The 56,000-nt window shown below is 47.1% G+C and overlaps 1 protein-coding gene and 1 pseudogene across 1 annotated transcript; one reads left to right on the plus strand and one right to left on the minus strand.

The window, feature by feature from the left end:
• The first annotated feature begins 78 nt into the window (after positions 1–78).
• LOC144591270 (uncharacterized) lies at positions 79–29,909 on the plus strand. Its single transcript, XM_078395538.1, has 12 exons — positions 79–820; positions 8,535–8,834; positions 14,973–15,281; positions 18,800–19,102; positions 19,664–19,981; positions 21,597–21,917; positions 23,342–23,721; positions 24,125–24,302; positions 25,399–25,701; positions 25,787–26,104; positions 28,741–28,880; positions 29,767–29,909. The coding sequence occupies exons 1-12, from the start codon at positions 760–762 to the stop codon at positions 29,776–29,778; spliced, it is 2,943 nt and encodes a 980-aa protein (XP_078251664.1). The 5' UTR covers positions 79–759; the 3' UTR covers positions 29,779–29,909.
• Positions 29,910–34,796: 4,887 nt separating this feature from the next.
• Positions 34,797–46,099, minus strand: LOC144591272 (epimerase family protein SDR39U1-like; annotated as a pseudogene).
• Positions 46,100–56,000: the final 9,901 nt, after the last annotated feature.

Below are 56,000 nucleotides of genomic sequence, written 5' to 3' on the forward strand. Positions count from 1 at the left end.
CTCCATACAAAAACCTGCCGCAACCAAACGCTTTAAATCAGCCTCTCTGGGCGCTGCCGCCGCCGCCTTTCCCCAGGACCCGTGGATATAAACCAGATCCCGAGGGCATAATCTGCCACAGGGGACAAGTTCCACTGAAGATGTGGGAACACAAGCAGCGAGGAGCCGCTGTGGGTAGAGGCACGGTGACAGTCCGGGTGGGTTATATCCTGTCCACTACACGGCTGCAATGGCCGAGACTGGGCGCTGTTGTGTGGGACACACGGACACAGATGGAGGGGTTTAATAAAGCCGCTGCCCACTCTGGGCACCGTTGGATTTCGTGCTGGATGTGGTTGTGCGGTTTGTGAGCGGTGGTGAAGCACCGTGATACTGGCCCACGGTGGCGGAGAGCTGAACAAAAACTGCCCCCGACAAATGAACGTCCGCAACGCAGTCTGTCTCCACCGATTGTACATCGCTGCTTCCCGGAGACAAATCCCTGAAGCCTGACTCGCACTGCTGGGGGGAAATGTCCATTACTGCCCGGTTAAAAGCTCGAAAGGAGGCGATTGTGTTTCTGAGGGACGGCCAGAGCCGGTGGCAGCAGTCGGCAAAAATGCCTCTTTTATTCACACGTGAGGTTGAGACAAGGACGGATATTGGGATGGAAATGCAGGAAGCGGCTGCTCCTGGTCCGGGCAGGTTTCACGTTGACACTTTGCTGGAATTATTGGATGTGGAGGGTGAGTGGAGTTACTGTACTGGCTGAGTGGGAAGATGGAGCAGTGTGACTATCTTGAGTACTGGGGTGCAGGAACCTCGCTGACAGTGACTTCAGGTAAGACCATTTCCTCAATTCCATTTTACACAGTTGTATTTTATTAATTGACGGTCTTTGCGAATTCTGTAATTGACCTGAACTCGGTGAGATATTTGGAACAATTGCACGGATTTCCTGGAGACAGGCGGGTTTGTCCAGAGTTAGAATATACCCAACAACAGTACATTTCCCACCATGTTGAACTGCCCCACAGGCTGCACTTTCTCTGAGTCTAACCATCTTCTGCCTTCAGTCCATCTTGTGCCTGCCGACCAAGCTGGCTTTCTGGGTTAGTCCCATCGGGCACATATCCTTCTGAAGCCTTTTGATCCATTTACTGGATAATCATAATTCTATCTGCTTTTACAGTTTCCTCTGGCAACTCATTCCAGATACTGCCTATCCAATGTGAATAAAATGCCCCTGAAGTCCCCTTTTAAATCTCTCCCTACTCACCTTACGCCTTTGCCCCCCTGTTTTAGAACCATCTATCCTGGGGAAAAAATACATTTGAGCGTGCACCTTATCCATGCACCTCATGATCTTGTTCACCTCAATAAGGTTGCCGCCTAGTCTCCTTCGCTCCAAAGAAAAACATCCCACCTTATCCTCCCAATGACTTGTTCTGCTGCATCATGATGTCCCAACGTTTACTCTCAGTACCCTTCCCATTGAAGGCAGTCTGCCAAAAGCCACCTCACCTCCCAGTCCACCTAACTCACCACTTTCAGCGAACCATGCCCCTGTATTCCCCAATCTGTCTGTTCAACAACACTCTCCAGGCTCTGCCATTTACTGTGTAAGTCCAGCCCTGGTTTGATATACCAAAGTTCAACACCCCTCACTTGTCAGAGTTAAATTCCATTTGGCATACCTTGGCTCGCCTTCCCAACTGATCTAGATCTTCATGTAAACCTCACTGATTTTGGTGTCATCTGCAAACTTACCATCAATGTTCAGTATATTGCATGGCAAACTGTTAAACATAGCAACATAGAAAATATGTGCAGGAGGAGGCCATTTGGCCCTTCGAGCCAGCACCACCATTCGTTGTGATCATGGTTGATCATCCACAATCAGTAAACCGTGCCTACCTTCTCCCCATATCCCTTGATTCCGTTACCCTCTAGAGCAGCTCTATCTAACTCTCTTTTAAATTCATCCGGTGAATTGGCCTTCACTGCCTTCAGAATTCCACAAATTCACAACTCTCTGGGTGAAAAAGTGTTTTTTCATCTCAGTTTTAAATGGCCTCCCCTTTATTCTTAGACTGTGGCCCCTGGTTCTGGACTCCCCCAACATTGGGAAAAAATTTCCTACATCTAGCTTGTCCAGTCCTTTTATAATTTTATAAGTTCCCCTCTCATCCTTCTAAATTTAATGTAGATAACAAACAACAGTGGCCTCAGCAGTGACCCCTGCAGCAATCCACTTGTCACAGGCCTCCGATCAGAAAAGCAATACTTCACAACTACCCCTTGGCTCTTCCTCCAAGCTAATTTTGAATGTATTTGGCTAGCTCATGTTGGGTTCCATGTGATCTAACCTTCCAGACCAGCCCACCATGCCAGACCTTGTTGAACCCTATCAGGTTCATAAGGCACAATTTCCCAAACACAAACCTTCCCAAATCCTTGGCCCACCCTCCCAAGTGATCTAGATCTTCTTAAAATCCCTAATCATTCCGTGCCTATCCAAACACTGGTAGTTCCTGTCCTTCGGGACATTCCCACCAATGAAGTCAGGCTGACTGATGTAGATTCCTGCCTTGGCCCTAATGTCCTTCTTAAATAGCGCAACAGTATCAGCCACCCTCCAGTCTTTTGGAGATTAATCTGCAGTGAAAGATGATGTAAATACCTCTGAAGGAAAGTAAATTATTTTCCCGAGCTTCCCACAAGATCAGAGGATGCAGTTTTAAAGCACTGGGGATTTATCCACCTTAACGCACTTAAAAGCTGCCAATAGTTCCTCTTTGGTCAATTGTATATGATCTAAGACATCACAGCTCCTATGATTCAACTCATTAGCTTCCATGATCTTCTCCTCAGTTAATGTGGATGGAAAATATTCATTTAATATCTGCCCCATCTCTTGTATCTACACAAAGATGGCCTTGCTGATCTGAATTTTAAGGGGACCTATTCTTTCCCCAATCACTTTATCTTTATTTGACTATCGAGTCTCTCTTAGGATTTTTATTTACCTTGCCTGTCAGAACCATTTCAGGTCCTCTTTATTGCCCAAGTGCATTCTTAAGTGTGTTCCTACACTCCTTATACTCACCGAGGCATTCGCTTGAGCCCGACAGCCATAATCTGACGCACGCCTCCAGCTTATCTCTGACCAGAGCCTTAACATCATTCAAAAACCAGGATTCCCTAAGCGTACCAGACTTGGGCTTCACCCTAACAGGAATATGCTGCCCCTGCACTCTGACTATCCCACTTATGAAAGCCTCCCACATGTCAGCCATCCCCTAACCATTAACAGACTCTCCCAAACAAACTGCAAGATCCTGCCCAATGTTTCCAAAATCAGCCTTAACTCAGTTAGGATCTTAATTTGTGGTCCAGTTTCATGCTTCTCGATAACTACTTTAAAACTAGTACAGGTGTAGGAAGGAACTGCAGATGCTGGTTTGAACTGAAGATAGATCCAAAAAGCAGGAATAACTCAGCGGGTCAAACAGCACCTCTGGAGAAAAGGAATAGGTGACGTTTAGGGTCGAGACTCTTCTTCAGATTGAGAGTCAGGGGAAAGGACTCTCAGTCTGAAGAAGGGTCTCGACCTGAAACATCACCTATTCCTTTTCTCCAGAGATCCTGTTTGACCCGTAGAGTAACTCCAGCTTTATGTGTTTAAAACTAGAAGAACTATGGTCACTGATCCAAAAATGCTTCCACACTGACATTTCATTCCCTTTCCTCGTATCTGAAGAGGAGGTTTAGTGTTGTATTCTCTCTAGCGGTTCTAGCAGATCCTTCTTTGAGTTGATTACAGGACCTTTGTGAGATGCAGTTAACAAATTCCATCTCATCCAAGCACTTAATATTGTGGGATACCCAGTCAATATGAGGGAAGTTGAAATCTCCCACAAATATCGCCCTATCATTTGTCCAACTCAGCTAAAGGACAAGCATGGGCTCAATCAGATGAATGGCCCCGTTCTGTGCTCTGAGATTCAATGGAACTATCATTTATTTAGTAAATCCAGTACATGCTCCGTCAAAGAGATCCCATCAAACACATCCAGGGCGGACAGAGCACGAGTCAAATGCAGAATAAATCTCCCCGTGTCACTGTGCTGTCAGCTACAGATTAGATACAAAGTTCCTTCTGTCGTGTCCCAACACTCCCAGGGAAGGTACAGCACAAGATAGACAATTAGTGAGGCTCCCTCCAACCTGTCCCCTCACACAACCTGGGTACGGATAGACACTGAGTGAAGTTCCTTCACTGTTACATACTCCCAGTGCACGGACTGAGTGTTTGACACACAGTGAAGTTCCCTCTACATTGCTCTGTCAAACACTCCTTGTGTAAATGTTTCAGAACACAGAAGGCTCTTAAGATTGTAAAAAAAATTAATGCTGTTTGGTTAAAAAACGAAGGTTCGCAATAATGACTGATTTGAACATGAGAGAATGTTGTACTTGGTTCTAGATGTCGGTTTTAGTCCACCAGGTTTTCTTTGCATTTTGTATTAAATTACAACATTTAGAGATCCTTTGTAAGTCAATACCTTTTATTCTACATTGTGAATTCACTGCTGCCCGTAGTTTAGATTCTATGTCAAGTTGCTTGGTGTTTTTGACATGAGTTTTGCTGCACTAAAGAACTGCTTTTTCTCAGTTCACAGACGGAGGAACGGCTCTAATTTCCTGCCCTCCTCCGTCAGCCGACTGGGTTTGTCCAACAAGTGCTTTGCTCCATTAACCAAGGCTGCTGGTGTCTCAGTGAATCTCAGTGGTCATTCAGAGCACGTTTCATGGTGTCTCCGAGCCCTTCACAGGCAGTGAAGCACGTTCACTGTAGAGCCCTGTTGTAAAGGAGGGACTGTGGATTCACTCTGCACATAGCAGAATCGGCAAACCGCTGGTGAGGGGGAAATGTTGTCCGAGACACCACAGGTACAGTGATCCAATGGACGGGCATCAGGCTGCAATGGGAGGGAAGGAGCTGGGGAACTGGGCAATGGGCCAAAGCACTCGAGTAATCCAGAGGGATGGATGAACAATCCATAGACCTGAGTTTAATTCCACCACAACTGTGGAATTTACACTCTGTTAATAAACTGGGACAGATTGGACCTGTGTCAGATTTTTTTCCATTAGTAACCTGGATTTTGTGCACTAATCCACAGTAATGATGAGCTCTCAGCTTCTCTGCTGTACCTCAGCGGAGATCTGTTGTGTTTGCCCAGTCAAGCCTATATCTGACCCCTGTCCCAGCAACGTGATTGGCACTAAATGCACCCAGAATGGCAACCCAGATGGGCAGTTTACTCTGACTTTACTGCCCCTCCTCACCCCAGCACCCTGCTGCTCCATCCACCCCTCACCCCAGCACCCTGCTGCCCCACCCACCCCTCACCACAGCACCCTGCTGCTCCACCCACCTCCTCACCCCAGCACCCTGCTGCTCCACTCACCTCCTCACCCCAGCACCCTGCTGCTCCACCCACCCCCTCACCACAGCACCCTGCTGCCCCACCCACCCCCTCACCACAGCACCCTGCTGCCCCACCCACCCCCTCACCACAGCACCCTGCTGCTCCACCCATCCCCTGCCCCTCCTCACCCCAGCACCCTGCTGCTCCACCCACCTCCTCACCCCAGCACCCTGCTGCCCCACCCATCCCCTGCCCCTCCTCACCCCAGCACCCTGCTGCTCCACCCACCCCTCACCCCAGCACCCTGCTGCCCCACCCAGCCCCTGCCCCTCCTCACCCCAGCACCCTGCTCCCCACCCATCCCCTGCCCCTCCTCACCCCAGCACTCTGCTGGTCCACTCAGCTCCTCAACCCCAGCATCCTGCTGCCAGTATGATGTGTTTTCCAGTCCCTGACCCGCCTCCTGACCACATTAGGAACATTGATCCAAATTAAACTGCACTCACCACCTGCTGGTCCTGGGATGGAAAACACTGAGCTGCAAATCTCGCCGTCTGACATTATTGAGCCTCCTGCACGAAACACTCGGCAGCTCAGGCAGCATCTGTGGGGAGAGAAGCAGTCACCCTTTCACATCAGTGATCTTTCATCAAACTCTTTCAGTACAATTTCTGACAACCACGCTATTTCCACTTTTATTTGATGGTTTTATAATTTTGTTGAAGGTTTCCACAACCCCAGGCAATCTCAAAGCATTTCCCAGCCCATTAATAACTCAGAGACATAGAGTCATACAGCACGGAAACAGGCCCTTCAGCTCAGCTCGTGCAAGGCAGCCTGATGCCCCATGTATGCTAGTCCCACTTGCCCATGTTTACCTCATGTTCTCTAATCCTTTCCTATCCATGTATCTGTCCAAGTGTCTTTCAAATGCTGTTATCATCCCTGCCTCAACTGTTTCCTCTGACAGCTTGTCCACACACCCTGCGTGTGAGAAAGTTCCTATTAAATCTTGCTCCTCTCATCTTACACCTATGTCCTGTCCTCTGGTTCTCCTATCCTGTGTTGATTCCCCTATCCTGTGTATAAAACTGTGCATTCACCCTATCTATTCCCCTCATGATGTTATACACCTTTATAGGATCACTCTTCAGCCTCCGAGAGGTGGAATGGAGGAAAGTCCTAGCCTGCCCTACTTTTCCCTCTAGCTCAGGCCCTCGAGTCCTGGCAACATTCTTGTAAATCTTCTCAGCACTCTTCTAGCCTAATGATATATTTCCTAGCTTGATGAAAACTGAACATTGTACTCCAAATTCAGCCTCACCAATTTCTTATAACTCTCCAGTATAACATCCAACTTCAGAACAGTAAACCCTCATTTTAACGGACCATGGTGTGGGGGGATATCGTCCGTTATTGCCGAATGTCTGCTTTATACGAGTAAGGTATTATTCATGTTTGCAGTTGAAACAAAGAATGCAGATGCTAATTAATGCACAAAAAGACACAAAGTGCTGGAGTAACTCAACAGGTCAGGGAGCATCTCTGGAGAACATCGATAGGTGAGGTGGGGACTGATTCAGTCTGCTGGGTTACTCAAGCACTATGTGTCATTTCACCTTAAAACCAGGCGCCAATGCCTCTGCTCCGCACCAGCCCGCCCTTCTTCATCCACCGCACGGTCCGGTGACACGGCTGTGGTTGTGGCTCATGTTGTAGCCTCTGGGCAGCAGTGCTATCTTCAGGCCGCTGTCACTGACAGGGTGCATGGTCACCATGGGACACCCTCTCCTCTCACCAGCTGCTGCTTCCAAGGTGCAGTATGTTGGTGACTCCAGCGAGAAGGAGGAGGAGACGGCGCTGGAGGGGGGAAGAGGCGAGTGGACATAGGGAGGGGAGGAGATGGAGGGGGGAGGGGAGAGGTGGAAGCCGTGGACAGAGCGAGGGGAGGGGGGAGGGGGGAGGAGGCCGAGTAGACAGAGTGAGGGGAGGAGATGGAGGGGGGAGGGGGATGAGGTCAAATGGACAGAGCGTGGGGAGGAGATGGCGGGGGGAGGGGGATGAGGCCGAATGGACAGAGCGTGGGGAGGAGATGCAGGGGGGGGGATGAGGCCGAATGGACAGAGCGAGGGGAGGAGGAGGAGGAGGAGGAGGAGACGGCAGTCGAGCAGGGAGAAAACATTTCTTCACACAGAGTGGTGAGTCTGTGGAATTCTCTGCCACAGAAGGTAGTTGAGGCCAGTTCATTGGCTATATTTAAGAGGGAGTTACATGTGGCCCTTTTTGCTAAAGGGATCAGGGGGTATGGAGAGAAGGCAGGTACAGGCTACTGAGCTGAATGATCAGCCATGATCATATTGAATGGCGGTGCAGGCTCGAAGGGCCGAATGGCCTACTCCTGCACCTATTTTCTATGTTTCTATGTTTGAGTGGACAACAATAACAGCTGCATCAAGCGGACAATACGGTGGATGACGAAGGGCTTACTTGCGATTGGGGGTGGAGTTGGAAGCCGGGGCTCTAAGCGGTCAGGAGCCATGCATGGCAGGGTTGTTTCGGCAGATGCATCCGCTCTATCTAAAATCTGCTATAAAGGGGTCCATTAAAACGAGGGGTTACTATATATCAATTCCCTGACTCATGAAGTATAAGAAAATAACTGCAGATGCTGGTACAAATCGAAGGTATTTATTGACAAAATGCTGGAGTAACTCAGCAGGTCGGGCAGCATCTCGGGAGAGAAGGGAGACGTCACCCATTCGTTCTCTCCCGAGATGCTGCCCGACCTGCTGAGTTACTCCAGCATTTTGTGAATAAATACCCCTGACTCATGAAGACCTTTTTTTACCAACCTATTCACCTGTGACAACGCGTTCTGGGATCTGTATCCCTCTGTTTGGCAGAAGCTGCCTCCCCAGTGGCCGGTGCGTGATCAGCATTTCACTGCTTGGTCATGCACGGTGTGAAGGGATTGGAAAGGAACCATTTCTCTGCTCTGCCCGACCTTCTCTCGGCCTGAATCACCTGCATTTACTCAGGAAGCTGCATGAACCTGTTGCACGCGCTGGTAATAATCCATTTAATACAGAACCAACTGTTCATTTATTTACATTTCAGAGGTTAAGACCTTGCCTTCAGTCCACATCACCACTTCCTGCAACACAGAATCTGACCAAGAGATCAGCCTCCTCTGTCTGGTCAAGGACTACCAGCCTGAGATCATCAGTCAGACATGGTCCACCAGCAGTGGGGACATCACCACTGGAATCACAAAGTACCCACCAGTGTTGGGACAAAACAGCAAGTACACAATGAGCAGCTTGCTGCGAGTCCCTGCGGCAAATTGGAACAGTAATAACGTCTACATCTGCAAGGCAGGAGACAAGCCGGTGACAGCGACGATCCAGAAGCCTGAAAGTTAGTATGAGATTTTGTTGTCTATTTAAAGCTGATGATAAGACTGAAGTGGAAGCCTTTGTCGAACAATTCGAGTTATTCACAAAATGCTGGAGTAACTCAGCAGGTCGGGCAGCATTTCGGGAGAGAAGGAATGGGTGGCGTTTCGGGTCAAGACCCTTCTTCAGACTGATGTCAGGGGGGCGGGACAATGCAGGAGGAAGCTAATTAATTATTTTGCTCATTCATTCTCCTCCTCTCAGCCAGAGTGCTGCTGCTCAAGGAAAAAGACAGAATTTATATGTTGGGGAGGGGGGGGGGGGGTGCACGGAGGAAGCATCTGCTCTTGATCTGCCTTGATCTGCCAACATTCTATCCACTGCTTTGTCTAATTCCTGCAGCTCTTTACCACCCAAACACTTCCCTCCAGACCAGCTGCTGTACACAGAGCCACACCTATTGTGCCCATGCACAGTATGGAGATTTAAACCATCCTCACTCTTCCTGCACTTTCCCCTCGACCCTGCAGCCGACCCCTCACCAAGTGAAATCCAGTCTCCTTGTGGAAATGACATGAATCTGCATCCACTCTCTCTTTTAACCACTGCCTTCCAGTTCTGATCAGATCATTACTGTCATAACAAAGTAAGTTACTCTTGTCCATCTGACCTCCTTTCGCCACTTAACTTAAACTTGTGTAGGAAGGAACTGCAGATACTGGTTTAAAGCGAAGGTGAAAGGGAAAAGAGAGATACAGATGGTGATATGGAGAGATGTAGAACTACTAGACCAAGTGGACCCGTTGGGCGCAAGTCTCTCCTGCATTGGTGCAGCACCCTCTCCGCCCTCACCCCCCCCCCCCTCTCCTCTCACCCCTCCACTCCTCCCCCCTCCCCATACCCCTCTCCCCTCCCCCTCCCTCCACTCCCCTTCCCCAGCCCCTCCCCTCCCCCACCACTCCCCCCTCAAACACCCCCTCCCTCCATCCCCCTTCCCCAGCCCCTCCCCTCTCCCTCCCCTCCTCCCCCACTCCCCTCAAACACCTCCCTCCCTCCACTCCCCTTCCCCAGCCCCTCCCCTCCCCCACCACTCCCCCCTCAAACACCCCCTCCACTCCCCTTCCCCAGCCCCTCCCCTCTCCCTCCCCTCCTCCCCATACCCCTCTCCCCTCCCCCTCCCTCCACTCCCCTTCCCCAGCCCCTCCCCTCCCCCACCACTCCCCCCTCAAACAACCCCTCCCTCCATCCCCCTTCCCCAGCCCCTCCCCTCTCCCTCCCCTCCTCCCCCACTCCCCTCAAACACCCCTCCCTCCACTCCCCTTCCCCAGCTCCTTCCCTCTCCCTCCCTCCCTCCCTCCCCCCTCCACACATCCCTCCCTCCCCCCTCCACACATCCCTCCTCCCTCCCTCCCTAGGATATAAATTTAAACTTTAAGATGTCAATAACTTAAAGAATATAACACCGATTTCAATGAAACTTCTTCCATTAGCACCAAAGGGATGACGGTGAGTAAGGTGGGCCTAAAATTGTTGCGCTATCGTGTACTGTTTTGGCTGTAGTTCAGGAACAAACAAACACGCAAACGAGAGTTTTAGTATGTAGATGGGTGGAAACGAGTTACAGACAAAGTTGAGGTTAAGGCAACTTAAAGTTGTAATTCCCAAACCTCCTGCCAATAGAAACAATTGTGTCTCATCTATTCCTGCTCACTGGAACCGGTGATGGCCGTGCTGTTCCTGTGTCTGCTCCAGCACACACTGAGATCACGGATGGTCTGTATGCCAGCCCCACTTACCCAGCTCCACTCTTATCACTGCAGAGTGGCCACACTGCTGGGGAAGCTTGGGTTCAAACCCAGCCTCCTAATCACAGCTCTGTCCAGCATCTCACTGTGGGATCCACCATATCAACACATCACCAGCATATCACCAGCATTGTGGGGAGGGCTGGTACTGGGCTAGGGGTGACTTGTACAAAAGGGACGGGTTGCATCTTAACAGCAGGGGGACAAACATTCTGGCAGGCAGGTTTGCTAGTGTGGCACCTGTGGCTTTAAACTAAGTAGTGGGGGGGAGGGGTTAACAAATTGTGAATATGAAGATGAGGTAAAAGGGAATACAAGAGATATTGCAAAAGACTCTCGGAAGAATGGGAACAGAAGTTCTAGAGGGGAAAAGAAATTAAGGGCAGGGCCAATTGTGACCGATGTGAGAGGGGAGGTAAATACAGAAGTTAAAGTGTTGTACTTAAATGTGCGTAGTATAAAAAATAAAGTGGATGAGCTTGAGGCTCAGTTAGTCATGGGCAAGTATGATGTTGTAGGGATCACTGAGACATGGCTACAAGAGGACCAGGGCTGGGAACTGAATATTCAGGGGTACACAACGTATAGAAAAGACAGACAGGTGGGCAGAGGGGGTGGGGTTGCTCTGATGATAAGGAATGATATTCATTCCCTTGCAAGGGGTGACATAGAATCAGGAGATGTTGAATCAGTATGGATAGAAATGAGAAATTGTAAGGGTAAAAAGACCCTAATGGGAGTTATCTATAGGCCCCCAAATAGTAGCCTCGACATAGGGTGCAAGTTGAATCAGGAGATAAAATTGGCGTGTCAAAAATGTAATGCTACGGTGGTTATGGGAGATTTCAACATGCAGGTAGACTGGGAAAATCAGGTTGGAAATGGACCCCAGGAAAGAGAGTTTGTAGAGTGCCTTCGAGATGGATTCTTAGAACAGCTTGTACTGGAGCCTACCAGGGAGAAGGCAATTCTGGATTTAGTGTTGTGTAATGATCCTGATCTGATAAGGGGACTAGAGGTAAAAGAGCCATTAGGAGGCAGTGATCACAACATGATAAGTTTTACTCCGCAAATGGAAAGGCAGAAGGGAAAATCGGAAGTGTCGGTATTACAGTATAGCAAAGGGGATTACAGAGGCATGAGGCGGGAGCTGGCCAAAATTGACTGGAAGGGGGCCCTAGCAGGGAAGACGGTAGAACAGCAATGACAGGTATTCCTGGGAATAATGCAGAGGTTGCAGGATCAATTTATTCCAAAGAGGTGGAAAGACTCTAAGGGGAGTAAGAGACACCTGTGGCTGACAAGGGAAGTCAGGGGCAGCATAAAAATTAAGGAGAGGAAGTATAACATAGCAAAGAAGAGTGGGAAGACAGAGGATTGGGACTCTTTTAAAGAGCAACAAAAGTTAACTAAAAAGGCAATACGGGGAGAAAAGATGAGGTACGAGGGTAAACTAGCCAATAATATAAAGGAGGATAGCAAAAGTTTTTTTAGGTACGTGAAGAGGAAAAAAATAGTCAAGGCAAATGTGGGTCCCTTGAAGACAGAAGCAGGGGAATTTATTATGGGGAACAAAGAAATGGCAGACGAGTTAAACCGTTACTTTGGATCTGTCTTCACTGAGGAAGATACACACAATCTCCCAAATGTTCTAGGGGCCGGAGAACCTAGGGTGATGGAGGAACTGAAGGAAATCCACATTAGGCAGGAAATGGTTTTGTGTAGACTGATGGGACTGAAGGCTCATAAATACCCAGGGCCTGATGGTCTGCATCCCAGAGTACTTAAGGAGGTGGCTCTAGAAATAGTGGAAGCATTGGAGATCATTTTTCAATGTTCTATAGATCCAGGATCAGTTCCTGTGGATTGGAGGATAGCAAATGTTATCCCACTTTTTAAGAAAGGAGGGAGAGAGAAAACGGGTAATTTATAGACCAGTTAGTCTGACATCAGTGGTGGGGAAGATGCTGGAGTCAATTATAAAAGACGAAATTGCTGAGCATTTGGATAGCAGTAACGGGATCATTCCGAGTCAGCATGGATTTACGAAGGGGAAATCATGCTTGACAAATCTACCGGAATTTTTTGAGGATGTAACTAGGAAAATTGACAAGGGAGAGTCAGTGGATGTGGTGTACCTCGACTTTCAGAAAGCCTTCGACAAGGTCCCACATAGGAGATTAGTGGGCAAAATTAGGGCACACGGTATTGGGGGTAGGGTACTGATATGGATAGAAAATTGGTTGACAGACAGAAAGCAAAGAGTGGGGATAAATGGGTCCCTTTCGGAATGGCAGGCAGTGACCAGTGGGGTACCGCAAGGTTCGGTGCTGGGACCCCAGCTATTTACGATATACATTAATGACTTAGACGAAGGGATTAAAAGTACCATTAGCAAATTTGCAGATGATACTAAGTTGGGGGGTAGTGTGAATTGTGAGGAAGATGCAATAAGGCTGCAGGGTGACTTGGACAGGTTGTGTGAGTGGGCGGATACATGGCAGATGCAGTTTAATGTAGATAAGTGTGAGGTTATTCACTTTGGAAGTAAGAATAGAAAGGCAGATTATTATCTGAATGGTGTCAAGTTAGGAGTAGGGGGAGTTCAACGAGATCTGGGTGTCCTAGTGCATCAGTCAATGAAAGGAAGCATGCAGGTACAGCAGGCAGTGAAGAAAGCCAATGGAATGTTGGCCTTCGTAACAAGAGGAGTTGAGTATAGGAGCAAAGAAGTCCTTCTACAGTTGTACCGGGCCCTGGTGAGACCGCACCTGGAGTACTGTGTGCAGTTTTGGTCTCCAAATTTGAGGAAGGATATTCTTGCTATGGAGGGCGTGCAGCATAGGTTCACTAGGTTAATTCCCGGAATGTCGGGATTGTCGTATGTTGAAAGGCTGTAGCGATTGGGCTTGTATACACTGGAATTTAGAAGGATGAGGGGGGATCTTATTGAAACATATAAGATAATTAGGGGATTGGACACATTAGAGGCAGATAACATGTTCCCAATGTTGGGGGAGTCCAGAACAAGGGGCCACAGTTTAAGAATAAGGGGTAGGCCATTTAGAACGGAGATGAGGAAGAACTTTTTCAGTCAGAGAGTGGTGAAGGTGTGGAATTCTCTGCCTCAGAAGGCAGTGGAGGCCAGTTCGTTGGATGCTTTCAAGAGAGAGCTGGATAGAGCTCTTAAGGATAGCGGAGTGAGGGGGTATGGGGAGAAGGCAGGAACGGGGTACTGATTGAGAGTGATCAGCCATGATCGCATTGAATGGCGGTGCTGGCTCGAAGGGCTGAATGACCCACTCCTGCACCTATTGTCTATTGTCTATTGTCTATTGGGGCACTTGACAAGGTTTGCAGATGATACAAAGCTGGGTGGTAGTGTGAACTGTGAGGAAGATGCTATGAGGTTGCAGGGTGACTTGGACAGGTTGTGTGAGTGGGCGGATGCATGGCAGATGCAGTTTAATGTGGGTAAGTGTGAAGTTATCCACTTTGGTGGTAAGAATAGGAAGGCAGAGTATTATCTGAATGGTGTCAAGTTAGGAAAAGGGGACGTACAACGAGATCTGGGTGTCCTAGTGCATCAGTCACTGAAAGGACGCATGCAGGTACAGCAGGTAGTGAAGAAAGCCAATGGAATGTTGGTCTTCATAACAAGAGGAGTTGAGTATAGGAGCAAAGAGGTCCTTCTGCAGTTGTACAGGGCCCTAGTGAGACCGCACCTGGAGTACTGTGTGCAGTTTTGGTCTCCAAATTTGAGGAAGGATATTCTTGCTATTGAGGGCGTGCAGCGTAGGTTTACTAGGTTAATTCCCGGAATGGCGGGACTGTCATATGTTGAAAGACTGGAGCGACTAGGCTTGCATACACTGGAATTTAGTAGGATGAGAGGAGATCTTATCGAAACGTATAAGATTATTAAGGGGTTGGACACGTTAGAGGCAGGAAACATGTTCCCAATGTTGGAGGAGTCCAGAACAAGGGGCCACAGTTTAAGAATAAAGGGTAGGCCATTTAGAACTGAGATGAGGAAACACTTTTACAGTCAGAGAGTTGTTCATCTGTGGAATTCTCTGCCTCAGAAGAAAGTGGAGGCCAATTCTCTGAATGTATTCAAGAGAGAGCTGGATAGAGCTCTTAAAGATAGCGGAGTCAGGGGGTATGGGGAGAAGGCAGGAACGGGGTACTGATTGAGAATGATCAGCCATGATCACATTGAATGGCGGTGCTGGCTCGAAGGGCCGAATGGCCTCCTCTTGCACCTATTGTCTATTGTCCCAGACGCTGGGAGAGTGGAGTCCTACACTGTGGCTGAAGGAATCATGTAATAACAGATATTAAATATGTTACAGCTCATACACCTCCACAGCTCATCCCACTTGTTCCATCCCCGGAGGTTATCCACAATCAAACAAATGCTGTCCTGGGCTGCGTGATATCTGGATTCTCTCCTGACAATATTAAAGTTTCCTGGGAAAAATCTGGAGTTGTGCAAGAAGGCATTGTTCTCCCGTCCACTCCGAGAAGTAACGGTGGATTTCAAACAGTTGCTTACCTGCGGTTGCCTGTGGAGGAATGGACCAACAAACAGGAATATACTTGTGAAGTGAGCCACGAACCTTCCAGCTTCAGGAAAAGGATCAACATGAGATATCAAGAGGGTGAGTGGTGTCTGTGAATTTACTTACAGTATTAAACAATCTTACTGACATTTCAACCAAATTCCAGTCCCTGAGATCAGTCCTGTTGAGCGACGTATTATTTTCAGATTTTGCTTTTGCAATTTATGCCAATGCCTTCCACCAGTAATTCTAACTCATTCTGCAGGACATGGAGAGAGGAAGGTCACCAGTGTGTTTATTCTCACTCCTCTAGTTCCCTTTGTGTGCAGTGGTAAGAAAAATGGGGCAGTGAATAAACCACAGGTCCCATCTGACATCTGGAGAAAATCTCTCTTCCCTTCTCACTGTCTTCTTTGTGTTTGTTTCTCCAAATCCATCCCTTTCCACTGTTTCCGGAGAATCTGTTCTGTAGAATATTTTTTCATTGAAATGTAGGTGCCCTGGATTATTTTTGAACTCATCTCCACCCTCTTTAAAGTGTTGTCTGATCCTGGACAAAGTGAAGCAGTTGATCATGGTTGGCATAAACTCATGCTGATAAATACTGAGGACACAGACTGGGAATATGTGGATCTCCTGTTCTTCAACACAGGAGGGGAGGTGAAAATCTCTTAACACTTAAATCCATGAACCTTCCATTTCCAGGTGGAGAACGTCCCAGCTGTTCGAAGTGTATGCCGAAGTTCTTCTACCAGAGTAATCTCAATGTGACATTCTCAGATGGTTCTACCGGGCAGTATCATTGTTGGGGAGGAAAGTGTCAAATAAAGTAATTGGCTGCGTATGGAATTTGTCATTCTATTATTACAACCCATTGATAAGATTCAAACCCAACCCCTGGTATCCATTGGGATCAAAGTGTACCAGAGTGAGGACAAATATCCAATTCACGTTGCCACCCTCTCCCCTCCACTCATTGCCTGTATACTCATTCATTTGTGGACATTGCTGCTTCACATCCCAGTGCCACTGACTAGATTCCTTCATGCTCTGACTCCACTCAGCAAGGACCACCCAGAGACCGCGAGGCAGGAGATGTTTAAGGTGAACTGTGTGAAATGTCAAAGTGGCTCAGTAAAAAATTGGGTGATCCTTTATAAAGGCAAACTGGTGAGGCAAGATGCAGGGTTCTTGAATCCAGAACCAGGGGCCACAGTTTAAGAATAAGGGGTACATTGAGAACGTAGATGAGGAAAAACTTTTTCAGTCAGAGAGTTGTAAATCTGTGGAATTCTCTGCCTCAGAAGGCAGTGGAGGCCAATTCACTGGATGCTTTCAAGAGAGAGCTCGATGGAGCTCTTAAAGATAGTGAAGTATGGGTAGAAGGTAGGAACAGGGTACTGATTGTGAATGATCAGCCATGATCACATTGAATGGCGATGCTGGCTCGAAGGGCCGAATGGCCTACTCCTGCACCTATTGTCTATTGGCTCTAATTGGTCTCCTGTCCTACACTGGCTTTGGATGAAAACTGGTTAGCACAAATTGCCATTTATTAAACCACCTCCTTCAGAAGGCAGTGGAGGTCGATTCTCTGGATGCTTTCAAGAGAGAGTTATAGTAGATAGAGCTCTTAAAGATAGCAGAGTCAAGAGATATGGGAAGAAGGCAGGAACGGGGTACTGATCGTGGATGATCAGCCACGATCACAGTTAATGACAGTGCTGGCTCAAAGGGCCAAATGGTCTACTCCTGCACCTATTGTCTATTGTCTCCCAAACACAGACCTCAGTCCAAGGGAGAAACTCAGGGAATGCAATGAATGTTGCAAGGAATGGACGTGGTTTTGTTATAATCATCCAAGGATAAGCAATACAAAATGTCTCTTGTGGAAGATACCAATATTTTACAGCATGGAGAGTAACCATACTCTGTCAGGTTTCATATGAAGCGATTTCCCCCCACACCGGGATGGTGGAACTACAAGACTGTCACTGATATGGGATGGGATTGACCATCTTGCAAAACCACATGTTCAACAATATCACATTGCAGATTAAAACAAGATTCACAAAGCAAGAACATTGTCCACTGTTAAACTAGGCTTACAAATTTCTGATGACACTGCAACAACTGTCATCCAGACGAATATCATGCACAGAACTATTTTTGAAAGGAATTTGCTCACCATTTTGCTTAAAGAAGGAGGGTTTGTGAAATAGACAACATCATACACTGACAAATGTCAGACAGACACAGTGTGTATGACCTCTGCTTTCTACGCAGCTGAAGGCTTTGACTCCCAGGCTCACTGAAAGTTTCAATTCTGATACAAACGCAATCAACCCTCCACAATAAGTGTTTGAGAGCACAAACACCTCATGTGGCCCAAAGTGACCGAGTGTGTAAACAGTGCACACACGAGAGTGAGCTGAGTGGAACTAGACTTATGATGGTGTTTCAGAAGACACGTGGCAGTGCAGGTCAGGGGCAATGGATGAAGAATCATTCTCTTCCTCGCCCAGTGATTCTGTAGTGAAACGGGAAAGTACATCTAATGCAGAATTTCATCCCAATCTGCAGCAGGAGGGGACCTTGATACTTCTACGGATTTATGATTTGCTCTGCTGTTGCTGGATAGTCAGCCACTAATTTATTTCAGATAGTTGCTATCAATTACTGAAACGCCTCCAAGACTTCACTGGAGCACAGTCACACAAAACTGACATCAGCCTGTAGCCATTTTGCTACCGGTGTGGAGTTGTGTAGTGGCCAGAACAGATACGATGACATATTTCCTTCCGTGAAGTACAACAGTGAACTATCGACATGCTTCACCACCAACGGAAGCGTTTTACGTCAGAATGCATTAATAGAATTTAAATTCCCAGATCACGGGTTGGAATTTGAACTCATGTCACCAGATCGACAACTTCTGGATTCACATTTACTGTCACTCTTCATTTCAAGGAGGAGAGACGGGGAGATCTGCTGAGTGAGCTTTGGTGCTTGTGAGCAAGTGTGTGTAACATGACACAGCAAGTGATACAAAGGTGAAAGGAGTGCAGGCTTATGAGTGCCCAGGGTTGGAAGAATGCCACCTTTACTGAAGGTTGTGTGGGTGGTGAAGGTTTCAGAGATGGTGAGGGACATGGTCAGAGTAAGACTGGGATATCAGCATGTAACATTGTTAAACTGAGGGAATCCCAGGCTTGGCCCACAGGGAGAAAAGTTGCTTTTCTCATTCATGTTGCTCAGTATTACTAATTGATGCTGTAGGGGTTCCAAGCAAAGCATATATCAAATTGTGCTCCTGTAATGTACCAGCAGATCATGGTTCTGGGAAAGAGAGTCACATCCCTGTTGATGGGTCCTTTGATCTGTTTTTTCAGTCGAAATACCCAGCCTACTATTTAACACGAGTTTTTCTGCAATTCTATGTGCAATAAATCTAGCCAGTGACTACTTTGATCTGTCATTGATCAGTCTTTTATGTGATGACATAAAAATCTTAAAGTTTTTTTATAAGACACCTATTTGGATTTCTGCCCTGGCTTTCCATTAGTAACAGATGAGTATCAACTAAAATTCTGAAGTTTTCCATTTCTGATCCACAGAATTGTCCGTCTTGATTAAAAACCCTGGCATAAAAGAGATTTGGATCAACAAGACCGCTACACTGGTGTGTACAGTGATCTGTACTGATTCGAGCCAGGTCCATGTCACCTGGAAGGTGGGAGGAAAGGAGAGAACTGAAGGAGTTGTGACCCGTACACCGAGCCGTGAAGGCACGCGAGACCCAGTTACCAGTGAACTCTGGACCAGTGTGGAAGAGTGGACCAGCGGGGTGGAGTTTGTGTGCTCCGCCCAACGATCTCCATCATCCTCACCAGTGTCAGCACGGACCCACCATAACAAAGGTGGGAAACAGACCAGTGATTAAATGGCAATGAGAGAGAGAGGGTACAGAGAGGGTTTACAAGGATGTTGCCAGGGCTACAAGGTCTGAGCTATAGGGAGAGGTTGAGTGGGCTGGGACTCTATTCCTTGGAGCGTAGGAGGATGAGGGAATATCTTTTTGACGTGTGTAAAATCATGAGAGGAATAGATCGGGGAGATGCACAGTGTCTCTTGCCCAGAGTAGGTGAATTGAGTACCAGAGAACATACATTTAAGGTGAAGGGGAAACGATTTTATAGGAATCTGAGGGGTAACATTGTCACACAAAGGGTATTGGATGTATGAAACAAGCTGCCAGAGGAGGTAGTTGAGGCAGGGACTATCCTAACATTTATAAACAGTTAAACAAGTACATGGATAGGACAGGTTTGGAGGGATATGGACCAAACACGGGCAGGTGGGACTAGTTTAGATGGGACAGGTTGGCCGAGGTGGGCAAGTTGAGCTGAAGGGCCTGTTTCAACACCGTATCACTTTATGACTCTATGAGAGAGTTTAACATTTATTTTCCTCTGTTCCAGTTGAGCCAAAAAAACCTGAAGTCAGACTGCTGCTTCCAGCACACGAAGAGACCAAGCATAGCCACAAGGTCACCCTTGAGTGTGTGGTCTCTGGATTCTACCCAGACCTCATAAACGTCACTTGGAAGAAAGACGGCGCCCTGATCTCCATCAACACCAGCGCTACACCGACTGCTCTGGAGCAGGGCGGCACTTTCAGTGCCAGGTATTTCCTGACCGTGAGTACAGAGGATTGGAAGTCAGGCTCACGCTTCAATTGTACAGTGCATCATCACGCCTCCAACACCATCCTCACGAAGGACGTGAAGAACAGCCAAGGTAGGCTCCTGGGTTTCACCTCACTCTCCACATTGTTTGCTGTGTGCTGTAAACTGTGCCACACATGGGCAACACTGTAACATGGTGCAGTCCTGCTGTGGGCTTGTAAGTGAGTCTGGCCACAGAAATAATTGTATCTTTGACATTGCTTTAGTAACTTGAGGGCAATCCACGCCAGTTGACAGGCCAGACATGGTGGAGATCCACGATACTCTTCTTCCAAACGGGCTTTCCCTCTGCCTTTGTACTTAATGTGAGTGAGTGCCTCAGCTGTGACAGAATGTCCATCAGAGCAGCTCTCTCCCCGCCCCAGCGTGGCAATGTGTAGCAGTCTCTGCAGGCCGGCTGCAACACACAACATTCTGACAAAGCAGCAGCAGAGTTTAGTTACACCTCATGGATACAAACTGCATTTAAACAGTTGTGACTAAATGAAAGGACACAAAGTCGAGACCCTCTTCATTCCACTTGTGACTAAATAAAATATTGCCGGTGCTTACATTTTATAATATAAATTGAAGAACTTTCCGCTGACTGGTTAGCACGCAACAAAAGCTTTACACTGTACCTCGGTGCACGTGACAATAAACTAAACTGAATTGAACATTTTGACCTCGAACATTAGCTCTATTTGCCTCTCCACAGAGGGTATTTTCTGCATTTGATTCAGTAAATAGCTGGTTAAAGGTTTGGTGATCACAAAACTGTCAAATAATGTCATAATCATAATCATAATCGTAATTTATTAGCCAAGTATGTTTTGCATCATACGAGGAATTTGATTTGCCATACAGTCATACCGAAAAAGCAACATGACACACAAAATACATAAAAGTTTGACATAAACATCCACCACAGCGGCTCCTCCACATTCCCCCCTGTGATGGAAGGCAATAAAGTCTTATCTTCGTTCCTCCTTCCCTCCCGCGGTCGGGGGAGTCGAACCATCCGCAGCCGGTGATCGAGCTCCCACGTCGGGGCAGTCTAGGCTCCCACATCGGGACGGTCAAAACTCCTGTGGCTTGGAGTTCCCCAAATCGGTCCCTAACCAGGGACCGTGAGCTTCACGATGTTAAAGTCCGCAGCTCCCGCAGGTTGGAGCACCAAAGGCCGACCCCTGGCAAAGGCATCGCCTGCTCCAAGATGTTAAAGTCCGCAGGCTCTGCGGTTTTGCAGCTCTAGAAGTCCCAAACAAGAGGCTGCCAACTCCACGATGTCAGGCCGCAGTGCGGACGGAGATACCACACGGAAAAAGTCGAGGAAAGAGATAAAAATAGTTTCCCCCACCCCCACAAATACAAACACTAAAGATAAGCTAAAACATACATTTTACAACAAACTAAAAACACAAAGAATGCAAAAGATGAAGACAGACAGTTGGCGAGGCAGCCATCGTGCGGCGATCCCCTGGTGGTCAACCTGTCCATTCACATTGTTCGGCAGGGTTTCCTTGTGGGATCAATAGGAAGCTTCATTCCTTCACCACTGTAGATAAATCTCTCTGATGTTGATGGACCGCCATATCATTTGGTGGAGATGAGCACGAAATGTTGGTGTTTCAGTGACAAGCTGCTCCATCAGGGAACGGTGACATGATAATTGTGATTTCTCCCAGATGAATGTCCAGATACCCGCCCCTCGGTCACTTTAAGCAAACCTTCCTTCGAAGAGATCTGGATGAACAAGACAGCCACCATTCTGTGTAAGGTGGTTCACAGTGATTTAGAGGGATTCAGGGTAACCTGGCAAGTGAATGGAATGAAGAGAGAAGACGGGGTAACACCTCTGGGTGAAGAGAGGATCGGAGGTGCAGACACCATCACCAGCGGACTGACGGTCCCCGCTGCAGAGTGGGAGAATGGGACTCTGTACACATGTGTGGTGGAGGACAAGAGTTTGCCAACGCCGGAGAGGAAATCCATCAAGAAGCAGACAGGTACGTGTGGACAGAGGTTGGTGCGAATCTAATCTGAGCAAATGGACTGATTTATCACATCCAGCATAGAAAATAATTGCAGGAGCAGGCCATTCGGCCCTTCGATCCTGCAAGCACATTCAATATGAGCACGGCTGATCATCCATATTCAGTACTCGCTTCCTGCATTCTCTCCATATCCCTTGATCTCTTTACCCCAAGAACTGTATCCAACTCATTCTTGCATTTCATTCACTGGATGAATTTAAAAAATAGTTAGATAGAGCTCTAGGGGCTAGCAGAGTCAAGGGATATAGGGAGAAGGCAGACACCGGTTACTGATTGTGGATGATCAGCCATGATTACAATGAATGGCGGTGCTGGCTCGAAGGGCCAGATGGCCTCCTCCTGCACCTATTTTCTATGTTTCTATATATTTAATAATTGGGCTTCAGTGCTGTCTGTGGCAGAGAATGCCCAGGTTCACCACTGTCTGGGTGAAGACATTTCTCCCCCTCTCACACCTACACAGCTTCACCCCAGACTGTCATCTCCTGGTCTGGATTCCCCAATATCTGAAACATGCTTCCTACGCCTCATCTGTCCAATCCAGTTAAGAATTCAATAGTTTCTATCAGATTCCTTCGGATTTTTCTGAACTCCAGTGGATATCTAATGGATATTAGGGTGGACTTACAGATGGTCAGAGAGTGTGAGGGACTAAAAGAAGACTAAGCTCTCCTGACCAACCACATCACTAAAATCCCAAGTGACCACGACACCGTCGCTCAAAACCACACTGGTTCCCACAGCGTGAGCTGCTTTGATAGAGTCGAGGGAGAGGGATTTGCACCTTTCACAAGCCGAGGTGCAGACTGAGTCAGGACTGGAAGGGCAGGGAGCTTAAGGCACAGACCAAAGTCCAGCAGATCATTTAAGCAGAAGGGAAGATGGAACAGACAGCACAGGACGAGGCAGGTCCAAGGACTGAGTTCCACTTTCTATAGAGTCTCTGCATTCAATGGTTCCTGTTGATGAACGAACAAATTTAAACTCACTGGAAGCTCTAGTTCAGTTTAGTTTCGAGATACAGTGCAGTAACAGGCCCTTTGGCCCACCAAGCCCGCGCCGACCAGCGATCCCACGCAGTCACGTACAAACTCCAAACAGACAGCACCCATAGTCGGGATCGAACCCCTGGTCTCTGGTGTTGTAAGGCAGCAATTCTACCGCTGCGCCACCAGGCAACTCTGTAAAATGTACCAGAGGCATGATTCTATTCCACACATCACTACAATGAGCAGAAAGGAAAAGCCTTTAGTTTCTGGTGAACTGAGGTCCCTCTGGATGTAAACGTTGTCCATGTCAGTATAAGATTAGAATGTGTTGGGGAAGTACAGAATTACCGACAGATTCAGTCTAACTCAGGTTCTCTCTGTTCCCAGATGGAGTTGTGACTCGTCCTCAAGTCTACCTTCTCCCCCCTTCGTTGGATGAGGTGGAGACGGATGAGACGGCCACCTTGACGTGCCTGGTCACCAAATTCTCTCCAGAAGACATCTATGTGGCCTGGATGGCCAACGACACCCTTCTGAAGACAGGGATCGTGAACCAGCCCGTGACCAAGGACACCAGAAATAGGTGGAACACCATGACCAGTCAGTTGAAGGTTTCTCCAGAGGAGTGGAACAGCGGCACCACGTTCTCCTGTGTGGTGGGACATGGGTCCATCACAACCAGCCTGTTCAGAAGCATCAATAAATCTCACAGCAAACCCACTCTGGTCAATGTCTCACTTGTTCTGACTGATAGCTTTAAATCTTGTGTATAACACCCCATGATTCATTTATAAAACACTTGTTTTGTTCATTTCTGGATTATTAACTGACCCAGAGGATGATGGGTTAGCTCCCTAATACTTCATCAAAATGTGAACCTTTGTAAATCATTTTTTTTAAAATCCGACACAAGAATCAAATTTTGCCACAGTCATAATTCACCACAAATGTCTGAGCTTCTGGATACTTTTACAGAACTTTTCTGCCATGTTTGATCAGATTTCAACCCTGTGTGGGATCACACGAGGTATTAAATCTATGTATGTGTCAATGTACCAATACAAGTTCAATAAATGTGATGTGAAAAAGGTTTTATGTGCGTGTTCCTGACTGGTGTGTTTTGGGTGGCAGTACATGAGTAACTTGGGATGTGAGGTGTGCACATTCTAGGAGAAGCACAGCAGCTTTCATGAGGTGACATTGCTCACCACTGAGCCACATATGATATCTGTGTCTAACCTGGGGGATGGTTATTTGAGGAGTCTCTGTTCACAGTCACTGTGCTGCTGCTCACTGGGTGGGTGTGCACGGATGATGTTAAATAAAAGAGACATCTATCTCATCATTGGTAACTGTTCTATTCCAATGGTACAAGTAAACATCTGCTTGTCAGTGCTTAAAGTAAATCTGTTCTTGAATCTGCTGGTATGTGCTTTCAAACTTCTGTATCTTCTGGAGAGGGGAGAAGAGAGAATGACTGGGATGTGAGGGTTCCTTGATGATGTTGGCTGCTTCCCCGAGGCAGCGTGAAGTGTCGATGGTGGAAGGAGTAAAAGTCTACGGTGGGGGATGCACTGCCCATTGAGTGGGCCGAGGGCTGTTTAGTTTGGGTTAGTTTAGTTTGGTTTAATTGTCACGTAGACCGAGGTACAGTGAAAATGCTCTTTGTTGCGTGCTAATCATTCAGCGGAAAGACTATATGATTACAATCAAGCCATCCACAGTATACAGATACATGACAAAGAGAATAACGTTTTGTGCAAGGTAATGTCCGAGCGTCTCCAGTGAGGTAGATGGTAGCTCAGGGCTAGTTGGTGAGGGGATGGTTCAGTTGCTTGATAACAGCTGGGAAGAAACTGTCCCTGAATGTGGAGGTGTGCGTTTTCACACTTCTATATCTTTTGCCTGATGGGATAGGATATAAGAGGGAGTGGCCAGGGTGCGACTCGTCCTTGGTTATGCTGCTGGCCTTGCCGAGGCAGCGTGAGGTATAAATGGAGTCAGTTTGTTTGTGTGATGGGCTGGGCTGCAACCACAATTCGCTGCAATTTCTTGGATGGAGCTGTTCCCAAACCGTGCTGTGATGCATCCTGATAAAATGCTTTCTATGGTGCATGGTGCACTAAAATTGAATACCAATAAAGAATTGAATAGCATGTAGTTTTATTTGTATTAGTGTTATTGTATTTGTATAAGTGTTGTGGAGAATGTATTGTGTTTGATTATAAGAAATTAGAGTGTGCGCATAATTTCAAGGGTCAAACTCTGTATAAATGTTGAGTGGAATTTCAGAGCAGTAGGTAACTGGGACTGTGCTGCTCTCCTTGTGCACAAGTCAATCTAGTGAGTCTGGAAAATGAATGCAAGTCGTCAGAGTCCAGTTGATCAACGACGACAACACCAGACCTTGTCCGGTTTGTAAGCTTTCTATTTCTCATCTGCAGAATTGTCTGTCTTTATCCAAAATCCCTCCACTGAAGAGATTTGGATCAACAAGACCGCTACTGTGGTGTGCATGGTAGTGGGTGCTGATCTGAGCCAAGTCCAAATCTACTGGCAAGTGAGCGGAAGGGAGAGAACTACAGGGGCTGTGACCTACCAACAGAGAGGGGAAAGGACCCAAGACAGAGTGATCAGTAAACTCCGGACCAGTGTGGAGGAGTGGACCAGTGGGGTGGAGGTCGTGTGCTCTGCCCAACGATCTCCATCATCATCACCAGTGTCCGCACGGACAGAAAGTGCCAAAGGTGGGCAAGAGATCAGCAAAGATATGGCCAACATTAGTTACCATGAGCAAGGGAGTTTAACATCTACTTTGCTCCTCTGTTCCAGTTGAGACTAAAAGTCCCAAGGTCAGACTGCTGCCTCCAGCTCACCAAGAGACCAAGCGTGACAACGCAGCCCCCCTCGAGTGTGTGCTCTCTGGTTTCTACCCGGACCTCATTAACGTCACTTGGGAGAAAGACGGAGCCCCGATCTCCGCCAGCACCAGCACCACACCGACTGCTCTGGAGCAGGGGGGGACTTTCAGTGCCAGCCACTTCCTGACTGTGAGTTCAGAGGATTGGAAGAAAGGCTCAGTCTTCAGCTGTACAGTGTCTCATCCCCCCTCGAACACCAGTATCAGCCGGAAAGTGAAAAGCTTTCAAGGTAAAATGCTGGGATTCACTCGAATGATCACATCTTTTGCAAAATAGGGCGCAGCAAGTTTAGCACTGTAGGACAGTGTTGCAGTGTGTGTGTGTGTGTGTGATAACCAAGAGCCCAAGACTAGGACACAACGCAATTTACTTGTGTGATTTCATAACTTCAGCTTCTTCCAAAACACCTCGGCAGCCAGGCCAGTGAAGACCAAGCCTGCTGTTCTTCAAAATTAGTGTCACAGGGTCAGTCCACTCATTGTTGTAGGTCCCCTGTGTGTGGCATCTCATTTAGCCAACCAGTTGTCTTCTGTAAATTTGAAGAGTGGGGTCGAGTATTTGTATTTGTACAATTGTTTGTTCACACTGGAAAAGAGGTCCATCAGAAAGTCCATTGTGTGGATGGAGCTCGGTACAATCATGTTGGCATTGGAGTGATCATGGAGTCATAGATTTATACAGCACGGTAACAGGCCCTTCGGCTCAGCTTGCCTGTGCCAACCAAGGTGCCCGATCTACACTCGTCCCATCTGCCCATGTTTGGCCCAAATCACTAATCATCTCAAGTTCATAAGTGATAGGAGCAGAATTAGGCCATTTGGCCCATCAGGTCTACTCTGCCATTCAATCATGGCTGATCTATCTCTCCTTCCCAACCCCATTCTGCTGCCTTCCCCCCTTAACCCGTGACGCCCACACTGATCAAGAATCTATCAATCACTGCTCTAAAAATATCTCCTGACTTGGCCTCCACAGCCTTCTGTGGCAATGAATTCCACAGATTCACCACCCTCTGACTAAAGAAATTCCTCCTCATCTCCTTCCTAAAGGTTCGTCCTTTAGTTCTGAGGCTATGGTCTTAGACTCTCGCACAAGTGGAAACACCCTCTCCACATCCATTCTATCTAGGCCTTTTTTCACTGTTCGTCCTATCCATGTACCTGTCCAAATAACTTTTTAACATTGTTATAGTTTCTGCCTCAACTACCTCCTCCTGCAGCACACTCCATGTACCCAGTGCCCTCTGTGTGAAAAATGTACCCCTCAGATTACCATTAAATCTGTCCCCCCCCCCCCCCCTCACCTTAAACCCATGTCCAATGGTTCTTGATTCCCCTACTCTGGGTGAATGTGCCTGTGCATCTGTGTGTCTCACCAGCTCCTGCATTCTGTCAAATTATGGTTATCTCCTCTTTTAGACTATAGACAATAGGTGCAGGAGTAGGCCATTCGGCCCTTCGAGCCAACACCACCATTCAATGTGATCATGGTTGATCATTCTCAATCAGTACCCTGTTCCTGCCTTCTCCCCATACCCCCTGACTCCGCTATCCTTAAGAGCTCTATCTTGCTCTCTCTTGAATGCATTCAGAGAATTGGCCTCCACTGCCTTTCATATTGGGCCGATAGTAACAAGACCAGGTTGTGGTTAGTTGAGCAGTTGGTATTCTTGAGGAAAGGGAATGTCTCTCCAGAAAGTTACTGCTACTCAGTGTCGCGTGCAGACTGCTGTTCCAGGGTTCACAGTGTGAACTGGGTTGTGACTGTAACATTCTGCACAACTCCCAACACTTTGTTTAGTTTAGTTTAGAGATACAGCGCAGAAACAGGTCCTTCGGCTCATCGGGTCTGCGCCGACCAGCGATCTCTGCACACTAACACCATCCTACATAAACTATGGACAACTTACAATTTTAACGACGCCAATTAACCTACAAACCTCTATGACTTTGGAGTGTGGGAGGATACTGATGGACAGGGAAGGATTTGTGTTCATCTTTGCGAATGGTTCTGGTTCTGATTGATTACTGCGCAAACACTTCATAAGTGGTTATCTCATGCAGGTTGCATGTGATCAACTCATTCAGAAAGTGGAAAGATACAGAAAGAAGGGCCAGTGATGAGCTTTGCCTGTGGCAATGTGTTCAGCTCAATGTGTGTGGACCATACCCAAAGAGGAGATACTGGCTCACAGGGAGGGTTGAACAGACCTGGACTCGCCAGGATAAATTACAAAGTGAGATGATGCTGAATAAGTTGTAATTTAGAAGGCTAAAGGAAGATCTGTTCAATGTTTTCACAAAGTTAATTGGAACCAACAGAATAGATTATCCTCAGATGATCTATTTGCACACCTCCACATTCAGGGACAGTTTCTTCCCAGCTGTTATCAGGCAACTGAATCATCCAACCACATCAAGGGAACAGTCCTGAACTACTATCTACCTCATTGGTGACCCTCGGACTATCTTTGATCGGACTTTACTGGCTTTACCTTGCACTAAACGATATTCCCTTATCTTGTATGTATACACAGTAAATGACTCATTTATACAAGTGTTTTGTCTTTCCGCTGACTGGTTAGCACGCAACAAAAGCTTTTCACTGTACCTCAGTGCACGTGACAATGAACTAAACTAACTAACTAGATGAGGAGGGATTATTTTTTAGTTATGTACAGTGCTCCCTGGGTTACAAATGATCCACCTGATTTGTGGAAATCCAACTTTATACAAAGTACACGGTCTAGATGTTAGAGGCAGCCATGTGTTCCTGTCATCCTGTTGTCATCATTTAATTCAGACAGTGTTGATCTGTTGATCCTCAGAGCAAACTAACTGTCTCACCTTCCCATTTGTTTTGCAGCCGGCACAGACTTGACGGGAGAGGAAGGAAAGGAGGAACTGGGGGACTTGGATGGAGATGACAATGTGCTTACAGTTGCTGCCTTCGCCATTCTGTTCATTATCAGTTTCCTCTACAGTACCTTCGTCACGGTTGTCAAGGTAACAATGACCAAGGACAGAGATACTTTGTGACCCCCACACTTTTACCGTCCATTCCTCACCACACTGTGTTCTCTACTCTGGAATCCTCACCACACCAGTCAACAGATGATGCAGTCTGGGACCCTTCACATCCCCCTGCTCTTTGAACCTTTCCTCTTTACTCCTGTCCTCTGGGACTTGGTACAGCAAACATTCATGGAATGTTGGGTATTTGGGGCAATGACGCTGGGCTCAAACAAGGAAATCAAACAAACGTATTCATGTAAAATGTTGGGTGGCACGAAGGCGCAGCTGTAGAGCTGCTGCCTCACAGCGCCAGAGACACGGGTTTGATCCTGACTACGGGTGCTGTCTGTACGGAGTTTGTACGTTCTCCCCGTGATTTGCGTGGGTTTTCTCTGAGATCTTCGGTTTCCTCCCAAACTCCAAAGATGTACAGGTTTGTAGGTTAATTGGCTTGGTGTAAATGTAAAAAAATTGTCTCTCAGGTGGTGTTAATGTGCAGGGTCGGTCTCGGTGGGCTGAAGGGCCTGTTTCCATGCTGTATCACTAAACTACAACTAACAGGGTACTCAGTATCTGAAACCTGAGCCCAAGTATGGCACCTCTCTTAAGCCCACAACTGGTATTCAGACTGTGTATCCGTTAGAGTTGACCTCGGCCACTAATGAAAGACCACCTGTCCATGAGGGTCCATCTCATACAATATGCACAGACCACCAATCCTCGAGGGTCCTAGAAAAGGTGCAGACCCCCTGTCCATGAGGGTCCATCTCCGAGGTTAAGGACAGACTGTCTGTTATTTAGTTGCCTGTCGCTACAGATTACCATCTGTGCTGCACCTTGCCACACACAACATCTGACTTTCCCGTGTATGTTACAGGTGCAGCGATGACCGGCCGCCACACACGCCACATTCACACAAGAGATCGCCATGCTGCTGCTGACGTTGGCAAATGGAGTCTTCCTCTCATTCACTCACACGGCAATCCGAGGCTACTGCACTGCAAACGCTCATTTCAGGAGATAAACTTGGAAATGCACTGGGGATGCTGGGGATGAAACAGGTTGGGCCTGAGGGGGGGGGGGGGGGGACAGGAGAGGACATTACAGTGGGAAAATGTATGAGACACTGGAGTGGGTGGCATTGAGGAGTGGGAGAGGAAGGCAGGATTAATGTTTGGGAAAGGGGAGCAGGGGATGGGAATGTGATGAGTGAAGGAGAAGAGGGGAGTGTGGGAGTGGGGGGGATGCACTGATATTGTGGAGAAAGAAGGGGGCAGGGGGAGGGGAGAAGGAACATGAAGCAATGTGGTGCTTGGGGACTTGCTAAATCATTGTTGTAAATCAGATGTTGTTTAACTCATTTTCTGCAGCTTATTTTTAATTCTTTCTGCTGAAGTGCATGTTTTCATTTGAAATTAGATACATAAATAAAAGAAAATAACAAGAACATGAAATGTTTGGAGTTGATAAGACTGAGGGCAGCAATCTGCCCATCACTGTTCACTCATCACTGTGGGGACTTCAGCTCAATGCACCAATAAACCAGATACTGGGCTGCCTCAGAAGGCAGTGGAGGCCAATTCTCTGGATGATTTCAAGAGAGAGTTCCTAATGATAGTAGAGTCAGGGGATATGGGGAGAAGGCAGGAACGGGGTACTTATTGTGAATGATCACCCTTGATCACATGGAATGGCGGTGCTGGCTCGAAGGGCCGAATGGCCTACTCCTGCACCTATTGTCTATTGCCTATTGTAAAACACATCAGGCGAGGAATACGTGGACAGGTTCAGAATAGGATACAACAGGTACTGACGAATCAACACCAGCACCTGATCCAAATGGCATAAGTCTGAGGGCCAGACATTGCAGGAAAGCACAGGGGGGCAGGTATTGCAGGAACAGACCCCAGGGAAAAGACATTGGGGATATGACCAGACAATGGTGGGGCTGCGGGGAGTGTTGTGGATCAGAGGGATACAGGAGTGCAGGTGCATGGTTCCTTGAAGGTGGAGTCGCATGTAGATAGGGTGGTCAAAAAGGCTTTTGGCACATTGGCCTTCATCAGTCAGAGTATTGAGTATAGAAGTTGGGAGGTCTTGTTGTAGTTTGAAAGACGTTGATGGGACCACATTTAGAGTTTGTGTCCGGTTCTGGACACAATGTTATAGGAAAGATGTCAACAAGCTGGAAAGGCTACAGAGAAGATTTATGAGTATGTTGTCAGGATACCAGGGTCTGCTATATGGAGAGATTGAGTAAGCTGGGGCTCTATTGCTTGGAGCGCAGGAGTTTCAGGTGTGATCTTATAGAGGTGTATAAAATCATGGGAGGAACAGATCAGGTAGATACACAGTCTCTTGCCCAGAGTAAGGGAATCAAGGACCAGAAGACATAGGTTTAACATGAAGGGGAAAAGATTTATATAGGAATCTGAGGGATATGTTTTTCACACAAAGGGTGGTGGGTGTATGGAACAAGCTGCCAGAGGAGGTAGTTGAGGCAGGGACTATCCCAATATTTAAGAGACAGTTGGACAGGTACATGGATAGGACAGGGTTGGAGGGATATGGCCCAAACAGGCAAGTGGAACTAATGTGGATGGGACACAAAATGCTGGAGTAATTCAGCAGGTTAGGCAGCAACCGGATTGTCTACCGTCGATTTAAACCAGCATCTGCAGTTTTTATTTCCTACTAATGTAGATGGGACATGGAAACAATTCATGAAATCAATATTTGTACCACTAGGTTGTAAGCTGTCCAAGTGAAATATGAGATGCTGTTCCTCCAATTTGCATTTAGTCTCACTCTGACAGTGCAGGAGGCCCAGGACAGAAATGTCAGTGTGGGAATGGAAAGGGGAATTAAAGTGTTTGGCAACCGAGAGATCAGGTAGGTCCAGGCTGACTGAGCGAAGGTGTTCAGCGAAACGATCGCCGAGTCTACGTTTGGTCTCGCTGATGTAAAAGAGTCCACACCTTGAACAGTGGAAACAGTAGATGAGGTTGGAGGAGGTGCAAGTGAAGTGAACCAGCATTTATTTCCTGGCCCCAACCACATTTGAACTGGGTGTTTCCCTGGGCCATTTCAGTGCAGGTAAGGGTCAGCTACTTTACTGGGGGCCTGGAGTCATATAAAGACCAGAGCAGGTGAAGTCAACAGGTGAAGTCAACAGGTGCTCTTCCTCGAAGCTGAAGTTATCGGTTTAGACATTTCCCGATGTCACAGCAACAGACACAGGCCTTTAATTGCACAGATTTAATGAACTGACTTTAAACTCCTCACCACCGTGGTGTGATGGGAACACATTCTCCAGATCACAGACCCAACTTCTGAATTATATCATTCACTGAAACATTGTGCCAGTGTATCCCTACAGAACCACAATACAGAGAGGCCAACAATACAGACCAGTGTTAATACTACAGAGCATACCCATCCCACTCACACTGCCTTTGCACAACACCTTCATTCAATCTATCTCCTTGTACTCTCTCTTTTTCTCTCCTGCTCCATAGACTGACATTCCCAATGATTCCTCTGCCTTCCACTTTATCACACACTGCAACAGTCTGCCTTTTTCACTCAATTATACATCTTTCCCTCTCCTCTCTCTCTGTCTATCTCTCTGTGTCTGTCTGTCTCTGTCTGTCTGTCTCTCACTGTCTCACTTTCTCTCACTCTGTCTCTGTTTCTCTGCCTCTGTTTTTCTGTCTGTCTCTCACTCTTTCTCTCTGTCTCTCTCTTTCTGTGTCGCTGTCTTTGTCTCTCTGTCTTGTCTCTCTCTGTCTCTGTCTCTCAACAAGATGACATCTTCCATGTTCCCCAGCAGCATGGTGACAGCAGCCAACAGACAGCATCTGTTGCTCAGCACCCACACTCCCTCCCACCCTCAGTCTATCTGATTTACCCCGAAGCTAGACACAAAATGCTGGAGTAAATCAGCGGGACAGGCAACCTCTCTGGAGAGGAATGGGTGACGTTTTGGGTCGAGACCCTTCTTCTCAAGAGTTAGATTTAGCTCTTAGGTCTAAGGGAATCAAGGGAGATGGGGAAAAAGCAGGAACAGGGTACCAATTTTGGATGCTCAGCCATGATCATATTGAATGGCGGTGCTGGCTCAAAGGGTATATTTTGTGCTGATTCAGATTATAACTGTGGCAATTTGGTAAGGCAACTGTGCCAACTTTAACATCTTGTAAACAAAGATCACAGGTTCGGTGCCCATAATTACTTCCCTTTAACTGGGGGGCAGAGTGGTGCAGCAGGTGGAGTTGCTGCCTCATGGACTCAGGGACTATCCTGACCTCAGGTGCTGTCTGTGAAACTTGCACATTCTCCCTGTGACCGCGTGAGCTTTGTCCAGGTGCTCTGGATTCCTCCCACATCCCAAAGACATACGGGTTTGTAGGTTAGTTAACAAGTTAACTAGGTTATCCCACTTTCTTATCTATTCCCTACACACCAGGATAATTTATAAAAACTATGGTCAGCGTGGACTTGGTGGGCAGAAGGGCATGTTTCCCCACAATGGGGAATTAGGGGAGGGCACCAGTAAATAGGGAATTAAAGGCACCAGTAAATGGGGAATTAGGGGAGGGCACCAGTAAATAGGGAATTAGAGGAGGGCACCAGTAAATGGGGAATTAGGGGAGGGCACCAGTAAATGGAGAATTATGGGAGGGTCCCAGTAAATGGGGTATTAGGGGAGGGCACCAGTAAATGGGGAATTAGGGGAGGGCACCAGTAAATGGGGAATTAGGGGAGGGCACCAGTAAATGGGGAATGGGGGAGGGCAACATCAATTATGTTTGTGTGCTCTGTGCACTGTGAACTACAGATGCTGGTTTACACCAAAGATAGACACAAAATGCTGAAGTAACTCAGGGACAGGCAGCATTTCTAGAGAGAATGGGTGATGGTTCATGTTGAGACCCTCTCCCAACTGAGGAAGGGTCTCGACCTGAATCATCACCTTCTGTCCCGCTGTTACTCCAGATTTTTGTCTAGCTTTGTTTGACCTGTCTTTAATAAAGGGACATTACTTTGTGAAAGGCCACTTTCACAATGTTTCCACTAATGGGAGATAATGAATAATTTAGGAAGGAGATGAGGAGGAATTTATTTCGTCAGAGGGTGGTGAATCTGTGGGATTCAAGTGGAGGCCAAGTCAATGGCCTTTTCAAGGCAGAGATAAATAAATTGATTGGAACGGATGTCAGGGGTTATGGGGAGGTGTGTTGCTGTTGAAAGGGAGAGATAGATCAACCGTGATTGAATGACGGAGTGACTTGATGGGCCGAATGGCCTGATTGTGCTCCTATCACTAATGACCTTTCCTCAGAATCTGAATCTGGATGGGCTTTGCATTTGGTGTTTCTTGTTAAGAAATGGTTCCTCAGCTTTGAAGAATAAGGTCGGCTTAGAGGAGCGGGTGTGAAGGAGACAGGAGACGACTGATGGGTGAATGGCATTTATTGCTCAGTGGAACCGGTTATAACTGCCCCTCCCCCACCTCCCCATGCTGACCTCCCACCCCGGAAGCGACCCTCAACCCCGAACCCACCCCCAAACTTCCTGCAACACCTGCTGACCCCTGACCGTTCACATTCAGTCTGACCCCTGACCTCGCCCCTCGTCCGGTCGGGGAAGCCTGGCCCGTTAACCCTGACCCCTACCCTTTGACCTCTGACCCTGGCCTAGGTCAGGAGACCAGGGTGGTCGTAATCTCAGGGAGGCCATTCACTCTGACCCCCCTCATCGGATGGGCCTGAGCTCAGGGAAGTGCTGGTGTGACCTTTTGACCACTGACTCCCACCCTCTGACCCCAGGCCAGAGGTCAGAGCAGCAGGTGGTGCAGGCTGGGTCTGACCCCTGGGGATGTGACCACTGACCCCGGGCTTGGGGTCAGTGGAGGAGGTGGTCGACGGCCGCCTGTAGCCGGGGGAATCAGTACCGGTAGCCGCTGGCTAGTGTGTGGCGCGGTTCCACCCACTGGCCCTGCAGCAGCAGCAATGCCCGCTCTGGCCCCAGTGCAGTCTGCACCAATGCAGCCGGCACCCGCAGCCGGGCTGCACGCCCCAGGCTCCCAGCCAGCGCCTCCGCAAACTCCCCCTGGGTGCAGCGAGACGGGGCAACGCCGTTCAACACCCCCTCCACCCCTCCCAACCTGCCGCTGTCCCTCTCCCCCCTCACTGCCTCCAGTGCCCTATCGCTCTCTCCCTCCATCGCCCCACGCATCCCCTCCAGTGCCTTCCCCCCCTCCCTCTGCACCCCCTCCAGCTCTCCCAGCACTCCCTCCCCCTCCAGTGCTTGCAGCAAGATCCCGGCCAGGTCTTCACGTGGATCTAGGGAAAGGGCTGGAGGCCGGAGCCCAACGGCCCCCCAAGGCCCAACCGAAACGGCAGCAGCATCTGCGGCAACGCTCCCCCTCTCTCCCCAGGACCACTCCTGCAGCGGGCAGGGGGAAGAAGAGAGGGGAGAGACGGGGGGGGGGGGGGGAAAGAGAGGGGGGTTGGTGAAAGAGAGTGGGGTTACAGAAAGAGTGGTGAAGGTGACGTAGAGACCCCAGGAACAGATGGAGCGGACAGACCAACTCTGGGGGGAGTGAGAGGAGGGACGGAGTGACAAGGGAGTTGGCTACAGAGGACGGACGGACGCCGGGGGACGGAGACTGGGGATGAACTGAACGCAGGGGGAGGGAGGTGACTAGTGTCGGTAATTAATCACAAAATGCTGGAGTAACTCAGCAGGTCAGGCAGCATCTCAGGAGAGAAGGAATAGGTAACTTTTCGGGTCGAGACCCTTCTTCAGACTGATGATAGGGGGGGCGGGACAAAGAAAGGATATAGGTGGAGACAGGAAGATAGAGGGAGATCTGGGAAGGGGGAGGGGAAGAGAGGGACAGAGGAACTATCTAAAGTTGGAGAAGTCAATGTTCATACCACTGGGCTGCAAGCTGCCCAGGCGAAATATGAGGTGCTGTTCCTCCAATTTGCGGTGGGCCTCACTATGGCACTGGAGGAGGCCCATGACAGAAAGGTCACACTGGGAGTGGGAGGGGGCGTTGAAGTGCTCAGCCACCGGGAGATCAGATTGGTTAGTGCGGACTGAGCGCAGTTGTTGAGCGAAGCGATCGCCGAGCCTGCGTTTGTTATCGCTGATGTAAATAAGTTGACATCTGGAGCAGCGGATGCAATATCTATCAATGGGGTCAGTGTGGAGAGAGTGTCCAGCTTCAAGTTTCTGGGCACTCACATTTCGGAGGACCTAACATGGTCCAATAACACTGCTGCGCTGGTCAAGAAGGCACAACAAAGACTGTTCTACTTAAGAACACTGAAAAAGTCTGGTCTACCCCAACAGCTGCTGAAGACCTTCTACCGCTGCACCATAGAGAGCATCCTAACGCATGGAATCCCTGTGTGGTACCTCAGCTGCACGGAGGCAGAAAGGAAAGCTCTACAGCGGGTAGTCCATAGAGCTCAGAGGGCCATCGGAACACAGCTACCAGACTTGGAGGGCATCTACAACACACGATGCCTCAGAAAAGCCACCAGCATCCACAAAGACTCTTCACACCCCTGCAACAGTCTGTTCGAACTCCTTCCATCGGGCAGACGATACAAGGCCTTCTATGCCCGCACCTCCAGACTCAGGAACAGCTTCATCCCCAGGGCCATAGCTGCTATGAACCGGTCCTGCTGAGCCGGATGGCCACAACGCATAGATCAACTTGCACTTTACCCTGTCCAAAACTGTTACAACTGTTCGTTTCGTTGGGTTGCTGCTGTCTAAATTACCTAAATTAGTGCATCGTATGGGAGGCGCATTCCCAATCTCGTTGTACCCCTGGGTACAATGACAATAAAGATATATTGTATTGTATTGTATTGTATTGTATTGTATTGTAATAGATGAGGTTGGAGGAGGTGCAGGTGAACCTCTCTCTCACCTGGAAAGACTGTTTGGGTCCTTTGATGGAGTTGAGGGGGGAGGTAAAGGGACAGGTCTTGCATCTCCTGCGGTTGCAGGGGAAAGTGCCCGGGGAAGTGAAAAGAAATAAACTGAGAATAAGAAATGATGGGTCCCTTAAATGTGTATATTTTAATGCTAGGAGCATTGTAAGAAAGGTGGATGAGCTTAGAGCCTGGATTGACATCTGGAAGTATGATGTTGTGGCGATCAGTGAAACATGGTTGCAGGAGGGTTGCGATTGGCAATTAAATATTCCAGGATTTCATTGTTTCAGATGTGATAGAATCGGAGGGGCAAGAGGTGGGGGTGTTGCATTGCCTGTCAGGGAGGATATCACAGCAGTGCTTTGGCAGGACAGACTAGAAGGCTCGATTAGGGAGGCTGTTTGGGTGGAACTCAGAAATGAGAAAGGTTTAGCAACACTTATAGGGGTGTATTATAGACCGCCAAATAGGGAACGAGAATTGGAAGAGCAAATATGTAAGGAGATAGCAGATATTAGTAGTAAGCACAGAGTAGTGATTGTGGGTGATTTCAATTTTCCGTACATAGACCGGGAATCATATTCTGTTAAAGGACTGGATGGTTTGGAGTTTGTAAAATGTGTGCAGGATAGTTTTTTGCAGCAATACGTAGAGGTACCTACCAGAGAAGGGGTAGTATTGGACCTCCTGTTGGGAAATGAGACGGGTCAGGTGACAGAGGTATGTGTTGAGGAGCACTTTGGGTCTAGTGATCATAATGCCATTAGTTTCAATATAATTATGGAGAAGGTCAAATCTGGACCAAGGGTTGAGATTTTGGATTGGAGAAAGGCTAATTTTGAGGAGATGAGAAAGGATTTAAAAGGAGTGAAATGGAACTTTTTGTTTTATGAAAAGGATATAATAGAGAAATGGAGGATATTTAAAGGTGAAATTTTGAGAGTACAGAGTCTTTATGTCCCTGTTCGGTGGAAAGGAAAGAATAATAATTTGAAAGAGCCGTGGTTTTCCAGGGAAATTGGACACTTGGTTCGGAAAAAGAGGGAGATATACAATAAATATAAGCGGCAGGGAGTAAATGAGGTTCTTGAGGAATATAAAGAATGTAAAAGGAATCTTAAGAAGGAAATTAGAAAAGCGAAAAAAATATATGAGGCTGCTTTGGCAAGTAATGTAAAAGTAAACCCCAAGGGGTTCTACAGATATGTCAATAGCAAAAGGATAGTGAGGGATAAAATTGGTCCATTAGAGAGTCAGAGTGGACAGCTATGTGCTGAGCCGGAAGAAATGGGGGAGATATTAAACAATTTTTTTTCTTCGGTATTCACCGAGGAGAAGGATATTGAATGATGTGAGGTAAGCGAAACAAGTAGAGTAGTGATGGAAATTATGAGGATTAAAGAAGAGGAGGTACGGACACTTTTGAAAAATATAAAAGTGGATGAGTCTCCAGGTCCTGATAGGATATTCCCTAGGACATTGAGGGAAGTTAGTGCAGAAATAGCAGGGGCTATGACGGAAATATTTCAAACGTCATTAGAAACGGGGATGGTGCCGGAAGATTGGCGCATTGCGCATGTTGTGCCTTTGTTTAAAAAAGGTTCTAAAAGTAAACCTAGCAATTATAGACCTGTTAGTTTGACGTCTGTGGTGGGAAAATTAATGGAAAAGATACTTAGGGACAATATATATAATTATTTGGATAAACAAGGCCTGATTAGAAACAGTCAACATGGATTTGTGCCTGGAAGGTCATGTTTGACTAATCTTCTTGAATTTTTTGAAGAGGTTACCAGGGAAATTGATAAGGGCAAGGCTGTGGATGTTGTCTATATGGACTTCAGTAAGGCATTTGACAAGGTTCCACATGGAAGGTTGATTAAGAAGGTTAAATCATTGGGTATTAATAGTGAGGTTGCAAGATGGATTCAACAATGGCTGAATGGGAGATACCAGAGGGTAATGGTTGACAATTTATGTCAGGTTGGAGGCCAGTGTCTAGTGGAGTACCCCAAGGATCTGTGTTGGGTCCACTGTTGTTTGTCATTTACATTAATGATCTGGATGATGGTGTGGCAAATTGGATTAGTAAATATGCAGATGATACTAAGATAGGTGGTGTAGTTAATAATGAAGTAGAGTTTCAAAGTCTACAGAGAGACTTGGGCCTTTTGGAAGGGTGGGCTGAAAGATGGCAGATGGAGTTTAATGCTGATAAGTGTGAGGTGCTGCATTTTGGTAGGACAAATCAAAATAGGACGTACAGGGTAAATGGTAGGGAATTGAGGAATGCAGTGGAACAGAGGGATCTGGGAATAACTGCATTGTTCCCTGAAGGTGGAATCTCATGTGGATAGGGTGGTGAAGAAGGCGTTTGGTATGCTTGCCTTTATAAATCAGAGCATCGAATATAGAAGTTGGGATGTAATGTTAAAATTGTACAGGGCATTGGTGAGGCCGAATCTGGTGTATAGTGTGCAGTTCTGGTCGCCAAATTATAGGAAGGATGTCGACAAAATGGAGAGGGTACAGAGGAGATTTACTAGAATGTTGCCTGGGTTTCAGCACTTAAGCTACAGAGAGAGGTTGAACAGGTTGGGTCTTTATTCTTTGGAGCGTAGAAGGTTGAGGGGGGACTTGATAGAGGTTTTTTAAATTTTAAGAGGGACGGACAGAGTTGACGTGGGTAGGCTTTTCCCTTTAAGAGTGGGGAAGATTCCAACAAGGGGACATAGCTTCAGAATTGAGGGACAAAAGTTTAGGGGTAACAGCGAATGCAGCGCCGGAGACTCAGGTTCGATCCTGACTACGGGTGCTGCACTGTAAGGAGTTTGTACGTTCTCCCCGTGACCTGCGTGGGTTTTCTCCGAGATCTTCGGTTTCCTCCCACACTCCAAAGACGTACAGGTTTGTAGGTTAATTGGCTGGGTAAATGTAAAAATTGTCCCTAGTGGGTGTAGGATAGTATTAATGTACGGGGATCGCTGGGCGGCACGGACTTGGTGGGCCGAAAAGGCCTGTTTCCGGCTGTATATATATGATATGAGGGGTAACTTCTTTACTCAGAGGGTGGTGGCTGTATGGAATGGGCTTCCGGTGGAATTGGTGGAGGCAGGCTCGATTTTATTATTTAATAGTAAATTGGATAGGTATATGGATAAGAGGGGATTAGAGGGTTATGGTCTGAGAGCAGGTAGATGAGACTAGGTCAGAGAGAGTGGTCGGCGTGGACTGGTAGGGCCGAACGGGCCTGTTTCCGTGCTGTAGTTATATGGTTATATGGATGGGATGGTTTGGGTAGGAAGGGACAAGTGGACTAGGGAGTTACGGAGGGAACGGTCTCTGCGGAACGCAGAAAGGGGAGGGGATGGGAAGATATGGCCAGTGGCGGGGTCCCGTTGTAGGTGACGGAAATGTTGGCGGATGATTTGTTGGAATGGGGGGAGGGGGAGCAAGAGCAGAGCTGCGGCATGTAGAAGAGACCCTTTTAGCCTTTAGCTAGCCTTTGGGCTTAACAGGCTAGATAGTTGAGGTAACCCCCGTTTACAGTATGTTAGGATATTTTCTCTCACTTTGTTTGGGAAAGTGGGGATGGGGGAGGGAAAGTCCGAGTTTTGTATGTGCTTTTGTGTTGGTGGTCTTCATGTTTTTTTGTTTGAGGCAAATTATTATGTCGCTGCTTATGTAATACAATTTACACCTTCTGATGGTACCTGGGGATGATGATGTGCGTGGGAGGGTTACCATGGTGAGCTGGAATGTCCGCGGCATGGGCCACCCAATTAAACGAGCTAAGGTGTTTTCACACCTCAGGTCTTTATCTGCCGACCTTGTGTTCCTCCAAGAAACTCACATTAGAACATTGGGGCAGAGACAGTTGCGCTGTAGATGGGCAGATCAGATATTTCAATCCACATTTTCTAGCAAAGCCCGCGAGGTGGCAATTATGGTTAAGAAAAACATAGATTTCAGACATATTTCTACAGTAAGTGACCCGAATGGTCGATTTCTCATAGTAACTGGGTACCTTTACTCTGTTCATGTAACACTGTTTAACATTTATGGTCCGAATATTGATGATGCAGCTTTCTTCCGCAAAATCTTTGATAAGCTACCTGACCTTTCTAATACGAATGTGATTGTTGCAGGGGACCATAACACAATCCTCGACTGGCACCTGGATAGGTCATCAAATAAAATGTGTAGCCCTTCGAATGCATCCATGGTTTTGAAAAATCTCATCTCCTCCACCAATTTAGTTGACATTTGGAGGATACAGCATCCCACAGACAGAAAATACTCTTTTTTTTCTAAAATGCACAATTCATACTCTTGTATCGATTATTTTTTATTAGACTCGAAACTCATACCTAATGTAATAAATACCAAATATCAAAACATTTTGATCTCAGATCATGCTCCAACCTCAATTATCTTTGACTTTAAGCTGTCTAAACGATGTGCTAAATGGCGACTACGCCTTTCCTTGCTTAATGATGGAACTTTCTGTAAATACATGTCTGAAAAAATTACAGAATATTTGGAGACCAATGACACTTCTGATGTCTCGGACTCCACCTTGTGGGAAGCTTTCAAGGCAGTTATGAGGGGTCATATTATTTCGTATGAAGCGTCTTTAAAGAAATCCAGAGAGAGACGTCTACAAGAAATTGATTCAGAGCTTTCTCCAATGGAGACGTTGTATAGGAGCACAAACAACCCCCAAACGCTGCAAAATATGCTCAGTCTTAAATATGAGTATAACACGATTCTAACAAATCAAGTCAGTGACCAGCTACTGCGACTGAAACAGCGATATTTTGAATTAGGGGACAAACCGCATACATTGTTAGCCCGTCAGCTTAGAGGGCAACAAGCAAGTAGGGCCATACATATAATAAAATCAGGCAAGGGTGTTGTTTTAACCGATCCAAAATTAATAAATGAACGCTTAAGGAGTATTATCAAGAGCTGTATAAATCCAAAGCCAACGGCGATATCAATGCATGGTTAAAAAAGTTGGACATACCAAAATTAGATAGTGCCTCTTGTGAGGCCTTAAACTCAGAACCCTCCTCTGTAGAAATCATGGATGCAATTAGGTCGTTGCAAAACGGCAAGAGCCCTGGGCCAGATGGTTTTGGAGTCGAATTTTATAAGAAGTTTGCTGACCAGGTAACTCCGATCCTGCACAGGATGCTTTCCCACTCAATCGAGTTGAAAAAGCTCCCACCATCATTGTACAATGCTAATATTTCTCTCTTATTGAAACAAGACAGGGATGAGACCAATCCCTCCTCATACCGACCAATTTCTATGCTTAATTTGGATTTTAAAATTTTTACTAAAATAATGGCGACTAGACTAAATAAGTGTATAGAATCCATTATCCATACGGATCAGACCGGGTTCATCCCCAATAGGTTCTCTTTCTTTAATGTTAGAAGAGTAATGAATATTATGTATCACAAATTCGATAGTTCTTCCAAACAAGCCATTCTGTGTTTAGACGCAGAAAAAGCTTTCGATCAGGTTGAGTGGGGATATTTACTCAGAGTGCTGGAAGAGTTTGGTCTTGGTGCCTCTTTTATTTCCTGGGTACGTCTTATATATGCTCATCCCACCGCTTCCATACTCACAAACCAGGATAGGTCACCCCCTTTTGCCCTTCAGAGGGGTACGCGACAGGGCTGCCCCCTCTCGCCGCTCCTCTTTGCGTTAGCCATTGAGCCGCTGGCAATTGGCATAAGAGGGCATGCGCTTATAAAACCGATAATACTGGGTGGGGTAGAACATAAGATTTCGCTTTATGCGGATGATATTGCCATCTTTTTATCTGACCCTGAACATTCTGTTCCTTACCTATTCCAGCTTATTAATTCCTTTGGCGAGGTCTCAGGTTACACTATAAACTGGCAGAAGAGTGAACTTATATCGATAACAGCAGAATTAGACCCTGTATTCTTAGCCAACATGCAGTTTAAAACAAATCCGGATAGTATAAAATATCTGGGCATTAAAATATCTAAAAACCCCAAGACCCTTTTTAAAATTAACTTTACCGAAAGGTTGAACAAGCTAAAGGAGAACATAGAGAAATGGAGAACGTTGCCTATTTCCTTGATTGGCCGCGTGAACGCAGTAAAGATGGTCTCCCTGCCGAGATTTCTGTATTTATTTCAGAATGTCCCTGTTTTTATCCCCAAATCCTACTTTAAGTTAATCGATTCTATCATTATGCCATTTATTTGGGGATATAAAGCACACAGGATCTGAAAAGCTTATCTTAAAAAAACGAGGGAACATGGGGGACTGGGGTTACCGTGCTTTTTATATTACTATTGGGCGGCCAATGTTAAGAGTCATGGTATACTGGCAGTATGCATATGAACGGGGAGTTGGATATGACCTGCCCCCTTGGCTGGCGATTGAAAAAAGCTTAACCCCAAAAACTTCTCTCCCTGCTCTCCTTTTTTCATTACCCAGATCTCTCACCTCTCTTAGAGAGGATCACTTCACTCTGTCCAATGCTCAGAGAATATGGCACCAAATTAGGAAAGCTTGTGAGCTTCCGAATACGTCAATGCACGCCCCAATCTGGCATAACCACGCTTTCCCCCCATCATTTACAGACACAGCATTCAAAGAATGGAGCTGTAAAGGGATAGTTACAATAAAAGATCTTTACATAAATAGACACTTTGCATCATTTGATCAGCTACAATCCAAGTTCTCATTGCCCAAAACTCAATTCTTCAGGTACTTACAGCTGAGAAATTATGTTCGACAAAACAATTTGCTTTTTGAGTCCCTGCCCGAAGACGACTCGTTGTCCAAAATTTCGCTGGGTCCCCCGGAAGCAAAGAACCTAATCTCATCTTTTGTAGGTATCTTTTCAAACAAACTAGGTAAATCTACTTTAAAAATAAAACAAACCTGGGAAGACCTTAACTTTGAAATTGATGACGATGTCTGGAAGGTAGTACTGAAAAGTATAAAATCCTGTTCTATTAATTCTAGGCTACAACTGATTCAATTCAAGGTTATACACAGATTACACTACTCTAAGGTTAAGCTGCATAAAATCTTTCCTGATCTCTCACCTTTGTGTAATAGATGCAAGACCGCTGAGGGTACACTCACTCACCACTTTTGGATTTGTCCAAAACTTCACAACTTTTGGTGTCTTTTATTTCAATGGTACTCTACTGTTTTAAACGTCACTTTCACTCCGGACCCTGAAACTGCTCTATTCGGGTATTCCACAACGCTTGAGAAGCTAGACCATAATGCTCGCACAATCTTGGTTTATAGTATGGTAATTGCCAACAGATGTATTTTGAAACTATGGAAATCAGACTCTGCTCCTCAGTTTGAGACTTGGTTAAGAGAATTAATGGCCATCTTACACGTAGAGAGGTTGAGATATGAATTGTCTGGCAACCCTCAAAAGTTCTTCAACATATGGAACCCAGTGCTGCAGCATATTAAGGACAAGTAAAACTATCCCCTCAATGCCACATGCTTTTGTACCTTCTTTGAATCCAGCAGTGAAAATACTGAAATATTTGACTTGTGAAAATTGCCTTGCCTCATGTTTTTGTGCTTTTGTCTTTTTTGTCACATTGTAGTTATGTTTTTTTTTTTTTAATGTATTTTTATTTATTTATTTGTTTGTTTTTGTTTGTTTGTTTTCATGATTATGTAGGGAAGGGATGGGGTTTACTGTTGTTGTTATATGCATTGTAATCAATTATCAATTATAAAAATTAAGAAAGAAGAGACCCTAGTGAGAGCCTCATCTATAATGGAAGAGGGGAACCCCCGTTTCCTGGTAATGGTAGTAATGGTAACTGTACCTTCCAGAACTGAGCACCAGATGGTGTGGTTTGTGTTGTGTGATATTGGTTTAGTTTAGTGATACAGCGCGGAAACAGGTCCTTCAGCCGACCGAGTCCACGCTGACCAGCGATCCCCGCACGTTAACACTATCCTACACACACCAGGGACAATTTACACCCAAGCCAATTAACCTACCAACCTGCACGTTTTTGGAGCGTGTGAGGAAACCGAAGATCTCGGAGAAAACCCTCGCGGTCTCGGGGAGAACGTACAAACCTCGTACAGACAGCACCCACAGTCAGGATCGAACCCGGGTCTCCGGTGCAGCAAGCGCTGTAAGGCAGCAACTCCACCGCTGCACCACCGCGACCGATAGTATTATATTAATTATCTTATCAGTCTGGTGAATATGTGTGAGTATGTGCAGTGCACGTTTGTAAAATAAAGAAGACCCACACTGGCAACAACGGACTGCAAACCCGTGCTTTGTTTCTGTCCATGTGCCACTGCCATAATATCTTACAAATGCTGACGAGGATTGGATCGAGTTTGTGAATTCAACCATGAGGCAGCACAGTGGCGCAGTGGTAGAGTTCCTGCCTTACAGGTTTCGATCCTGACTGTGGGTGCTGTCTGTACGGAGTTTGTACGTTCTCCCCATGGTCTGCGTGGGTTTTCTCCGAGATCTTCGGTTTCCTCCCACACTCCAAAGAAGTGCAAGTTTGTAGGTTAATTGGCTTGGGTGTACGTGTAAATTGTCCCTGGTGTGTGTAGGATAGTGTTAATGTGCGGGGATCTCTGGTCGGCGCGGACTCGGTTGGCGGTAGGAACTGTTTCCACGCTATGTTTCTACCCTTTCCCCCCTTATGTATTTATAAAATTTCTAGGGATTGTCCTTAATGCTATCTGCCAGAGCTATTTCGTGGCCCCTTTTTGCCCTTCTGATTTCCTTTTTTTAACTTTGCTCCTTAGTTGCCAAAACTCCTCCAGGCCCCCCACCCATCCTGCCAACTTTCTTCAGCTTGATGTGATGTTCATGTTGACTCCACTTTCTTCCTAAGGCTCTGGAGACCCCTAGCTCCAACAGGACCATAGCTCTGACTATGCCAGCGAAATGGATCATTGGTCATGCTGGACAATTGACAACCTTACTTGGTCCCAGGAACCTGCCCCAATCAACTTGAGCGAGACTTTTTTTCACACCCTCAAAGTTGGCCTTACTCCAATTTAGCATTTTACACCTGGGCCCTCGTAACGATCTTAAACCTAATTGAACAGTGATCACTGTTCCCAAAAGGCTCCTCTACAAACACTTCATTCACTTGCCCTTCCCAATTTGCCAAGACTCGATCAAGTGTTGCCCTCTCACGCATGGGCCCCTCTGCTGGAAAAACCTTTCCTGAACATCTTTGAGAATTTGCACCCCATCTAAACCATTCACGCTATGATTTTCCCAGTTATCAACGGTAGGATCGACGTTCCCACCGCGGCCTGCGGACTTTTAACATCAAGGAGCTCGCAGTCTCGGGTAGTGACCGAGGTCGGGAAGCTCCAAGCCGCACGACGTTCGACAGGCCCCGACCCCCCTGATGTAGGAGCTTGATCGCCCCGATGAGGAAGGCCAAAATGCCGCTGCCTACGGAAATAATTCTCCAATCCTGGTCAATACATGCAACGTATGGCTGTGGACTTCATTCCCACAATGTGTGAGAAGGAAGTGCAGATGCTGGTTTAAACCGAAGATAGACACAAAAAGCTGCAGTAACTCAGCGGGACAGGCAGCATCTCTGGAGAGAAGCAATAGGTGACGTTTCGGGTCGAGGACGGTCTCAAGCCGAAACGTCACCCATTCCTTATCTCCAGCTCTGTCCCGCTGAGTTACTCCAGCTTTTAGTGTCTAACTGCATTCCCACAATCAGTTTGTGTGATGATACCATTAAAATGCAAAATATATAATCATCTATCAACTCACAGAGTTTTGATATTTTTCTTTTAAACTGTTTCTGCAAGTTTCTGCTTACTAAAATGGCGCCGTGACCTACTGCGGATTTTAGGGTCGAGCGGTCCATCTTACTCCGCTCTATTGTCTTTGGGCTCCGCTCAACCAATGGGAGCCTCGCTTTCTCCCACTCGCCTCCAGCCCGCCATTCCCAGCCTGCAATCAGCGGCAGGCGGGGCGGGCCCCACGTGGCCGGCTGGCCGCTCCTCCAATCACAGCTCCACTGGCGGCCGGTCACGTGTCGCCTCCACTCCCCTCCCTCCCTCTCTCCCCCGGGGCTCTCGCGCTGAGGCCGTTGGGATTCAAACGCTCGACGCCAACAGCTGCGGCCGCGCGCTGGCCGATTCTCCAACTGCTGCCCGCCCGCACGCGCGCGGCCGCCGCCGGGCTGTCAACAGTCGCGTGGCCGCTCGTGCACAATGGCGCTCTCACAGCCCCCGGGCCGGCGGTGCCCACTCCACACACCGTGTCACTGGCGGCAATGGCGCTCTCACAGCCCCCGGGCCGGCGGTGCCCACTCCACACACCGTGTCACTCGCGATGACCCTCGCCGCCGCTTTCCCTTCAGTTCCCTCTTAACAATGGAGATTATTCCCCACTGCGGTTGATGAAGAAGCCCTGAGGTAAAGTTGAGGGCCTTGAACGTGAGAACCCTCGTGGACGACGTCGACAAGTAAAGTTCATAAGTTCATGGTCACAGGCCATTCGGCCCGTCGAGTCTACTCCACCATCCAATCACGGCTGATCTATACATACTATACGATAAACTTTATTCATCCCCGGATTGGTCTGCCAACTATCACAACAGCAACAAGGTACACATGAACTTGGCATTAAAAGTGAAAAAATAAAGAAAATGACAAGCGAATGTTGTGCACAGCATCTAAACCGGAACGAACAAACAAACACAGACATCCCCTGGGCGGAGGATTCTAAAAGTAAAGTGCCCGCACCTCTCCCCCACGCCGGGTCCTCCATTGTTCATCCACCGTCCCTCACGGCGGTCCCTCCATTGTTCATCCACCGTCCCTCACGGCGGTCCCTCCACGCCGGGTCCTCCATTGTTCTTCACGGCGGTTTCCCCCACGCCGATTCCCCATTGTCTCCCACCCTTCCCCGCGTCACGCTCCACCCGCCGCCGATGCTCTGTTGCCGCCGAGGCTCCTGTTGCCGCTGCGGCTCCTTCGGCCCAGACATGCCTCGCCGCCTGGTTTCTCCACATTTCCCCGGGAGGCCTGTGGGGCGAGTCAGGCCCACCGTGGCACATTCCAGTCATCGCCGTGGTTGTTTAACGGGTGTATCGGGCCCGCGCGGCTCTCCAGGAAACTTCCGCCGCGCGCACGGATCTCTTGGACAGTCCCACTGGGCGCGCGGCTCTCAACCCCCTGTCTTTGGCAAAGACGCACAGATTCACCACCCTCTGACTAATTATATTTCCCCTCATCTCCTTTCTTTAGGAACATCTTTTAATTTTGAGGCGATGACCTCTGATCCAAGACTTCCCCCACTAGTGGGAACATCCACTCAAGATCATAAGTGATAGGAGTAGAATTTAGGCCATTCAGCTCATCAAGTTTAGTCCGCCATACAATCATGGCTGATCTATCTCTCCCTCCTAACCCCATTCTCCTGTCTAATCTCCATAGCATCTTACACCATAATAATCAAGAATCTAACTAACTCTGCCTTAAATATATCCACTGACGTTGCCTACACAGCCTTCTGTGGGAAAGAATTCCACAGATTCACCACCCTATCCAGGCTTTTCACTGTTTGGTAAGGGACAGGTGCTCTCCCTCCCTCGCCTCCAGGTTGCTGTCCTTCCAGGGGAGACAGAGGCTCGCTTGCACCTACTCTAACCTAATGTATGACATCTGCTGCACCTGTAAATCGGTGAGACCAAGCATGCATGTTTAGCCAAGGACAGCTGGATCTTCCCATTGCCAACCATTTTAGTTCCCATTAACATTCCCACACTGACCTTTCTGTCCTGTGCCTCCTCCATTGCCAGAGTAAGGCCACACACAAACTGGAGAAACAACACCTCGTATTTTGCTTGGGTAGCTTCTAACCTGTCAGTATGAACATTGATTTCTCCAATTTGAGGCAACCTCGAGCGATCCCTCTCCCCTTTCTCTCCCACCGCCTTCCCTTTTTCCCTTCCTCCCACCCCCTCCCGTTCCCCATCTGAACTCACATTTATTTCTCCCCTCTCCCTACATTCTTTTCCACGGCTTCACAATTCACAGCTCCAATCCTTTTGCCTCACCTTTTTTTAATCTCTGGCTGCCTTTGTCCAACCAGCTGCCTATTAAACCACCACTGAGCCCCCCATCCCACCTGTGTTCATCTCTAACCTACCATAGAAAATAGGTGCAGGAATAGGCCATTCGGCCCTTCGAGCCTGCACCGCCATTCAATATGATCATGGCTGATCATCCGGCTCAGTAGCCTGTACCTGCCTTCTCTCCATACCCCCTGATCCCTTTAGCAAAAAGGGCCACATCTAACTCCCTCTTAAATATAGCCAATGAACTGGCCTCAACAACCTTCTGTGGCAGAGAATTCCACAGACTCACCACTCGCTGTGTGAAGAAATGTTTTCTCATCTCGGTCCTAAAAGACTTCCCCCTTATCCTTAAGCTGTGACCCCTGGTTCTGGACTCCCCCAACATCGGGATCAATCTTACCGCATCTAGCCTCTCCAACCCCTTAAGAATTTTATATGTTTCTATAAGATCCCCCCTCAGTCTTCTAAATTTTAGCGAGTACAAGCCCAGTCTATCCAGTCTTTCCTCATATGTAAGTCCCGCCATCCCAGGGATCAATCTGGTGAACCTTCTCTGTACTCCCTCTAAGGCAAGAACGTCTTTCCTCAGGTTAGGAGACCAAAACTGCACACAATACTCCAGGTGCGGTCTCACCAAGGCCCTGTACAACTGCAGCAGAACCTCCCTGCTCCTAAACTCAAATCCTCTTGCTATGAATGCCAACATACCATTCGCTTTCTTCACTGCCTGCTGCACCTGCACGCTTGCTTTCAATGACTGGTGCACCATGACACCCAGATCACGTTGCATCTCCCCTTCTCCCAATCGGTCACCATTCAGGTAATACTCTGCTTTCCTGTTCTTGCCGCCAAAGTGGATAACCTCACATTTATCCACATTATATTGCATCTGCCATGCATTTGCCCACTCGCCTAATCTATCCAAGTCACTCTGCAGCCTCCTAGCATCCTCCTCGCAGCTAACACTGCCACCCAGCTTCATGTCATCCGCAAACTTAGAGATGTTGCATTCAATTCCCTCGTCCAAATCATTAATATACACTGTAATTAACTGGGGTCCCAGCACTGAGCCTTGCGGTACCCCATTAGTCACTGCCTGCCATTCCGAAAAGGACCCGTTTATTCCTACTCTTTGCTTCCTGTCCGCCAACCAATTTTCTATCCACCTCAACACTGAACCCTCAATACCGTGTGCTTTAAGTTTGTACACTAATCTCCTATGTGGGACCTTGTCCTAAGGGAAAGACATTGTGGCCTTCCATCACAGTGAGGAGAGGACTGGAGGAGACTCACTGTGATGGATGTTTCTTTGATGGATGTTTCTTTTTTTGTGTGTTTTTGGGGTTGGGTGGTTTGAGTGCCTGTTTGATGCTTTTATTGTTGGACTGTGTTTTTGGGGGTTTTTTTGGGGGTTGTGTAATTTGAATGCCTGTTTAGCGCTTTTATTGTTGGACTGTGTTTTTGGGGGTTTTGGGGTTGTGTGATTTGAATGCCTATTTAATGCTTTTATTGTTGGACTGTGTTTTTGGGGATTTTTGGGGTGGGTAATTTGGGTGCCTGTTTAGTGCTTTTATTGTTGGACTGTGTTTTTGGGGGTTTTTTGGGGGTGTCATTTTGATGCTTATTTAATGCTTTTGTTGTTGGACTGTGGGTGATTGAATTAACATTTTGTTCAAGATGGCCGCGCCGTTGTGTTTGGCTGCCTGCCACTGTATGTTTCTTTTTTTTCCTAGTCAGATGTGCAGCACTTTGGTCAACGTGGGTTGTTTTTAAATGTGCTATACAAATAAATTGACTTGACTTGACTTGACTTGTCGAAGGCCTTCTGAAAGTCCAGATATAACACATCGACTGGTTCTCCCTTATGCACTCTACTAGTTACATCCTCGAAAAATTCTATAAGATTCGTTAGACATGATTTGCCTTTGGTAAATCCATGCTGACTTTGTCCGATGATTTCACCACTTTCCAAATGTGATGCTATCACATCTTTAATAACTGACTCTAGCATTTTCCCCACTACCGATGTTAGGCTAACTGGTTTATAATTCCCCGTTTTCTCTCTTACTCCCTTTTTAAAAAGTGGGGTTACATTAGCTACCCTCCAGTCCTCAGGAACTACTCCAGAATCTAAAGAGTTTTGAAAAATTTCACTAATGCATCCACTATTTCTGAGGCTACTTCCTTAAGCACTCTGGGATGCAGCCTATCTGGCCCTGGGGATTTATCTGCCTTTAATCCATTTAATTTACCTAACACCACTTCCCGACTAACCTGGATTTCCCTCAGTTCCTCCATCTCATTAGAGCCCCGGTCCCCCGCCATTAGACCCCGGTCCCCCGTCATTAGACCCCCACTCTATGTCGTTCCCCCATGTCTTCCAGCTTTATTTCCTCACCTCCTTAGCGTCTGTCTGAAGAAGGGTCTCCACCTGTAATCTCACCTATCCATTTTCTCCACGGTTGGTGCCTGAGCCGCTGAGTTACCACAAGACTTTATCTTTTTTTTAAACTGGCATTTCTAGCTCCTTGTTTCTAAAGTAATTGGAGATGTACAAATGAATCACTAATTTATCTAAAATAATTTGTTGGATCTCTGGAAACACCATCTCTACCCCTATCTACTTGTGTTGGGAGTGCCAACTATACCTCAGTGATAACAAGTTGCTGCTGTTTACTGAAAATGTTGCTCTTTGATTTGTCCCACCTCGCATGTTCCTGGATTAAACTCCATCTGATATTTTTCTGTACACACTTCCAGTTGATCGATATGCTTCTGAATTATTTGATAATCTTCCTCATTCTCCACAACTCTGTCAGTTATTGTTTTGTCTTCAACCTTACTAGCCTGCCCACCTTCGGCCCAACACAATTTCCCGCTCTGACCTGACCTGACATCGAAGCAGGATTAGGCCATCCGACCCATCATGTTTACTCTGTCATTCAATTCTGGCTGATATATCTTTCCATCTCAACCCCATTCTCCCACCCTCTCCCCATAAACCCTGACACCTCTACTATGTATGTGCTCTAATTTCACCAACAGCCCTAGCAGCCCTTCTATGCACCTCTTTCCTTCTTCAGCAGTCCCACATAGTTGAAGATCACTCCTTCTGCTCCAGTTCTGAGGATTTGCAGGTTGCTGAATAGGCTAAACTCTGAATTCAACAAACACAGGAGACAGACTAGTGACGGACATTTACTACAAACCCACCGACTCGCACAGCTATCTGGACTACACTTCTTCCCACCTGGTCCCCTGCAAAAAGTCTATCCCCTACTCCCAATTCCTCCGTCTACGCCGCATCTGCGCCCGGGACGAGGTGTTTCACACTAGGGCTTCCGAGATGTCCTCGTTCTTCAGAAAACGGGGCTTCCCCTCCTCCATTATAGATGAGGCTCTCACTAGGGTCTCTTCTACATCCCGCAGCTCCGCTCTTGCTCCCCCTCCCCCCACTCGTAACAAGGACAGAATCCCCCTCGTTCTCACCTTCCACCCCACCAGCCAGCGGATCCAACATATCATCCACCAACATTTCCGTCACCTACAACGGGACCCCACCACTAGCCATATCTTCCCATCCCCTCCCATCTCTGCGTTCCGCAGAGACCGTTCCCTCCGTAACTCCCTGGTCCACTCGTCCCTTCCTACCCAAACCACCCCAACCCGGGCACTTTCCCCTGCAACCGTACGAGATGCAACACCTGTCCCTTTACCTCCCCCCTCAACTCCATCCAAGGACCCAAACAGTCTTTCTAGGTGAGACAAAGGTTCACCTGCATCTCCTCCAACCTCATCTATTGCATCCGCTGCTCTAGATGTCAACTTATTTACATCGGCGAAACCAAGCGCAGGCTCGGCGATCGCTTCGCTGAACACCTGCGCTCGGTCCGCATTAACAAAACTGATCTCCCGGTGGCCGAGCACTTTAACTCCCCCTCCCATTCCCAGTCTGACCTTTCTGTCATGGGCCTCCTCCAGTGCCATAGTGAGGCCCACCGGAAATTGGAGGAGCAGCACCTCATATTTCGCCTGGGCAGTTTGCAGCCCAGTGGTATGAACGTCGACTTCTCCAACTTCAGATAGCTCCTCTGTCCCTCCCTTCCCCTCCTCCTTCCCAGATCTTCCTGTCTCCACGTATATCCTTCCTTTGTCCCGCCCCCCTGACATCAGTCTGAAGAAGGGTCTCGACCCGAAACGTCACCCATTCCTTCTCTCCCGAGATGCTGCCTGACCTGCTGAGTTACTCCAGCATTTTGTGAATAAATCGATTTGTACCAGCATCTGCAGTTATTTTCTTATACAACAAAGGACAGGAACTGCTTTATGGAACAGCAGGTTAGTTTGAGAGGTGCTGCATCATCTTTCATCCTTATACTCGTCCTTACACTTGGCTTCATCCTTGTATTCGGCTTCATGCTTCTGAGAAAAGAACTGGAGGCGTCTTCCAAATGCTCCTTCATTGTAAGTGTTCACGGGACAGGGATTCCCACGTCACAGGGGTAGTCTGCGTTTTAAAAAGGCTTTGCGAACATCCTTGAATAATTTCTTCTGTCTGGTGACTAGTCACCTGACGTGAAGTAGCTCTGAGTGACTGCTTTGGGAGTCTGGTGTATATGAAGTGAATTATTTTGTTGGCTATTCCATTAAATTCAGGTGTTGAACTGGGGAAAGGACACAGAGATTGGTTCACTTATCAAAAATCTGAATTCTGAGGATTTTTCAGAGATAGCATTTATGGTACATCTGCAATAAGATGCCTGCTCTGAGTAGTCCGTGTGTCAGAAATGTATAGGAGGTGGGAAATCACTGTTCACCCGTAGATTACTAGCTTTAAGCTGGGTTGGGGCTCTTGATCTGCAAACATTGATTTCCCCAGATGGTACTGAAGTGAACATAGAGTTTCATAATCACTTCTCTTGAGAGGACGCTCCTAAGGACTGTGAAGTGGTCCATATTTTGCCAGAGTTGCAATGTGGACCTTCATTGAGAGGTGTTGGCAGCAGAGCATGTGCGGAAAAAACTGTTTTAGGAATGGGGACACAAGAAACTGCAGATGCTGGAATCTTGAGCAAATAAATGCAAAGAGATGGAGGAACTCAGAGGGTCAGGCAACATCTGTGAAGGAAATGTACAGATGACATTTCACATTGGGATACTTCATCAGTATGAATATGGATCTCGACCCAAAACCCCGTCTGCTCATTCCCTCTACAGTTGCTGGCTGACCGCTGAGTCCTTCCTCACTTAGATTTTTGCAATGTTTTAGAAAAGGTTGCTACAAGACTATTCATACATTACAGTGATATGGACTTGCCCACCAACATCCACAGAAACATTGTGTACAAGAGCTCGCAGGCTGAGGTCGGAGTGAACTTGGTTCTTCACGGAAGGTGGTGGAGGTTGAGGAATTTCTATGTGCTCCACAGCAGTAGGATATATGTAATAACAGGACTAGCCGAGTGCCATTTGATTATTACAAGGATCATAGTGATTTTTTACAATTTTTATTCCTGCACCAGATGTTGGCATCGCTGCTCAGGCCAGCATTTTCCTTGTCCATCTCCAGTTCTCGAGCACCTGATGGAGCCACGCAGTTCATTGAACAAATAGACTGATAAATTAGACCCAATACTTCCAGGGAGAAAAGATATTTGGATTGCCTTTATTGATGGCTTAACTGTACATTTCTCAAATAAAGGAGGAGTCTGTGTAGAGTATCATCATTCTCCCTCAGGTTTCCTCCAATGCCCCAAAGGCGATATCGTTGGTAAGTTAAAGAAAATAACTGCAGATGCTGGTACAAATCGATTTATTCACAAAATGCTGGAGTAACTCAGCAGGTCAGGCAGCATCTCGGGAGAGAAGGAATGGGTGACGTTTCGGGTCGAGACAAGAAGGGTCTCGACCCGAAACGTCACCCATTCCTTCTCTCCCGAGATGCTGCCTGACCTGCTGAGTTACTCCAGCATTTTGTGAATAAATCGCTGGTAAGTTAATTGGCGGCTGTAAATTGCCTAAGTGAGGGGACGAAGCTAATGGTGGGAGTGAGGTGGGATGGGGGTGGGGGGTTGGAGGAGGGGGGTGTTAGTTGATGAGAATATGGTGAGGGTTTAAAATAATGTGAGTGTTGGTCAGCACAGACTCAGTGGGATAAAGGGCATATTTCTATTCTGTATCACTGACTCTATGAGACTCTATCAGTGCAGACAGAAGAGAAGATATTTTAAGTGCATCTGTTGCTGTCGAAAGACATGGGCAAGACCCGACCCAACAGAAGGACATTGGAGAGACATCAGAAGAGCTTGGAATGGACAAATATTAAAATCTTATTGACTAGCCTAGGATACCCAAACGTTAACACAGTCACATAAAATGCAATTAGTATCTTTGGTCAGGGGAATTGTTTATTGTTGATGAGTAAAGTTTATGAAGGGAACATATTCTGATCACTGTGGAGAGTGGAGGTCACAGAGATGGAATGATTTTCTGCTATTTCTTTTTAAATGAATAAATCATCAAATCCTGAAGGTCTGATTATGTCCTTGACTTGCCATATGTTTGTTTCTCCCTCCACATTTGCTGCCGGTCTCATATTTCCAGGAGTTTCTGTTCCTGATCTGCAACATCTGAAGTTTTATTTTGTCAGTAACTATATGTCATTGTTGTTTAGATGGCATTTTTGACTGAAGCCAAATTAATAGAAAGAGTTTCTTCATACAAGGGACTGCAGATGCTGGATCCTGGAGCAACAAACAATCTGCTGGAGGAACTCAGCGGGTTGAGCAGCATTTGTGAGGAGAAAGGAATTGTCAACGTTTCAGATCAATATATAGTATCAGGAAAGAATTTGGTTCCTTGCAATAATAACCTGAAGCCACTTGGGGGCAGAGTAAGACACCTCCAAACATTGAGGGTGCTGTAACAGTAACCGACAGCCACTGGGGCTGTGGAGGGTGTGGGTGAAATAGTGCACAGGATGATTCCACTGTGCTTAGATGTCCTGAGACTGCAGGAGC

This window comes from Rhinoraja longicauda, unplaced genomic scaffold, assembly GCF_053455715.1.
Source record: "Rhinoraja longicauda isolate Sanriku21f unplaced genomic scaffold, sRhiLon1.1 Scf000780, whole genome shotgun sequence".
Classification (NCBI taxonomy): Eukaryota; Metazoa; Chordata; class Chondrichthyes; order Rajiformes; family Arhynchobatidae; genus Rhinoraja; species Rhinoraja longicauda.

What these genes read in the sequence shown, in the direction of transcription:
- LOC144591270 (XM_078395538.1), top strand. Translation starts at nt 760, where the DNA reads ATGGAGCAGTGTGACTATCTTGAGTACTGGGGTGCAGGAACCTCGCTG. An exon ending in ACGGACCCACCATAACAAAG is followed by an intron (nt 19,103 to 19,663) that starts GTGGGAAACAGA and finishes CCTCTGTTCCAG; the next exon opens with TTGAGCCAAAAAAACCTGAA. An exon ending in GGACGTGAAGAACAGCCAAG is followed by an intron (nt 19,982 to 21,596) that starts GTAGGCTCCTGG and finishes GATTTCTCCCAG; the next exon opens with ATGAATGTCCAGATACCCGC.